Below are 72,089 nucleotides of genomic sequence, written 5' to 3'. Positions count from 1 at the left end.
ACACTTCCCCAAAACAGCAACAAAAAATATACAGATGAAGAAAAATAATCTGTCAAAAGATTATAATACCTGCAGAAGGATTTATATAAAGGAAATATTCCTAGCCTCAAGGACCTGATGGCACAACAATACTTTGACTTGCCTTGTCTGTCAATGCAATAAGAAACATGAATTGAAATAAGTTCTGCAGAACACAAGAGGATTCCATTTTAAACTAGAATTGAAATATTCTTTATTTCATAATCTGCCTGCAAGAAAATCATACATTTTATGTCACAGTCCCATATAAATTATATGCAGAGCTACAGTAAAAACTGGTTATTTTTTTGATTTATTTTTTTACTCTTTGTGGCAATCTCTCCTAGAAGACACCTAGAAGACCAGAAAAATAGTATAAATGCTACCTGTAATACATCCTTGCTGTCTGCAAACATTTTCAGGAGGTACCCTGAGCTCTCAATATCCAAGTGAGCATTTTAAGAACATTGAAAAGAAATCTGAAAAATCTTGTGTGCTAAGCACCAAGAAAACAATTGCAAAACTGATGAACAATAGGCAACTAAACATAGCATACAGGTAAGCAGCAAGTTTCTTAAATTTTCAGGGAACAGCTCCTGTCATCTCTGGGCTCTGGAATCTATCTCTGGCACAGGTGCTTTCCTTCTAGTGAAACAGGAAAAAAGGAGAAAGTGTCATCTACAGAGCAGCTTGCTGTAGTGACATTTTCTGGAGAGGCAAAAGACGGTGAGAAAAATCTGGGGTCAGAGATTTGACACTGGAGTCCTGCACAACAAAATCCATTTGCCACCAGGACCCTAGGACAGAAAAATGGGAGCCCTAGCCTGACAGTTCACACTATGGTGTGCAAAGCTTGCAGATCACAGGATTTCAGCCTGAAACTGAGTTGGTTACTCCTTGTACAGTTTAGACATGTATTGAGTAGCCTGGCTTTTGGCACTTGAAACAATCAAGTTTTAAACACATCTAGGAATACTCTAGCAGACATATGGGTACCAGAGTAACTTTGCTAGTGGAAAGATGTGTTCACAGAAACTTCAGTTAATTTCAGACAAGCTAGCTGGAAGAGGAAGAATTTTGCTCTGTTATTCAGAATGTAAGCCATGAACATGGAAGATATATGCCTGTTTTGTGGAATTGGGTATTGACCCTCAGTTGTATCTCTCAGCTGGGTGGAACTGATGCAGGAAAAATATCACCAGTTCCTTGACCGTCTAACAGAGAGGTCTCGGCTGAGTCACTTTGGATGGCCATGTATTTGTAGACTAACCATAGCAAGAGAATCCAAACTAAAAGAACAGATTCAAATGGCCTTGCTGGATTTTATCCAAAGCTCATCAGAGGTGCAGAGATTATACCATCACTTGAAAAGTAAAATGTGTGATTCTGCTATGTATCTTTGGCTCGCCAAAAAAGAGTACAGACAGATCATCCTATGTAAGTAGTAAAATATTTCTAGCAAGGATGCTGTGAAAAAAAAATTATCCTGATGATGAAAATTAAAGGGATGGAGAACTGGCTGAATGGTAGATGTCAAAGTCTGGTAATCAGTGGCACAGGGAAGAGTTGGAGGCCTGTGACTGTAGGTATCAGTCAAAATCCAGTATTGGGCCCAGTATCAGTCTTCAGTGAAGGGGCAGAGGCCTCCTCAGCAAGTTCCTTGATGACTCCCAGCTGGAAGGAGTGGCCGACAACCAAGTGTTGTGCAGACTTAAGGGGCAACAGGCAGAAACTGATGCACAAGAAATTCCACCTGAATAGGAAAAACTTCTTTACTGCATGGGTGACCACACGCTGGAACAGATTGCCCAGAGTTGTTGTAGAGTCTCCCTTACTGGAGGAAGACTATTTAAAAACTGTCTGGACACAATCTTGTGCCATGTGAACTGGAATGACCCTGTTTGAGCAGGGAGATTGGACCAGATGACCCATAGTGGTCCCTTCCATCCTGAATTTTCATGTGATTCGGTGATCCTGTAATTCTGTGATGATGCTGAGTTTTATATTCACACTTTGCTGGAATTTGTTTTCCTGATTTCTTGCTGCAAGTTTCCCATACCATTTTAGTTTTCTTGTGACTTACAAAAGACAAAACAAAGTTACTCCACACAGCATAGTGGCAGCTATAGCCCAGGTTACTCGGGTTTGTTATGGTGCAGACATTGCCTGGAGGGAGTATTGTTTCCTGATGTAAATTTATTTGTTGTAGTCAACTAAGAAACAAAGTGAGAATTGGATATACAATTGTTGTGCATGGCACCTGACTGTTCTGCCTTAGATTGAGTTGAGAACAGAGTCCTTTCTGCATTTCCATATTTGTGTTACAGAATGGAAATGTGAAGTCTGAAGTATCCTTGAACTTTTTCACTCATGATGTGAAAAATGAAGGAATATGTGCCTTCATATATCTCCTGAAAGAGTCTCAGCTTTTTTAAAACAGTGTTGTATTTACCTCCATGGACAATTAGTGCGAAGCCCTATTTTGTCACAGCTTGTAAAGGCTGTAAAGGCTGATTTTTCTTTAATCATATCTTTGCATTTAACCTCTCATCCCTGTGGTGTTTGAGTCATTGAGATTCACCATGATATGAATTCTTTGCAGAGCTGTTTGCTACCTCTATGGAAGGAGCTACAGTTTGCAGTTTATTTGAACATCTTTGCTCTGCAAAAATGTTTCCCAAATTATCCTCCATAAAACTTTCCTATCTGAATATTACTACACATCTATGCATTTATCCAGGAAAATGAAAATCAGTACATAATCTATACTTAGTTATTTTAAACAAGACATGTAAGACAGAGGGCATTGGTTTTTTGACCAAATAGAAGATTCTGAAATGATTTTTTTTTTTTTTATGAGTTTGGAGTTTGCCTTTTATGTATACTTGTAAATAATGTTCAAATCTAGCTTTTTGAACAAGCATCACATTTTGTCATATTTTTAGTGAGGGAATAGATGGACTATTTTGGTCTGAAAATAACTATAGGTCAGATTATATGATTCAGCAATGTTGATTCAAAAGCAGAAATCAAAAGACCGATTCCTAAGCAGTTACAGTTCCAGTTATTATCTCTAAAAAACACATTAATGTTGGACAGGGGTTTTCCCCCTGAATTTTCCCATGCACTATTTCAAATGGCCTATTATTTTTTTTTTATTTCTTTCAGATAGCCACAGAACAGGAAACATGCACCTCTGGCATCAGTTGAAACATCATATCAGCAGACTTCTGGCACTTCCACAAATTCCCAGTTGAATTGAAACTATTAGCAGCCTTAATTCTGTCAAATTTTATGGGATCAAATAGGAAGGATTTAGTCTTTCCTAAGGCAATTAGTCACAGAGATGGTGGTAATTGTCTTATGTTGTTCTGACCTCTACTGGAGAGAGGACTAAAGGCACATATAATTTAATTTTTTTTTTTTTTTTTTTTGAGGTGAGTGGAATACAAAGAGAAAAAATATTTTTACATCCATGTCAGCTTTAAAACCATTTCCTATTATGCATACAGGTAATACATTAATACTTATCTGATGGCCCACATCATTGTGAATTTAATGGTTAGGTACTCACACGCTTAGATGATCACTTATTAGTAGCTTCTAGTTCAATTTAGAGCAGCTTTACTGTGGAAGTCTCACAAACAGAAAAAAAGTCTAAACTACCTCAAAATGTCCCCATGCATTTCAGGACATTATGTAGCCAGTAAATTTCACAATATAAAATGATAGAAATAAAGAATTGGCTAGGCAAATGACTTTTCTTAAAAATTTACATTCAATTTAAATTCAGCAATTAAAAAAGTGAGGACACCAGCCATTCTGCAGTCACTGAATGTAAATGTTGGATTATGATCTCTTTTATCTCTATTTTTATGTGATAGAATGCATAGGGTAGAAGCTAAACTAAAAGTGGTGTCTATAGTTAGCAAGAAAGAAAGGCAAATAGCAAGATTTCAGGAGAGAGAGAAAGACAAGGAAGAATTGAGGGACAATTTCATCAAGTTCATACTTACACTGATAAGAAAAATGTGCTGTATTTGTCTTTCTTCAGTTAAAACTGGGGAACTACTGAGACAAACTGTTTCCTAGTTCAAACACTCTGGAATATAGAAATACAGAAAGCATTTACCAACCAAATTTATTTGAGGCTAGAGTCACCTTCAAATAAAGAGACAAGGTAAAGGTGGGATTAAAAGAGTAAATGAGTGCCTTTTACAAACATTAGAGTCCTATCATGGATACCATATAATCTTTAAAAGTAAGTACAGCCGGCCTGGATTCACTCAGGTAAAGGCCTAAGAATCATACATACAACTAGTGACAGTCTAGTGGTATTCTGCAAAATTGCATATGGAAAGTATGCAATACTCAAAATATCCTATGAGTACAGGATAATAAGATAAACCCATACTTTAAGTAAGCAAATATAATTTTAACCTCTGACTTGATTAAAAGCAAAAGGAAGAGCACTGGGACTTCTCTCATCTGTACATCAGAATAGGAATTAAATGATGAAACACATGTGTAAAAGAAATCCTGCAGCCAGAAAAAGACTGCCTAGCTGGTCTGCACTTTCAACAGCATTGGTTAGACATAAAAACTCTCCTCCTGCCTCAGCCATGGCATGACCATCCCAGCACAGTGCCTCTAGTGTAATATGCATGCCTAGCACACAGGGATTGCCAGTTTCTCAGAAAGAGAATGGATATATAAATAATGCTTCATGAACTAAGAGGATATGCAAATGTGTTGTGCCTTTCCTGTCACAGATAAGGGGCATAAAGGAGCAGCAGCTGCAGGTGGCAAGCCTCTCAAGCAAGCAGATACAGATCCTGCTTCTGCTGTGTCACATTGGGTCATGGGACACAGCTGGACCAGCTTGCCACCAGGGAAGTGGAACTACAGCCACCACAACAATACTGCCCAGAAAAGGGAAAGTCACTTCCCTCTTCTCATCAGTATCTGTCTGCTCTTCAATGACCCTGCGGCAGCCTTCCATGGAAGTATTACTAAAAGCTTGGTTCATAGGGAATCCAAAGCCAAGGATAGAGGCAGCTCCATCCTGACAATGATAAGTTTGTTGAATGAACATGCAGGAGACAGCTCAGAGACCTAAGTCCTCCTTGATTTGAGGCAATGTTTAGAAGATGAGGGGCCACAGGTTGTTGACCAGGATTCCCTGTGTCTTCAGCATCCTGATGTGGGGGGAATGGTTGGGTAGAGAGGATGATGCCTAAAGATTTTTTGCTTTTTATAAATTTTTTATCTATTTGTATCTTTGTGGATTTTTTTAATATACCTGTGTAGTTTTTAACACTTTCTCGTGCTTTAGAGGTTACCCTTTCTCACACATTTATGTCATGTTCTTGAAATTCTGTTTAGTCTTATTTTCAAGAAAAGAATTTCTAACAAGAACACCCAGTTTTTGCACCAGCATTTAGGAGAAATAACAAAAGATGGCACGAGGAATCCCTTGGAGTCTTTCCAATAGGGCAGGTCCAAGACTGGGTTAGGTTACCAGGACAACCAGTACTCAATGTACCTGCTAAATATGCTAATTAATTAAACTCATTAAAAGTGTGGAAATCCAATAATGTGCATGCGCATACAGCTATGTTTTGTGCACTTGAAAGTTTTCATAAAAGAACTGCTCATTATATTACCACTTTAATATTGTTTGGAAAGTTTTTCTTTTGATTCCAGGCAACATGGAGCTGCCTGGACAATGTGCCTTAGTCACAGGTTTTTCATTGCCTCTGGGAGGCAATACTGAAGCAGAAGAGGAGACCAGATTTGAACACATAGCATGCTTTGGAACTTAGGATATCAGTTGTAGATGATAGATAGATAGATAGATAGATAGATAGATAGATAGATAGATAGATAGATAATGGATTTACTCCTAGTCTTGCTTGGTCATAAAAGCAGTATCATATTATACAGGCACTAAAATTCTCTGAAAGCTGTTATTTATAGTAAATTGTCAGCATGCCCCACAGTATCTCACCTCCAATACATGTTGTGCCACTTTCCTCTGTTTGTGGAAACGACAAAATATACGACTGTGCAGTAAAGTTCATTTGAGGATAGGAAACACCAAGTGCCAAGAAGCTTATTCTGGCAGATAATATTAGAGAGCACAGTTTAAACTGAGAATTCCCATCTGTGTGAAGCACACAAGAGCAGCAGTGGCACAGACAGAACTGTCAGTCTGCTTTTAGGTGGTAGGACTGAGGCCAATACAGACAGTAAGAGACTGCTTGTTAAAAAAAACTAAATAAACACTTCTCTATTTTTAATGTAGTTGCAGCTGGAACACAGCTATTTATGGTCCTTCAACATCATTGTTGTGTGTGGGCATCAGAGATACCGGGAGGTGCCAGAATGTTGGCACTGGCAACCAGAACATGCCTTTAAAATTGTATAAGAGATTTTAGAACCTTTCAGTTCTAGGTATTTACACATTAACCTCTTTAAAAACACAGTTGCATGTCTCAAAACACTGTTAAGGCCACAGAAGGAATGTGTCATAAGATAGACGACCACAGTAGGAACTTGAGACAAAAATTTATGAGAGGAAGGTACTGATTCCAGGCCTGGGGAGGTGAAATCTCATAATATCACATTATGGCTAACATATCTGGACAAAAATTGCTGGTGTGGCAAACTGTGGGAAAGGAAGCAACTGCTTATGCACATACCACACCAAGTTATGACAACAGCATCTGCTACTACCCCACGGATGCTCAAAACACGGAAGGTAGAGGTGAAAAATCCCCAGCAGAACAGTTCTTGGATCCCTGCCACTGAGAAGCCCAGGGTGAAGAAGAACCAGTGGGATGCTGCTGGATCTGTGCATGCTGACTATTCTCAGTTTGATCTCTGTCTTGCTCTCTGCCCATCTCCACCCCCATGACCCCTCTTCTATAAATTTTTGTGCTTCTACCTCACATTTAGAGTTTTAAAAAATCCATATTCTCAGCTTATTCTGTGATTCTGTGATATTTTTATTTCAACATATGGTTTTGTTTGCACTTTAATTCAGGCAGAGGCATCTCTCACTAATCAGATCACAACAACCACCTCACCAAGCTTACCAGCTTTTGGGGAAAATATCTTTAGTGTATTAAACATGGTTCCTTTAAACATGTTAGTGTGGCTTGCAGACTTTCTAAATTTTTTTTTCCAAAATATCTGGCTCTATCTGCAGAGCAGTTCTTAGGTAATTTAATAAAAAAAAGTTTTGAAATATCACATTTTCTTTCATCTGGCAAGAAATTAATCCCATGCTAATTTCAATGAAATATTGCTACATATTTTCACACTGTAAGGATCATATTGTTACTTCAAATAAGTTATGGTTTAGATTGATTTCACCTTTCCAGAGGTTATTCATGTTTTGTTCAAGAACTGGCCTTCATACTTTGACAACTTATGATTCTTATATTTCCTATAATTATTATTACATACCACTTTTTATCTTTCTTCTACTAATTTTTCCAGGTCTTAAAAAATTTTCATTTTTATTTATTTATGTTTAAAAATCCAAGAGTTATTCCCTATCAGTGATGCAACCTAATTGTCTTCTGTTAGCCACTTCTCTCTTTTGGATAGTTCATTGCATGAAAATAGTTTTTAGCTTGTGGATCAGTCACTGTGGATCAGATAACTACATATACCATTTTGTAGTCAGAAAGTTCAATACATTAAAATTATAATTTTGATGGGAAAAATTGGCATTGATTTAAAACTACTGGCTCTAAGAATTATGGAAATTAAATATTTCCAATATAACTGTTATAATATAACTGATGCAATATTTTGAGACAACTAGTTATAACTATTATTGACAGCAAATTACAAAATGGAATTTTTTCTTATCTATTTCCAAGAAAGAGACGAAAAAAATGTTCTGGATCTATTTTTTTTATTAAGTTCTTCACAATGGATTAAGAATGTGAAATATTAAAAGCTCTCCACAACAGTGGAGAGCTGGCAAGGACACAGAAAAAGAAGTCAAATGTTAAGTGATGAACATTATTTTCTGAATATATCGCTAGTTGTGTATGATACTAATGTAGACATATAAGAATGGATCAAAGTGGAAAATCAATCACAGGTATTGGAAATTCTCTTTCCTTTTGCAATTTCCAAACTAAATCACCAATATTTTTGAAAATTTATATACCTGTGATATTAAGAGAGGAGGCTATTATGTTAAAAATGCACAAAACATTTCAACAAAAAGTCAATGACCAAACAAGCTTCAAAGTGTGTAATACTATTCTTCATTATTATTTTACAAACACACCACCAGATGTAATTCAACTTTCTATGACTATGCACTGCAACTGAGATGTTACATCTCAAAATAAACGAAAATATTTTTATGTCATATACTAGCTCCTTTCTTTAAATTTTCATGCTAACTAAGCAGAATAAAATAGACCTTTGAAGTGCAGATCAGTACATTCAGCTGTTCCCCAGACACACAGGGAGATTATATTTATTACTACCTTGAATTATTATTAATGCCAAATAACTTTCAGCTTTTTACACTAATCTAAAACCTTCTAAAAATGTAAGTACAAGAAAATGCTTCACAGAAAATGTTTTCACGCAAATATGATACGGGTAGTGCTTTGCATCCTAACATTAACAACAGTTCCATGTTGTACTGAAATAAGAGCGTCACAAAACAGAGCGATGAAATACCTTTACTTTTAAGTACCAAAGAATAAAAATAAATATCTCATTTTCAATCACATAACAACATCTAGCTTTGCTGTTGTTAATCATATTGGCTATTACATGATCATCTCTACATATACATGTGTTTTATGATAACACATTGATTGTTGAAAATCAGTACAGCATACAGATTTAACAGAAAGATCCCCAGAACAATTTCACCTGGTGGATTCTTTGCTGTCTCTCTCTTCCATTCACAATGTGGAGCAATCACAAGGAATTAAATACTAAAACCACTAACAATGAGAAAGCCTTTAACATCACCAGGAAATTTTCACTCCTGTCAGAACAAGGAATCCTTATTAAGGTCTGTATATGTGATATAAACATTCCTCTACATTTTAGGGAACCAGACTGCATTAAAAGTACTTTACAATTCTAATTTACTCCAACACTTCTTGAAAAACTCTTCAAGCTATAACATATCTTTAAACTCAATTTCTTCACCTGCTCTATAAAAAAATCATCTATTTTTTGAGGAATACCCAGAGTTTTCTTATTATGAAATGCTAACAAACAATGAACTAAAATCTCTGTGTAAATCAATATTTCAGGATAGATCAAGCCCAGATTGTAGGAAAAAATTTGTTGTTAAAAGCATGAAAACATTGCCATACTGGGTCTCATGCTTAGCTTCAGTAAGAAAACTGGCAACCTTTTGTTTCTGGACTAGAGACATATACAGTTTTAAAACAAATCCTCTTAGAAAATTTACCAGTTAATAAACAGTTTGAATTACTGTACTTTATCCATGAGCCTGAAGTTCATAGATGAGAAAGGTGAAACAAGTTACGCTGCACTGATCTGTACTCTCTCTGACTTAAAATATTACTCAGAGCACCCCAGTTACAGATACATCTAGTATCTGCTCATGGAAGCAGTAGAACAGCCAAGTCCAGTATAAAGTGAACTTTCCTTTGCTTAATCCTTCCAAACTCTGGCAATTGATTTAAAGACTGCTTGAGCTGGAAGTTGTATCTGGATCACTGTGGTTTATGGGGATACATAGACTATGCTGGGGGGTTTTGTAAGCCTTTTTTAAATAAGATCCACAATCTAATTAAGTGGAGGTTGTTTTGTGATGTCACAGACTTGTTTTATACTAGGATATGGTTAAGATTTTTTTACTACATAAAATTAATCTCTGTTATACAGAAGGCTCTCAATGGAATTACATTTATTTTTTGGAAGACAGTCAGTTGATTAATTTTGTTGTTATTAAGCTTGTGAGTCTTAAAATATAATTATTAAGACCAGTGTTCTGAAAAAGGAAATAAGATCAGAACAAAAAAAAAAATCAACCTACCTTATTGAATTAGGTTACATCAACTTACCCCTGGGCTTATATCTATCCTGTGTTTTCCACAAGACCTGTCAGGAAAATAACTTGTTCCACCTTGGACTACATAGAGACCAATACAGGTATCCAGTCAAATTCACAGAGAAGATTATGCAGTACATATTCTTATGCAATGTTAAGTGTGACTATACTACTAGGGCATTTAGGAGAAATTAATCAATAATTGTCTTATGTCCATTCCCCAAATATGTTTTCCTGCACGGGAGATACTCCTTTACCACTCTGATTTTTAAAATTTATTTCTAGACTTCAAGAATTTGATAAAACACATAGCTTAAAGTGGTTGTGTAATAGGAGTTACTAGCTGAAAATGGTAGTGTAAATTTTCTTCATAGTTACAGGCAAACCACTGCTTTTATTTTTCCTTTTAAAATCTTTTACAGAGACTTTAGATGGAATCATGCGGATTTCCCTAGTTTTGGTCCTAGTTTCCCCATGTACAATCTAAAATCTTTGGCTAGGCATATTTGAACTCCAGACGACAAGATGTATTCAAGGTTTAACTGATTCTCATAAACTTTATACAAAGCTGTGCTTTCAGTGAAATGTTTTTAGGAAAAGAAAAATATATTAGGGACAAAATTTCAAGCTTTTAATAAAAGTCAGCTGAATACAAATTGTTTTCCACTATTCTAACAAGTATCCCCATAAAAATCTATAATTTTAGCAATTTATTGATACAGACAACATATTTTCACAATGCTTTCAAATGCAAGAAGACACATGCCATGTTTTCTTCTAAAGCTCCTATGCTGCAAAAAACTGCAACTGCACATGGGTTACTTCTATGCACATGAAGATTTACAACAAACAGCAAGGTTCTGTGCTTACAGGAGTGTGTTTGGGTTTAGAACCACGCTTCTATCCCTCAGTGTCTTCTTACATATCCTTAAGGCTCCTTATCTATACATAGGAGGGCCCCTGGGCATTCCTGGCTGCATCCCTGGGAGGCATGGATTTCCAGGTGGATAGCCTGGCACTCCAGGCCTCCTGGGCCCCGGTGGCCTTGTCACAGCTATGGATGGTGGAGGAAGGTTTCCTCCTCGGCTCTGTGGAGGATAGTGGCCATTCAGGACAGGGCCAGGATGTTGGAGTGTCTGAGAGGAGCTGGCTTCTTGTGGCTGGCCTGTCTTCTTTGATCCATTGCCATCCTGTCCTTTCTTGCTATCTGAAATGTGTTTGGAGGAGAGAATTAACAAATGATCATGCCAGTCTGAAGCTCCCTGACAGGGAAATCCAGCAGGCCTGAGGATCCTTGAGTGCAGTAGAAAGTCTGGGCCTCCCCTGCCCAAACCTGAATGGGGCTAATGCACCTTCATGACCTTTGTGCTGTATTTTCCATCCATTTTTTCTGCGAGGCTCCCATGTGGATATGTGGGCAATTTCCCAATATGCACTTAGATATCGTCTATCAATGGTGATGAAGGCAGTAATTACACATGGCTCTTCCTAAAGACAATCATCTCTCACCTGGATTTCCCTCCTAGCTTGAGGCAGTTTAGTGGCTGTAGGGTATGTGTACATGATGAGGGAAAGGAAACAACCAGCAAAATCCCTCAGGACAGGCTGACACTCACCTGCCCCAGCCAGGCTTTCTGGTAAGAGTTCCTTATTGTGTTCTTACTACATCTTCTCCAGGTGAACCTGGCACAGGTGACAAATACTTCCTGTGTTGACAAAATATGCAGAAAGGTAGAAGAAGTAGACTTTGACTGGTGTGTGATAGATAAGAAGGATCTCTGGCACTTAGATGAGGCATTTTTCAGCAGGGCTGTGACCTTCAATTCAATATAGTGCAGCTTTTTACTTTAGTGTTTCTAGGTATGGAATAATGTTGCAATATTTCTTAAACAAGCCAAAGAAAGAACTAGGCTAATACTTGTGATTCAGCATTGTGAAGGTGTTTCAGGAGATTATAGCAGAAGAAGCAGTCCAGCCAGTGAGGAAGTCTAGGATGACACATACATTAATTACTCATCATGAGATATTCAGACCAATTCTTACCATTGTTTGGAGTGGGTTCATCTTGCTTGTCTCCTTTGGGCTTTGCCGGTGGTGGGTCTGTCTCAAATGGATTCTCCTCTTGTTCATTTGATTTTTGTGCCTTTTGCTTATTTCTTCTTTTATTTTCTTCTGCTTGCTAGTGATAAGGAGAGAGATGGCATTTTTCAGTGACCCAAACAGTATTTGTAATATTTAGTAAAATACAAAAAATCAGTAATTCTCTATTCTTACACTTTGTAACTTCTTTTTAAGTTCCAAGTTAGCTTCCTTGTAGGATTTGGATGTTGCGTTGAGATAATAAATGCTCAGGCTAAATTTAAAAAATAATAGTTTCTTGTTAGACAGTGATTGAAATATAAAGACTCAGAACACTCCTATATCAACCATTACCATCATGATAATATAAAGTCTGTATCTTTTTCTCATTTATTGTTCTTAACCAGTACTAATATTTTGAATTATAATGAACAATGTGCTTCCTTACATTATGAAGAAAGTATGGTTATTTCAGGGGTAAAATTAAAGAAATTTTTCTATCCATTAATATTCTACATTCAATCTTATAGTATTTAAGAAATATGCTTCATTCAGTAGTGCTTAACTGTGAAATTACTTCTATAGAATAACTTATAAAAGTTAATTCTCATTACATACCTTTAAAAATTAATAAATCATATTTATGAAAGCTCCTGAACAAATAGAGTAAACAATCTGAAATACAGTCAAGAAAACAACCAAAATAACATTCCTTTTTTTTTTTTCATAGTTATTAGTTCCTTCTTCTACTAAGAAAAACATAATATTTTCATTTTTCAGTATATGGAATTACTATTGTGACAACTTTATGAAATTAGGAGTTTTCACTATCCTGATTTAATAAGAAAATATCTGCTATGAAGTCTTTAGTTGACATAAGCAGTAAAAAATAATCAGCATACGCTGTTTCCTCTGCTTTGCCTGATTTTGTCTTGTATTTCTCCTCTTTCTTTTTTTTCCTTCTGTTTACTTTTAGTGCCCTTACCCTTTATAGCTAAAGTTTAAAATATAATATGGCATTAAGTGAACCTTGGCAAAATTTCATCTCAATATTTCATATTGCTCATATAAAATCCTTTTGTCATTTCTATTGTGTTCTGTAATGTCTACATTTATTTGCACTTCTGCAGTGCAAAGTTAAATTCCAGCATATCTTCATATAGAATTAAATTTTAGTTCAGCAGTATGCTAAATACCCAACAAAGTAACACAATCAAGCAAGGTTAAAATGCCTTGATAAAATAGGACTTAATACAATCTCCAAAAGCAAATATTCCAGGGCCATTTTTCTTTACTAGTTGCTGAGTTTACTCACAAAAACCTCTACTAGCCTTGTTTCACAAAGTCTCCAAAACCCTGTCTCATGCCCCTGTCCCAATAATGTAGAGTACAGCCTTTATCAATTTAAGGCACTGAAGAGCAGATTCACTGAAAGTTACTGAGAATAACTCTGCTCCGTGATGTTCATTTTTCTGTTGAGCTTGCTAAGGATTTATGATGTGCTGTTCTGCATACTGGACAAGATGATCAATGTCATAGCATTACAATTCCCTATGGGCCTTTTGCATTTTAATAGTTTTTTTATCTTTTGTGGCAGGAACAACATTTTTTAAAAGCATAGCTAAACAAAAAAGAAAGCCATTGAATAAAAAAGAGATAGCTACCTTTCTGCAAATGCACATTAAGTATTTTCAAAGAAAAGACTCATTAATTGTTCAAGTCTCTCATCATTGCACAATTAGCACTGCATTTCTTAGATATTCAGGAAGTGGTGATTCAGAGTGAAAGAAACTTATCAGACCTTAGATGCAGCAAGCATTGAGTGAATATTCTGTACGTACACCATCAGCAATATAAAGGGTAGGATAAGTCCAGGGTTAGAGGCATAACCAAATACTTTCCCAAACCAGGAAGGAAAGTCATGCTCCAGAGTTTCTGATATGACTTCAAACATTCTAGTCTTCCCACTATTAAATAGAAAAGTTAACAACATCACATACAAGTATTATGGCAACTATGAATATATAAGCTAATCACACCATAACAGTCCTGGAAAAAGGATAATATATGGTATGTTAATGTTATTTAAAACTTTACACTCTGAAGGGAATATTGTCTAAAGCAGTATTTATGTATTCTAAGGGGGAACCAAGACACCAAAATTCTGGTTGTATGCTAATAAATTTTGCCAGGTTACCACCCAAATTATTCCTCAGTGAATCAGTGTATCAGTTGTGAACTCCATACCATCATACCAACAAACAAAGCATTATTTGTGCTCTATGAAGACATGGGGGAAAAAATTCAAATTCTGTTTTTTATGTTTGACAAGCAAAAGTGGTCTGCCTGCAATTATTTTTTTTCCACCCAATTCTCTTCTCTCTTTGGTGTGTACCAGTGCTGCACAAGTCAGTGACTGTGCTTCAGGATATTTTTGTTGGTTTTGCAGCAATCTTGTTACCTTCATATGTAACTGTTCCAGCTTATTTACAAAGCTATTTTCTCTTTAGATTGTTTTCCTTCTTAAGTGTATCAACAGATGTTCTGAAAATCCCTTTCTGTTTATTTTGCCTTTTCTATGCCTTGGGGCACAGAAGTTTGTCATTTTTAACCTGGACAAGACTGACAAAATGGGTCTCTGTGTATCAATTCTAATTAGTAGTTTTGCTTAGGTGTAGGAATTGTCACCAAATTGCCACATGATTGTCCAGTCATTGAAGTTTCCTGTCACTGCTTTTCAGTCTGGTAAAGAATTTGTTAAAATAGGTCTTTCTCTTAACTCATTCTTAATGTTTACACCCTTTCAATTAATATAAAAATTTTCCAGGTAGAATTCTTCTGTTCTTTCTCTCTATTTGCCTCACCACTCCAGTAGATGAGAAATTCCATCCTCTTCTCTCCTCATGCTCTTCAGCATACATAAAACTTTTTCTGCTGCACTATTGCTAATTTTGTCCTGTCTTCCCTACGCCTGGCAGGTCTGTTAAATTGTGTATGTTGCTTTAATGAATGGACTAAAATTAAAAAAAAAAAAAAAAAAAAAACTAAACCCCAAATGATTCACAAATTTCAAAAAGGATGGGACCCTGAGCTACCAACAGGAAAATATTTTGGTTTTTGAATGTAGAGGCACATTCTACCAGTATTTATTCACTGGCTGTTCAACTGTAGCATTACCTATACTGAGGCTGAAAGATCCTTCATCACTTTCAAGTGCTCCCCATCAAAAGTTACATTGAAGGTTTCACTTTTTGATGAAGAACAACATATCTCTGCACATGACAGAGAAAATATGGCAAGAATTATCCTTCTCGTTTTGAACAGTAATCTCACCATTTAGCTAATACCCCATTCAATGACTGCTGCTACTCAGATCTGACCTCAAATATTTCCCTCAATATGCTTTTTCTAGGACTCAAAAAAATCTTAATTTGTATCACTTGTTTAGTTGTAAATTCTTCTCTAAATTCAAACAATTTTCTGTCATCAGAATTTTTATCATGTGGGTCTCTCTTTCTGGTACCTATGACTATTGCAATGACAATTTCTGTTATTTTGCCTTTCACCAAATTTAATATGGTGAGACTTCTGCTCCTTTATAAGTGCACTGGGGATCACACAGATATCATTTTACAACAGTAATGTATTATTTAAACATTGCAACCAGAATGCCTCTTTTATGGTTCTCCCACTCTTGCTTTGTTAATATTTTGTTCAAAAACAAAGGCTAAAGACTTTCAAAATTTTTAATTTCTTATCTGTTGTTAAGTGATACAACCCATTATAATTGTATCTCATGTTACCTGGCAGGTAAAGACGATTAAAATGTTCCTAGACTTTCCAGGTAATGCGCACAGAAGGATAAAGTGTGTCAAAGTCTAAACTACCTTGAATTCAAGATGTGCTTGCAGGGAAGGCCTAAGTGTTTAGAAAAAGATCCACCACTATGGAGGACTTGAAGACTTCAGAAACAAATTCAGCTTCACAGTGTTTGTACAGACACATGAAATTCTGTGAGCTGGAGGGAGTCAAGGCATTCAAAGACTGATCCACAGTGCATTTATCACACCCTCATGCATTCTGATCTGCCCTTTGTAAAAGGCATACAGACATTTCCTAAAAGTCATCTCTTTCAAACACAACAGGTCACTGCTCTACTCCATAAGAATAATTTTTCTTCAGTGCAGCAGTAATAATTTTTTTCATTGAAATTGACAAAAGGAAAAGTTTTTCTGTTCTACACCTCAGATAAAACTTCCTAAAGAATTAGTCAGCTTTCCAGGATTCCCACTTCAGGAATTATCCACAATAAGAAATACATCACAATTAAACACTCAGTATATCAGATACTAATGCTTATTATAAAGGCACTTTTTCATTACTGCCTCATTCACTGTGATGTGCGGAAACAGTTCATTGCAACAATTGTAAAAGATGGAGGTAAAATGCCAAGAACCTGAAAGGACCACAGTCAAAAGATGGTGGGATGGAAACAATGGTGTACACAGCAGGCAGTGTGGAGAGAAAAAGGATGAAAAGCAGCATGGCCATGTAGAAGTTATTGGATCTGGAAGCCTTGAAGACCCGTTCTTGGGGTACATTGCAGCACATCACTGCCCAGCACTGCAGGTACATCGATGTGTGGAGACGGAACACGTTGATTGCTGGGAGACATGGAGCATAAAAAGATCCCATCCTAGAAGAGAAGGAAATAAATAAAATAACCACTATCTTCTGTCTTTCCAAGTATGCCACAGATTCCCTCTGTCAATGTGTTTTGCACACTGTGCACTCAGAAATTCATATAGCAAACTTTATGGTTTTTTTTTAACAGGTCTTTGTTCTTTTTTTAAAAGGGTTGAATGTGCATGAAGAGAATTATCTGTGTGAACTTTTTGTTTCAAAGTCCTCTTTCTTTGCCAATTAAATGAGGACTTGGTGAAATGTTATTCACTCTTAATTTTTCCAGGTAGCATCTTGCTTGTGTTGTGTCATAAAAGGATAGCCTTTCAAAAAAAAAAAAAACTAGTTATTACCAATTCCTACAGCTAGGTATAAACAAAATAATTTCATTCATAATTTATTATTTTTATTGATAATAAAAACTTTTTTTGGAAGGATATTTTTGCTCGGCATTTATTTTAGCTGCTGTTGCTGGGGAAATTTAGTGCTTTATGCCAACAATCTGTTTATTAACTCTGTTAGATATGGTTTTTTCCTTATTACATATGGTTGCATGGTTATGACACCAAAATATTTGGCACACTTTTATTTTCATCACACCTTGTTTCTTATGTCATGCTGACTGAAGAGCAGCTAAATTAATTTTTCTGGCAAAATTGTACAGAACACAAGAGATTGGGAACCTGCTTCTTCCTTAATCCTTGCCCTTGTGATCAGGTCAAGGTGATCAAGCTAAGCTGCTTTGTCTCCGAGTGCCTCAGACATTCTATTTGGAAACAGGAAATACATTTACATTAGGGCTGGAAAGACCTCCTGACCTACAGAAAAATGACAGGCTTTATTATATTAATATATCCCCTTCCTCTTTTCCTGTATCTTGAATGAAAAGATAAAGGGCTTTACTGAAGGGAAGGCTTTTGCCACACAAAAAGCCTGACCAGCCGAGTCATATTAAATGTATAAAATTAGGCCTCAGCAAGAATCGAGAAGTCAAGTGCTTGCAGAGATGAGTTCCTGGGGAAGACTGAGCGTGTTGCATGAGGACTCTACATGCTGGTGTTCTTTACCAGGCATGTGAAGTCCAAAAATAGAATTAAATATACCTTTCCTACGCTGCATCTAAGAAATAATGCTGAAGCAGTAACATTGTTTTTTAAATATTTTAAATGTCTTAAAGTTTTTTAATTGTTTTTTATATTTATCTGTGCAGTCACATGAATGTGACTGCACAGAGAAATATAAATACATTTGCTTTAAGGCAAAAAGGCCTTTTTGCACAGGAGCATGGGAAAAGAATGGTAAGATTCACTGAAAGGCTAAATTTCAAAGCAAAACACTACAACAAGCAGTCAGTGACCAAAAGCATAAATATAATCTCTGCAGATTTTTACTGGTTGGTCTTATCAATTCAGTGGAAAATCCTGATGTATGTGATGCAATAATTTCAGTCCATAACTAGTTTTGAATTGTTCCAACTGATTGCAGCATATACCAGAGTTTGGTATATATTGCATATACTTCTATCAAATTAAAGAGATGGGACATGATCAGGATTTCAGAAAAATCTTTCACAGATACAGATAAATCCCACCATCCTGCAGATACAACATGCTTTTCTACACCTACCAGATCATGCCTTGGTTAAAGATCAGTCCCAGCACATTTCCACTTATATCAAACTCAGAATATGATGGCTGAAAGAAATGATACAGATGTTTTCATTAGGTTTTCACAAAGGGTTTTTAAATGAGTAGAAGAAAACTCTCACTTTGAGGAGTAGCAGTACACTGGCATCGTGTTACAAGGCCTCTTGTTGCATCTTATGAGGGAATCATGAAATAAATTATGTAACTCAAGGCTACAAGGTAGTCTCTAATATAGTTTGCAACATTTTACTGAAAATCTTTCTGACATTTGTTCAGAGGCAGATGCTAATAGAAAATTAAAAATCATTCTGGATACTGGGTAAATTTTAAAGCAACATTTCAGAAAATTTCCATTGGAGTGTACTTTGGTTGTCAAAATATTTTGTCCTCCAGTACAGCAGCAGCAGTGAAATTTCATGTGATGAATGTGATTTAATTGATTTAACACCCAATGGAACTCTTGCACTATTTTTCCTTTTTTTTTCCTATTCCAGCTATTGTACTTTTAGTTTTCCTTTTAACGCTGATAGAAGTTGCCAATGATTTTCTGTTTTTTAATATGAATATCTTATTTCTAATTAAAGTGTTTGATTCTAATTTTTCCTTTAAGATTCAGAACTTTAAGAACTTCATGGGGTCTCATTATCTTTGCTGAAGAAAGCCCTGTATCATACATTTTTATTTCCAGTGTGGATGCATAAATACCACAAAAATAGTTTAATAGTCTTTTATTTCTGGACTAATAATTTGACCCTTCATTCTGATTTTTCAAATCATTAATTACTTACACTGTATAGGTTAGAATATCAAAAGAAACATGGAGATATTAACAAGATCATACAGAAACAAATAATGTATGACTGCTTTTTCTAACATAGGTGCTAGCACTAATAGATTAAACAATTTGCAATCCAAATTTTAAACAAATACAAATAAGTTCTTCCCACACAACATGAATGTTAATCTCTGGCATTCTTCACCAAAGGACATCTTGATCATCAAAAATATTTTTCTTGTAGTAAAAAGCTAAAAATTAATGGATATATATCCATGGCCACTAACCACAGAGACATAGGTATAGCTACTTCCTAAGGAAGGTTTTCAAATTAGCTATTTCCAGAAATTCAGTGATTTCCAGTTTCAACTTCCACTTCCACCTGTTGTTTCAGGCAGCTTACTGGACCTGGGGGTTACAATGGACCACCCCATTACAGACATTCCTATATACTGCCAAATTAAAATGTCAATTATAAAATGGTTTCAGGATCCCCTACAAGCAGGTATGTTGTTGCCAATTTTTCTGCTCATGCTATATTCAAACTCCTCCATTTGATTTTGATATTGCAATAGTTATTACCTGTTTGACCACAAACTGACTAACAGATAGTCTATCCCCACACTAGTCCTTTTAGAAGGTAAAATATAAAAATAATGCTGAAATTTCATGGGAATCAGCAAGTAAAAATGAGACAGCTACACCAGAAACAAGAGTTTTTTAACAGAAAACATGAAAACTTTCACTTCCTCTGGAAAACTTGGATTTCCCAAGATGTAGTTCTTAGCAATGCAAGAAATTGTTATGTGTATGAAGATAAAATTTTGACAAAAGAAGGTGAAAATTACAGCTATAATGACTGCTTATGCAGAGGTACTCTTGATAGTCTTAAATTGCATAGCCCTTTTCTGTACTTCACAGTAAGTACAAAAGAGGCTTCAGGAGCTTCATAAGCTTTGACAATCATGACTATTACTTAAAATATGAAAAACAGCGTCAGACCCCTGAAAGCATAAGTAGCTGGCAAATTTAACTTGGATCAGGTCAGTGTGAGGCTGCAAGTCTCAACTCCCAAGTGAAGAGTTCTATGCCTGCTTATGTTATGCTTATGTTACTAATTTTACATCAGCTAAACTAACTGTAATGAAATACAGATATATACATATATAGACACATATAAATATATATATGTATGCATGCATACATACACATATACATGCACATATATGTATACTTACATACACACACAAAGACACACACACACACATATTTATATATATTTATATATAAATATATTTATATATATATAAATACTTCTAGAACAGGATCTTTCATGTTGTTCTCCACAAGAACAACGTGCTTGAAGACCCTATCCAATCAATGAGATTATATTCTGTGAAATTTTGAAATAGTAAATGTGGTTAAAATGTGTGTTCTTACAAAGAAAATAAAATTTGTTCTTACAAAATAAAATAAATTAAAGTCCTAAAGTTACCAAAGTCTAAAGAAGAAGAAAGATAATAAGACACAAGCAAAATGCAAGAAAAGCTAACTCCATGTAGCTCAGGGATTTTGAATTTGGTATATCTAACCAAAGGTTAACCCTGTAGCATTGAAAAGAAAATGAACTTTGTTACCAAATTGTGAAGTGATGGATAGCAAAGACATTTGAAATCAGATACTTACAAATCCGTACTCCAAATCCCAGCACCAGCAATAATTGAAAAACCTAACAAAGACGGCTCTCAAAAAATCACCGATTAAAATTGTGATGTATGTTGTCATCATGTCGGAGACTGTCAGGCGCACAAATTCCTGTTAGAGCAATATTCTCTTTTAAGAATACTTTTAAGCAATAAATAGTCACAATAATAATTAAATATCGTACTAGATCTGTAATTATGCTTGTCCTGCTTCAACGTGGACAAAACTCTAGACCTTTCTACATTCACTGATTCTGTAATATGCTAGAACTAGAACTACTGCCCCTCATTTCCTAGAGTTCTTAAACTGCTTTTGACCTCTTTGACTTTGAGAAGATTTAAAAAAAAAAAAGTGAATGGCTTGTTTCTCAAGGAGTTTCAACATCCACTGGATATGGAAAGGAAGGAAGAAAATCCAAATGCAAATGCTCATGCCTCTACTTTTATTTTAGACTTCTTTTGTTTCACTAAAACCTCAGGCCTTACCCCGAGAGCCCAGAAAGCTATTACTCTCCCTTATATGAAATTAAGGGTAAAATTATTTCAGTTATGAGCTTTTGGTGTTCTTAGCTTCTTATTTTCAGCATCAATGAAAAGAGAGGGGTTGATTTTTCCACCTGTATGGTCCCTGCTAGAGTTTTATTCATTCAGGAGGACAGATTGTCAGAGTGATGGAGAAACAGCAAAATTGTTTCAACATTGAATTTGTTGTCATGGACAAATCAACAATAATGAAGTAGGATCAAATAGGGGGAAAGGATATGTTAGAAAATTGTTTGGAAACCACATTTTATACTAGTGGGTCAATAAGAATGAATGTTCAACTGAATCCAATAAAATATTTGAGCAAATTTTCCACCAAACTTTTATTCTCCTTTGGCATTATTTTGCTTGGCTAAAGACAGAGATGCCTTATGAAAAGCATACTCCTGTAAGAGCTGTCTTACATACATGTCCTTTTTGAGCTACTCCTTTATTTTTCCAAAATTAGTAGACAAGCAAGGCAAAGATGGCATCAGGAAGATGAAAACAAATTAAGAGGATAGAGGAGAGAAAAAATAAATACTTTCAATTCTGTCAACTAACAGAAGAAAGAATTTCCTATTCAACAGGATTCAAAGAAAATAAAATAATCTTTGAAAAACTTTTAGTTCAAGAGAAAGTCCCACACCTGCTTCTCCTCACATTGTCTCACTTGTTAGCCACAATAAAGAGGATTTAGATGAAATATCCTGTAAGCGATTGTATGACCTATTTTCAAATCTGAGCTCCAAGCAGCTACATTACCTGTCCTACCATTGTTTCCCAACATGGTCCTCTGGGGACATCAGCAGGATCCACCTGTATTGGAGGAGCAGTTGAATTCTCTGGAATAGTACCATTGTACAGACTGGCTTCCCATATTGTCATGTTATATTTGACTATCTTTTCTTCTTCCAACTAAGTAAAGAAATGAATCAGGGGTTAAAAATCAACATGAGCTTGTTATGAACCCTCAAGCTTGTCTATTCAAAGATACCTATTGCTAGCTTAGGTAAATGTAATTTGCAGAACAGAAATAAAAGAATGCCTTTCACTGATATATCTGTGACTGAGCGGAGTGCCTCAGTGTTGCCTAGCAACCCGTCAAACATAGTGAAAGGAAGAAAATATCTTGCCTTGAGGTTGATTTCATCCATTAGGGCAATAATGAAAGTGTAGAGATTGCCAAGAAAAAGAGCAAAGATTCTTCCCAGCTGCCATCTTAGAGCTATTCGAGGGTGGTAATTTTCCAGAGAACTGATTACATCAAATAAAGTTGGACAGAACATTCCTAAAAGTGACATAACCGTGTTCACCTGAAGATAGGGAAAAAAGTTTACAGTGAAGTTAGAGACAAATTATTCTATTAATTCTGATTTGGGTGAAAAATATATTTCCGTTACTACTTTTTATTTGGTATTAGATTTAATAAAAACCAAAATCCACTCTAAGTATCACAACTTGATGAAATCCATACACAGGCCCAATCTACCTCTTTCCACTAATTTCCCCATTCCATGACACACTAGACAATTTTATCTGGACTGTGTTCTGACAGAACTAGAAACTGCTGATACGGAGAGGGAGATAAAAAATTTACAACATTAAAGAGGGAGAAGGGTAGTCAGAGAGAAAAATATATTTTTCACAAAGTCATCAGCATTCCTTTATCATGCTGTGAACTTCAGGAACACAAGACAAAAAATATATTTACCTGGGATTTCTCCATCACATATAAACTGTGTTCAATTCCTTAATGACTTTAGTGTAATGAAATTTTCTACAAAAGCAGCTTAATACTCTCACGAAGAATGTAAATTTTTAGATCTTGCTTCTTCCTTGCACATAGGAGCTGCACTTTTGTTTACTCAAAATTCTACATTAGGTGTTGGGATTTTTTTCTGATCAAATCCTCAATTCATATATTAATGATGCAAACATAAGAAAATTTGATTTCTAGAATAAGAAAAATGTGGGAATTTCACTCAGAAGCCAAATATATTTATGGAATTAAATATTAATACCCAATCAAAGGTAATGTTTTGTACTCAACAAATATGTTAATTACCTGTCAATAGGAAAAATTTTTAACCAAATAATGTCAGTATTGTTTTACCCACTCTGCTTTAGAGACACACCTGCTCCAAATCTTAGTTCTGTCACCTTAGAAGTATATTTTTATTACAGAAACAAAAGCAAAACTATGAACATAAAGACAAATGTTACCTACTTTCCAGATTAGAGCATAAACTAATATAACAGCCTTTGGTAGCCCAGTTCTTGTTAGTACAAATCTGTTACCACACCTTTAAACTGAGAGAAAGCTGAATTCCTCCAAGCTCTATTGTCTCAGAACTTGTGTTGCCTTAAATCAAAACATTTTGTACACAATTTTTCCTTTCCTATCAAACTAAAATGTGACAACAAGTAACTTAATCCACTCTCAAGAGCCCTATTTCTCTGGATTCCAGAAGTGGATTGATATTTTAATGTCTCTTTCTCAGTCAGCCTTTGGTGTTGAAAATTCTGAATTAATTTTCCTTGTTCTATCATCACCCATCTCATCAGCTTGGTGAGGCTAACACCTTTTTGCCATACTTAAGTCAGGTATGCACTTTACACTCCAGCTCAGAAGATAAATTTGAAATAACAAACTAGTTTTACAACACACACAGTAGCATTTTTGCTAAGAAAGTAAAACCTTCCCAGGTTTTCAAACAGCACTCTGACTTCAGGTGCATATGCACACTGTCGTAGCAAACAAAATCACCCTCTTCACTATACACCTCTATCAGGTAGGGTGCATCTCCTGTTGAGGAAAGGATTAGGCACAGATTAGGCACCAAAAAAATTGCATGGGACACTTGGACAGGGCACGTGGAACTGGAAGGCTTCCATTTCAACCTGTTGCTACACTGCAGAGTTGCATCCATGAGGTCTCAAATAACTTTCTCTGTGCCCACAGATCCATCACTCTGCTTGGGCCAGACACAGGAGAAAAGCAAGAAGAGAGTGGGTTCCTTGAAGAGATCTCATGAATCCACAGAGTGTCTGGAAAACAATCTAAGACCACAGAGGAGGAAATGTGAAGGCCTTAAATGAAAGCTAAATACTGAGGGATATTTGAAAGAGGCAAAGTAGAAATTTGGTGAAGTAGGAAGCAGAGAGACCTACGCAATTCTTATGTTAGACATTTTTCACCCACACAGAGTATTTAAACTACTGGGGGGGGGAAAGGCAACATGCAAAGCAGAGGAACACAATTTCAAACCACATCTATTATAGAAATAGCACGAACTTCATTTCTTTCCCACCACCCGTAGTTCTCCAGACCTTCCAAGGCAAATTGCTGGGATCTTCTGACAACAAAAAAGATGAGGTAGCCACTTCCAGCAAGTGTGCATAGGGCTAAGAAGTTAGCAAGAACCCTTAGGAATCGAGTCAAATGAATATTTTCTTCTTTTCGGCTCTCCTGCTCCTCCACAATTGCTTCCTGCACTTGTTAGAAAGAAAAGAATATTATCAATACTGTAATGGTCAAGGCCCCACATTGCTTCAATTGTTAGAAGTCAGTTAAATAAATTGCAAAGATGCAAATGGACTTCTGGGGTTCATGTTTTGAGATGAATGTATATGCTCTCATAAAATCCTGTTCAGGTCCTGGAAGATTCTAGGGTTTTGACTCCCCAGGGTTTCCTTTGCCCCTGTTGAGTGTGCCCACAATGAGTCTTGTCACACTTGTACTCATGTGTGAAAAAAACCCTAGCATGTTCTTTTAGCTTGCAAGATGGTACAAGGTTAAGTGATACAGCAGAAAAAATGTGTGATTGTATGTCAGAAAAGGAAATGTCATGTTTTTAAAATGTGCATTTGTGAGAAAAGATGAAAATGTTTTACTCTGGAAGTCAGCAACTCAGAAAGAATGCAAAGATAGTTGAGACATGGGAATCCAAAAAAAAAAAAAAAAATTGGACAGTGCAGAGCTTCAGACTACACAAAATGTTTGCCCCACATTTACCCTTGATACTAAATAGTAAATGTTAAGACTCTGAGGCAACTATAACCTCCAGTTTTCACTCTTGCCAGGTGAAAGAGCTTTTGGTCTGGAGTGTCCTCATGAAAAGAAGTTTTGCTACAGCTTCTGACTTGGTTTATAGATCTGTTGCCCCGAGGGGAAGCTGAACAGCATTGTAATAATTGCTTTGCATTGCTCTGCTCCTTTTACAGCATGTGTTTGTCACATAAATGACAAGAGACTGCAACAGCTTTCAAACAAAACTCCCATGACCTCAGCCAAGCCAAGACTTCTCCCTTTCTTTCTGAGGTTCCTTGCTTGTTTGCAGCAATTACAGTAAAGCTTCATGAGTTTCTCAAAATTAAGACATTTTCTCTACAGAGTTGTATTCTTTCCCAAATAGCTTTCAGAATCTGCTCTTAGTTGACAGGCAGGGGAGCTCTTACAGATTCAGTGCTTTCAATCAGTGTTTCTCCCATAATTGCTTTCTTGGAATCTTCTCATGATGACTTACACTTGAGGGCAGCTCTCTGTTATGCCTGCAGCTGAGGAGGTGGGCAGGGTGAAGGTGGCTGTGGCATTACTGTGGACAGGAAAAGTGCAGCTGAGCAGAGCAGCCAGTGCTCACGGTGTCACACTTGTCAGTGTGACTGCGAGACTGGCACCTTCTTCATTGTCTTACAACACTGCGCCTATGTGTTCCCTGCACATTATTACATTGAAAATTAAATCTTCCTTTGCATGCTACACTAGTGTGTCCCAGCCACCTACAGCACAAACATATTCTTTAACATTCAGCATATAGAATATATCCCTCCACTGTTTTCACAGCCCTGCATTTTAAGTCTTGCCCCAGATTCCTTACACTACTACTCTTGAAATCAATATACCCTATATGCTGGAAAGAGACCTAAGAACATTGCCTTGCATATTGGGCTATATTTTATAATTAATTTGAATGTGAGACATTTTGTTACTGAAAAAAAAAGTATAAACTCAAAATTCTGAGGTCAGTTCTTCTGATAAATATCCTAATACAGATTATTCTATTATTTTGTCTTATGATATCTCTTCTCTGTAACAAGAGAAGTTGACAATGTGAGTTTCCCAAAAGGGGAGCGACATTTTAAAAACGAGTTTTTCAGACAAATACCATAGAAACTGGAAGCGGTCAAAGATGATAAAAAAGGAAAATATTATTTTTACAATAGAATCAGTTTTCTAAAACCGGTACTGTCAGCAGAGATGACACAAAAGATGCTAGTGTTATTTCTTTCACAATTAGAAAGAAAAAAAAATCTGATGGCAAGATACAGAGACCCAGAAGTGTGTACAGATGCCAATTTGAGTACATGTTTCTCAGCCTCAGCACACCTTAATCTTGACCTTAATTCCACCTGATTCACACCAGTGTGGAAGTCAAATTGTGTTGCCTCTCCTCAGTAAACTCTGTTTTACCTTAAAGCTTGTTGTAATGGAAGCAAACTTATTATCTGCTGTCTCAGGATTGCCAATCAGGTAGTCCCAGCTTGTGAACATTTTCCAGCTGAAATTAAAACTAGTGTCATCCCCACCACCGTCATCATTTGCATTCTTTGCCATTCTACAGAAAACACAAAGATACAGGAAGACCTTGTTAACACTAGTTCTGCTTTGTGGGCATGACTTTTAAATGGTTCCTAATTTCTAACTTTTTTCCTGAAAAAACTCTACATCATTACTGCTGTCAAGTTATGCTTCACTAAATCTTTATTTCTGAAACAAGTGAACAATATGGAGATTTTCATATTTAGATACTTTTTCATATTTAGATACTTTCATATTTAGATACTTATGGAGATTTACATATTTAGATAATGAGCTCACTGCAAACATTTTGATGAGAAGAATGAATGTATTTCATTAACATCTCAGAGAAACTCTGCTGGATAAGAAGCTTAATAGAAAAACAATATTGAGAACACTTCTTAAATAGAAAGGTGCAGGGCACCCTGAACAGCAATAGACTTTATTAGAGAGTTCACAAATAGAAAAAGAAGAAAAATCAAATAAGCAAAATAACAATAAACAAAATAAATGCATAAATAAAACAAAACATATAACAAATAATATAAGAAATAAAATAAATAATATAAAAATAAATATATAATTATAAATATAAGTATAATTAGAAGTATAAATATAAATATAAAATATAATTAAAATAAGACAAGACAGAAGAAAAAGTGGTTTTAACATATAAAATAGCACTCATACAACTATCTTCCCTGTCATCTCCTATGCATATACAAGAATATTTATTACAGTGTCCAGAAACATCAGATTATTTCTTCAGAGAAATATTTCTTCAGATTAAACTTAATCTTGTCTTCAAAGTTCTCTCTTTTAAAGGGGTTTCATTAGTGTAAAAACCGTGGTATTACTTTGCATACTTTGTCACCTAATTCAAGAAGTCATTAAACACAAGGAAAGAGTGCGCTGATAAGACACAAATAATTTCAGTATAATCAGTATCTCTGGTCAGGAAAAGGTAACACTTATTTTAAATTTCAATAATCCAGCAGAGCTATGTTATTAATATTAATGCATTCTATGTGTCACATTTTTAAAAGTCCAGTAAAATACATGCTCTGAAATCTAGGATTAGAATAGTGAGTAAATACAGAAAACCTTTCTGAGGTGCCAAAAATCAATACCAGGGTTGGTCTTACCCATAAGAGTCAGACATCACAAAAGGTTTTTGTTAAAGTTTGCCCTGCTTCTGATTTATAAACTAAGACATTTCCTTCTCAAGAGTTTCTAATGAAATAATGAACATTGTGATAAGAATATAATTTCTTTGCAATCAAAAATATTTCAGTTTTATGATATAAACTGCAAGAGCTGAAGAGAGGAGCCCTACATCTAAATATTTCCCCTAAATAAAATAACAGTTCTTGTAATCCTCACTATCTCTTTCACATAGACCTTTCTCAGTTCTCAGTCAACAGCAGAAAAATGACAGTGCCTCCTGATACATTGCTCTTAGTTTCTGTGCTCACTGTGCTTATTTTTGGAGAAACAGAAAAGAGGGGAAGACAGTAAGAACTCTCATATGATTACCTAAATATTGGTCATCATTAGTGTCATATGGCTAGATGGAAAGTTGGCATATACAATGTATTTTTTTTTTCTTAAGGATATTCCTTTGTTTTGAGCTACAGGGTTTTCCTGTTATCAGGAATATTTTTTTGTCTGACTGAGAGTCATTGAAATAAAATTGTCTGAGACTAAGACTTTTCTAATCTTGGTAGTTGTTTTATCAAAAATATTTTAAAATCTATTTTTGAACTAAATCAGTTGCTATTTTATTGTACTAGTTTATTTCCTCTCCAAAATTACATATATGTAATGACTGAAGACATTTTTTTTTCTCAAATGATTGTTGCCTTATGCAGGAAGCCATTTTGAAAACAGAACATGAATTAATCTAGTGCTCATGCAAGTGAAAAACACTTCAGAACAAAACAATGGAAATACATAACTGCATTTTACTCTATGTTTAAAAGTGACTTTGAGTCTTGAACTGCAAGCTTCTGATTTTTTTCTCTACGGGTTTTTTATAAAACCACTGCTAGAGGTGTACTATTGTGTTAGGTGGTCATCTTGCTTGAACCAAGGGTTTTAAAGATTATACTAATCAACATTTACTGTGGACTGTGAGCTACATGCAGAATTATTTGCCATAGGCTTCTTCCTTTTGTTCTTCCTTCATAAAGGAGTTTAACACATAAAGTACCACTGAAGGTAGAATTACGGAATTTTTTGGATTTTAGCTGAAAATCTACTGGATGCCAAGTATTATGAAAAGAGGGTCTGGCAGATCTCTTCCTCACTTAACACATTCATTTTTAATTTTGAAGTTCTGGAGAGAAGTGTTTTGTTGTTGCAGTAAAGATTTATTCCCACTTTCACAACACTGTAACAACTGTAACAACTTCTGGTGCAGAAGAACAATAAACAAATACAGGTTGAATAAGTCTTATGTAACTTTGACCTTGAACTTGATCTTGCATTGTCCCATACTTAGAATTAGTGCATTTTTTAAAAAGACAGTCTCCAGTGGAATTATCTGCCTTTTTGAAAGTACTTTTTTCCAGAGCCAAGGAGAACTTACGTTCGAGTGACAATCATAAAGCTATAGCCAATAGACCCAACTCCAACAAGGAAATATGAAAGAGGCATCCTGAACTTGAGCCACCCGATTGTCCTCTGGTTGTTGTAATAACCATAAAAGAGTACAGAATACTGTGCAAAGCCCTGAAAAGTCAGAAAAAAAATTATAAGGTTACTTTCTTAATAATCAGTAAGTGTGTCAATAGCAATATATTAAAACATTCATTTCAATGAATTCAAATTAATTGCAAATATCACTGTAATAAAGCTCACAGGATAGAAAATGTGTACCTTTATTTTAAAAATACATAGAATATTTCATAGCCACTTCAAAATCTTTTAAAACTGGTCATTAACAATCCCTCTATGATTAAGTAAGTCAAAACTTCATCATCACACTTCTTGTAAAGAAAGAAGTACATTGTCTTACAAAACCTGTTTTCCAGGTTACATGCAGATAAAATCCCATATTTTTAACTTAATTTTCACCTTTCTAAAATTCATTTTCTTGAATTTGATATGAAAATCTCATATGCCTTCTTTGTCTAATAACAACTGTCTGCTGTTCATTGGGTGATCATTGAGTATATATGGTAACCAATAGGTAGGGGCATTTTACAGGAGATTATTCAGTGCATAGATATTTTGCACACTTAGACTCGATTCCAAGGCTGTAATAAATGCAGTTCAAATTCACTGTCTTTCTCTGCAATTCAAAGTCTATCTTCTTTTCTAAATGTCTTAATATGAATTACCCTCTCTTTTACTGGTCAGACAGATGATTTTTCTAAATTTCAACAGTACCTTATTAACTGTAAGAAATTGTTGGTGTCTGCAGGGATCAAACAGTTAAATCTGCCTGGTAATTCTCAGGTTAGTGCAAGGACTCATCTCCTAGAAGGCCAAAGCCAGAGCATTTACCAGGACAGCTCAGTGCATGCACAGCAGTAGCAAACCTCCAGCCAGATGCAAGAATTACAAGTGCAATATATAGTATTTCACCGTGTAGTTGGAGGATAAACCATGCATAATTTTGACAGTAATACAATAATACAAAGGGTTGGTGAATTAAAAAACCATTTGCTACCTTTGTGTTTTTCAGTTGCCCACTTTCCTTAAAATTAATAACATCTTTCTCTTGTTTATTTTTTCAAAACATGCACTTGATTTATTGAAGCTTTTACTATATGTGAAATGAGTCACAGGCTTATTTGAAAAACCTAATTCACAATTCCAAGCTGAAAATCAAATATTAATATATGGCACACATAAATATTATTTTAAATATCGTGATCCACATATCTCATTTTTCTTCATCTCTGACTAGATTTGAGATATGTGCTTATGCATGAGGGATAAAAATATGCTCATCTCTAATAAGGCAAGTATTCTAATAGAGCACATTTCTTGCTAAGTAAAGCATCTACACCATTCAAGACACATTCAAATTCAATAGTATTTATATTGCATACTTTTGGTCACCTATACCATCCTATTTTAGCCCAGGTTTCAATACAGCCTAATGAAGCTCTGGAAAGCCTTTTGGGTCCCCAAAATTATTAAAATGCCTTTTTAGTCCCTGTGTTCTGCAAGTCAGGGGTAATTCCTGCACTATCATTCAGTTTGTTGATTCCACAGCACTTCACCATAAGATCAGAAATAACTTCAACTTTGTAGAAGTAAGTGTGCATGGAAGATGTCTTTCACTCCTTTCTGAGCCTAACATATAAGATTACTGATTGAATGTGTTATTGCAATAAGACTTGAGACTAGATCTAATATTTTATGACTGGATTATAATCTGAAAGCTATATGTTCAAATTGAATTCCAAGTACATTATATCAAAATCCAAATGTGCTTCTTTTTGCCATGTCAGTAATGTGAATCAAGCACAAAAGAAAGCAGAATGGGCATGTTGAGCTCATCTTTTCTTGTCTTAGAGAATAGTTAGGTGTTATGATCCATTTATAAAGAGATGTCTCTGCCCAAAATAAGGTGACCATAAGAGACCACACTCTGAATTCAACAGCACAGATTTTACTTAATGGTATGTGTGAGGGGGAGAGAGACACAGAGAGAGAGAGAGGAAGAAATGGGAGTGAGGAGGTGTAAGAGACAGAGAGGGAGAAAGATGGAGAGACAGAGAGGGAGAAAGATGGAGAGACAGAGAGGTTAAGTAGAAAAATAAAGATATAACTATCATGGTGTGGATTCATGAGGTATCCTGTCAGTCCTTTTTCACCCTGGTCTTCTCAGTGGAGGAGTCCCAAGATTTTCTTCTGTGGTATCACCTTTATACAGTCCAAGTTCCAGGTGTCCAAGAGGTTCCTGTGACTTGAGATGGCATGTGGATAAGCACTTGCTTCCTTTCTCACAATTTGCCACAGTGGGAATTTTGTCCAGATGCTAACCAAGCCTTCACCCCTGTTAGACCTGGAATTAACTACTGCAGCATCTGTGCTTATCTCAGCTTCCTTTATGTTGGCTTATTTTATGGGGACAGTGTTTCCTGCTGCATTTTTTAAGTCCTTACATAGGGCTTGGAGTCCTTGGATTTTGCTGGAGTTTTACTTAGGATAAAATATTGATTGGTGATGTGTGATCATTTATTTCTAAAGTACCTGGTACAAGTGTTGCTAGAAGATGAAAGGTAGCATTTCCTGTGCTGTTTAAACAATAATGTCATTGTCTTCAGGCAATATTTGATAATCTGACATGCCTCAAGAAAATTTTTTCCCCCTCAATCTTCCAGGGGATCCATCTCTTTCATTGCCTTATTCTATGTTTATTATATTTGCACTTGTTCCTTTTGTTAACTGCTACATTGTTACTTATTGTACTTCCTTCTTCACACCTGTCTGTTTCTGACAATTATTAAAAACTTTTCTTGTCTTTCCACCATGCCTTCATCCATCTTCTCTGGAACACATTTATTTTACAAGCATTTGTTCTGATCTTCTATATAAAGCTCTTCTAGCCTATTCTCCTGACAAAATCTTCAAGTTGCTGTAATTCCTTTTTTCTCCAATATTTCCCTGATATTTTTATTTCTCATTTTATAATTTCAGTATCATTATCCAAGTTCCCAGCCACATGTTTAGATATATTCTTACTGTCACTCAAATATACAACCTCTAATGCACTAGATGAAGTAACATTTCACGAAGTAGTCATTGCAAAATGTTACATACATATATTTTTAGAAAGATCTTCCAACCCTTTTTTCATCCAAGGAAAATCCATCACTGGCATTGTATGTAATCAAAGGGATAAAATATGTGGAGCTCACTCTTATTTTTAATGTATTTTCTTATCTTTTTTTTCCTAATTCATACTGCATTTTAAAATTCAGAATCTTAATCATATAAAAGCAGAAGACCAAATTCACACTTCAGAAATGGAAACCCAGAAGTCCAGAATGACAAAACAGCTTTGAAATATTACTCCATGTGTCTTTGGATTGCTACATATATTGGGACATGCTTGTGAATATCAAGCTTCATTATGTGTTTTGTCTGAAAGAAACATCTGCACAAAGAGCTTGTGAAAAAATTTTTTCACATTTTATATGAAGTATTTTATTCAGGAGATAATTCACAAGAAATTAATTTTCTTGTGAATTATCTCCTGAAATACTTAATATTAAATAACTGAGCATTAAATAATGAAGTAATTGTGAATAAGTCATGTGGGTATGCAATATTGCAAGATTATGCACTTACACTAAAATCCCAAAGGGTAGCAAAATTCATAGCAGTTGCTTCTTCAGCTCTTGGGACAGTTTTTCTAGGCAAAGAGCCATACGGCTTACCCATCAAAGCCTGAAACCAAAAAATGAGAGTCATTTATATTTTAAAGCAAAAAAGCAGCAAAGAAAATGGACAGTGAATTGTAATTAATTTGAAAGACAGGTTTTATGTTCCTAACTCCCTAATGAGAAAGACCTACTTCTACAATTCCTTTCACTGCTCCTCACATTACTGATTGCAACTGTGCTTAGCATATGCATTCCGGGGTGTGTTCTAAATTTTAAGTTCCATTAGTATCAATGGATTGCTAACTATGCCTCTTACATTCAAAGGCAACACAGAAGTTCAACCATGTTTCTCTAATGAGTGGTGTTTTTCTTAAAAAAAAACAAAAATATTATTTTTTTTCTTGCACTATGGATTTTATTGGGATATTTTAAATGAAAAGTATGGGAAGATGCTAGGGAATCAGTTTTTTGATTCTGACAATTTCCCTCCTGCTGGCAAGATGCTTGTTCAGGCACAGTACATCTCCTCACGGGGTCCTTTCCAGGCTCACCCTGAAAACTATTGGCTTATTCTGTTTTGGCTTCTAAGGAAGATCACAGAATGACAGAATATGCTGAGTTGAAACAGATCCACAAAGATTATCAAGTCCAACTCCTGGCCCTGCAAAAGATCATCTCAAAGAGTCACATCATGTGCCTGAAAGTATTGTCCAAAAACTTATTGAATGCTGTGAGACTTAGAGCCGTGACCATTTCTCTGGGGAGCCTGTTCCAGTGCCCAGCCATCCTCTGGGTCAAGAACCTTTTTCTGATATGTAACCTCAACCTCACCTGACACAACTTCAGGCCATTCCCAAGGACCCTGTCACTGTCACCACAGAGCAGAGATGCTGCCCCTCCTCTTCCCCTCATGAGGAAGTTGTAGACTGTGATGATGTCTCTCCTTAATCTCTTCTTTAGGCTGAGCAGACCAAGTTACCTCAGCTTCTTCTCATACAGCTTCTCCTGGAGGTTCTTCATGATCCTTTGGATACTCTCACAATATCAACAGCCTGATGTCTGTTTTATATTGTGGCATCCAAAACTGCCCCCAGCACCTGAGGTGAGGTTGCCCCAGAGCAGACTGGATCGGGACAATCCCCTCCCTTGCCCAGCAGGTGATGCTGTTTTGACACCCCCCAGGACACACTTGGCCCTCCTGGCTGCCAGGGCACTGCTGGCTATGTCCAGCTTGCCACTGATGAGGACCTCCAGGTTCCTTTCCACGGTGCTGCTTTCCAGCATCTAATTCCCCAGTCTGTCTGTATAACCAGGGTTGCCCTACCCCAGGAGCAGAATCTGGCACTTTCCCCTGTTCAGCTTCATATGGCTAGTGATTTCTCATTCCTCTAATTTGCTGAGATCTCTCTGCAGGACCTTTGAGGGAGTCAACAAGTCCTCTCAGTTTTGTGAAGTTCCTCTCAGTCTGTGAAGTTGCTTAGTATCCCTTCCACTCCTGAGTTAATTTATGGAGATATTGAAGAGCACAGGGCCAAGAACGGAGCCCTGTGGAACCCCACTGGTGACAGATCACCAGTCTGATGTCACCCCATTCACTAGCACCATTTGTGCCAAACCCCTGAGCCAGTCACTCACCCACCCCATGATGTGTTTATCCAGCTGTGTGCTGCACATTTTGTCCAGAAGGATACTGGGAGAGACAATACTGAAAGCTTTTCTGAAGTCCAAAAAGAGTGCATGCACTGACGTCCTTTGATCAACTGGTTGGGTTATTTTGTCATAAAAGGATCAGAGGTTTGAAGAGCAGGACTTTCCTCTTATGAAGCCATGGTGGCAGTGAACAGCCACGTTGCTCTTCAGCTGTTTTTCAATACCTCTCATAAAAAGCTTCCCATTAACTTTACCAGGCACTGAAGCGAGACTGACAGGCCTGTAGTTTCCAGGGTTCTCCTTCTTGCCCTTCTTGAAAATCGGAACACTTATCAGCATCCAGTCAGCTGGGACATCTCCTAACTCCCAAAACCACTCAAAAATCATTGAGAGAAGTTTTTGCAATGACATCAGATCATGAATCCCATCAAACCTTATAGATTTGTACTGATCTAGCTGGAGAGATCATGCTACTGAAATGCTGGGCTAGGAAGTTTTTGGAAATTCCTAGTTCTTTCTAATCTGCTTACTACAAAACAAGAAAGATAAGAATATGGGATATTGAAATCTGGGAGATGGCACAGTAATTTTACTTTCATAAAAGCCCTGCTTTTAGAAGGGCAATATGATGGCTCAAAGAAACCCAGGAACTATTACGTTTCGTAGAAGTAATGTATGTCTGAGTCCAATATCTACTCTAAGTACCACTCTTAACAGAGATATTGCACAGTGCGAAATATGAGAGGTCTCATGACTTAACAACCCTGTTATGCATGTGAGTGTTACATCTGAAAGGATCCTCTGAGCCTCATGAAAATTCATCTTTCCATTGCAATACACATTTAGTCCAAATAGTGGCCCTGGCATTTTCTTAGTCTCAGTTCCTCTACTTTGTTATGCACAGAACCACCAAAAACAAACAAACAAACACACAAACAAACAAATCCACCCCCCCAGACAAGAAAACTCCCACATCTATGTCATTCCAGACTTCAAAAACCATTTCAGAAGACGACCCTAAATATATTTTATATTATCCTGGTCTGTTTAATTCAAGACATCTCTCTGTAGAGACAACTGTCCACAGAGGAAGCTCATTTTTACAGGCTTAGTACAGTCTAATACTTGCAAATGGAGCATAAGGAGACTAAAAACGTGTTTAAAGCTGCAATCCTATGAAATCTCACTGCAAAGACAGAAATCCATATGGCAATCCTCAAAGATAATTTAAGAGATTCCCACCTCAGGCACCATTACAAGACCAAAGGTCAATCCAAAGAGAATCATATTTATTCCATACATCCAACGCAAGAATATGAAATAAGATGCTACTGATGATCCAAAGTGACCTGTGAAAACATGAGATGTGATTAAAAGGCAGATAAGCTGGTCCTTTGAAGTTATTTTATCAAAGGATGCACAAAATTTATTAAAAAGAAGTAAAATCAGGAGAGGCCTTTACACATTTGATTGATTCTAATTTTAATTAATTTAAAATTTTAATTAAGTCTAAATTTAATTTTTTTTCTTTATTACCATAATTCTAATAAATTTTTTGCATATTGCATACTAGTATATCTTGAGCTGGCTGAAAAAACAAGAACAAAAATATGAAAGTATTAGTTAAATAGAGTTTCTAGGGTCATATAAAACCTGTGACGCTTGCTGTTATTAAATAATCTCTAGAAGTATGTTTCAATTTATTTTCTTTTCTATCTGAAGTGGATATTAAGCACTCTTGACATGCTAAATCAGAACCAGCCCAGTTTTAATGGGAAGCAGCACAGAATTAGCCAGCGGGGAAAGTCTTTCCATGATAAAACACTTGTCAGTGCTGGTATAAGAGTGCTGACCAGATTTTTTCACAAGAGATGAAAAACACTATCTGCAAGTGTTTGTACCCTTTCTTTCTCTCACTCTTCTGTCTATGTGCTCCATCTGTAGCCAGGTGTACAGGCAGTCCCATCTCTAGGTGAAGGATTTGACCTCATGCACTTCAGCCCCTGACCCAGACCTGTGCACAGATTAGAGGCTGCAGGGGAAGCACTGAGAACCAAGAGCCTGCTTTGATCCATACTCTGCAAGTCAGGGCAAACAAAAATAAAAGCTCAGATTCAACCCCAGCTTGCTTCAGCACAGTTCTGCTGACTATAGGAGAGCTGTCAGTTATAAAAATACTAGGTTTCAGTTCCATTATAATTCATTTGCAGGGGAAAAAAATGACGTTTCAATAGGTTTTTCATACACAGTCTAGTTTGGCAGCCTGGAGCACAATAATAGCAAATGAAAAGTAAATCTCTCTGTTGAGAGACTTATTTATGTCATTATTTCCAAACTCTTTTGCAGACATGTAGCACATTCTTTCAGTCTGTAATATGAAGTTAATATATCTTGTATTATTTGGGATGCATATATTCATATTTTACTGTAATAGCTCAGTCAGTAGAAAATTTAATACACTTAAATATGTATAATCTAAAATATAAAAAAAAGACCAAGTAAGAGACATTTATCACAGGTGTGTGAAGTGTGGAACAAGCCATTCTGTCAACGATTTCAGCATTTTGAATCTGCTTTATTCATGGTTCAGAATTAAACGAACATTTTGAAATTTTATGTGAAGTGGCCAATCTTAGCAGCAGCCAGCATACTGGGAAGTCTGGGGAGAGGTATAAATCAAGAAACTTTGGTTGTGAGGTGCAGAGCACCCAATTATAACCAAACTACAGGCCTTGGGGGATACTACAAAAATACATAGCAGGAAATTACGAATATTTCTGATTTCAGATTACTTTTGTAGACCTCCTCATGCCCCATTATTTCTTGTGCTCAAAGCCTAATATCCCCATTGTATTGGGAATACCTTTTTTCATGCACTGAGTTATAGTTCTTGTATAAGTTATCCTGATGAAACCTCTCCTATGCATCCATCTGGAACATCTGCAGTGAGGCAATGCATTGGAATTACCTGCATCAGTATAGTTATTGCAAGCCAATGCACAGACCGCTCATGTGCTTTATTCTTTTTCACCAATCAGGCAAGAACAGACCCCTCTGGTAAGTAAAAAGCTTAACTATGTATGAGGACAATTTAGCCATGACTGCCCTCAGCTGCATTTTCAGAGTGGGCAGGTGCAAACAGGGGCCTGCAACAGGGAACACAGAAAATGTCACAAATGGACTGCACTAGCTGTGAACTAAACCAGTCCAAGTTTCACCAGTATTTTGAACCCACTCTGAGGTACAACATGTTCTGGGTATTGATTAAATAGTTCTAAGTAGACTTTAGCCATTGTTTCTGCATCCACAGTCTCACCACACAAGACATTGGCATGAAGATTGGTGTGCATTTTATAAATTTCATCAGTGGCATAGGAGTCACCCTGTCCCAACGCAGGTCTGAGTGATTCCCGTAAAGTCCATTTGCACAGATAATACTGAATATCTGTTCTGTAAACAAAAGAATCATTTGTATTTTCTAAATATAAATACTTCATCTATTAGTCAACTTCTCTTTTAAACATGAAACCCCTGCATCAGATTCACCTATTGTTCACATGAGGGTACAGCACAGTAGAGCTTGATGCTCTTTGTTCTGAAACCAGTTTCCCTGTGCTAGAAGGGACTCACATCTTGAAGAAGAGAGCCTACCTAAAGCCCAGCGCTACAAGCTATCACTTGATCTTTCTAGATAGCTGGAGGACTGGAAGAGTCAGACTCAACTGAGAAAGGCTCTTTATGTTGTAGTGGGAAGCATTTGTTGAAAAGGGAATCTAAGCAGCAGACCTTCATTCGGGTAACCATGCACTTAAGTCAAATCTCCCTCAAATAAAGGGCAGTTTAAGTTTGTCACTGGAACTTCAGCACAAAACTGAATTGTGACAGACCCCTACTCTCAAATGCACCCATAGTACTAACTACACTGCCTCATTTATATATGGGGCATCCAAGACCAATACTGCTCTCTCTGTGTTTTATTATGTGGCTAACAATGAGAGAAAGACAACTTACATGGAGCTCAAGATAATGAAAAAGTGGTTGAAATAATTCAAATAATTGCAGTATAGCCTATATAGTATAATCTGTATAAAATAAATACAGACAAAATAAAGTGAAGGTGAATAAAGTGAATGGCTAAATCCCAATTACACTTTTCTGGGATTAATTTCAACACTGGGTCTTTACTGCTACCTGTATAGTAACAATTTTTATCTGCAAAGTGATACTGTCTGAAGAAAATTTTCAAGTAGTTATATTATCAAGGCCAACAAATATTAATGAAAAAATACTCATTGATTTTAAACTATGCATTGAATACATATGCATATACTAAAAAAATATCATTTGGCAGACATCAGAAATATTATGCTAGATCCTATTCTTACATACTTACTTTCAATCTCCTTAATTTTCATTTCCCAGGGTATGCAGGCTGTCTTAAAATTTTCAAAATCTCTTTGAAATTTCATCCATTTCTGGAAAGAGCCACAGAAAAGAAGGAAAAAAAAAAACCATACCATCATCTCAGTACCCAGATGCTCAGTTCTTCCTTGAGTTAATGTAACCCCTTAATCATCCACAAAATCCATTGGCAGAGTCTACAAAGTAATTGTTTGTGAAGAGCCAACTCCTTTTGTTTATTTTAATATGTCTTCTACTGGATTTGTGTGAAGTTCCTCTTTCTATCACAAGAAGAATTATTAGCTAATCACTTCCTTTCATGCCTTTTTTCTTTTTTTCTCTTTTTCTTTTTCTTTTTCTTTTGCTTTTTCTTTTTCTTTTTTCTCTTTCTCTTTCTCTGTGTTTTACAGAGGGCTGTCTCAAGGGAAAAACTGAACTTTGGATTCAGTCCACACAAATACCCAATCTACACCAAGGCAAATCAACTTTGACAAGATATTGAACTCTTGCAAGGTCCTGTAAAACAGCTGATTTTTGTTTTGATGACAAGTTTCAAAAATCAAACCATAAGTTTTTATTAGAAATATTTTCATGCAAGAGCAGTGAAAATAAAACCTTAAAATCCATAAAAAGACAAGGAACACACTGTGGAAGATGAGTACCCTTGGCAATAATCTCCAGAAGGCTTCCCATTAGCTTTACAGGAAGATAGTGAACCAATCCATTTACCTTGGTCATCATCACTTTGTATGCATAGAATTTTTTTCCTTTTCCTTTTCCAAGAGCACCTTCAAACTTCTCAACAAAAAGTTGTGCTTCCCTGGAAAATGAAGGCAAAAGAGAGATATAGATTGTGCTGTAGTCAATTTTATATTGTCCTTATCATATTAATGTAATTTTTTTACTCCTCATAGAGTTTTCTAAAATCTTATCTTAGTAATGTTTGAAAATAAAAGCTCAGAGTTTTTGCATTTTGTAGAAGACTATATATGTAATGTATATGTAATGTAAAATACAAGCAACTACATTCATCTGATCTAATACAAACATATTTGGAGTGCTCAGATTTGCCTAATCAGTCAAGGTTACTAAATAGGTTTAATCACATTAAGTCAGTAAACTGACTTTTGCAGTTCAGCTACTGCCCATTTATGTGATGCACAGTTATTCTTGTTATTCTGACAGGTATCCCAACAGAAGAAAGACCTTCATGGGACACCCCGGGCTCTTGGTGGTGATCACCTTTCTTGCTTTCTGTAATCCTCTGCTTTTCCTATTCTTCTAATTTCTTTCTTGCTCTCTTCTTTGACACTGAATAAAAGTGAATCATAATTTTAATTATCAACATTTGATCTCTTTTGTGTCATAGTCATGCTCTGGATACCTTTGAACCTCTCCCCTCTGTGTTCTCAACTTAGGATGCATTCCCAGGTTGGGAGAGAGATGTGTACACTAGAGCTTTGGTTCCCTTTGCCCACCCTTCTCAATACTACATTTAATTTAGCCCTTCTGAATTTTTGCATACATCTTCTCTAGCTATACCATTCCCACAGTAATTTCTTTGAAACGCAGCTTCACTGGTCCCCAAAAGGCTAAAATTTTTCCTATAGAGATGTATAAGTTAAATAATATAAAGATGAAAGGAAGAATTTTAAACTATTTTTAAAATGCATAAAGTCAATGGATTAAAACAATAAAGAGATGAGATCATGTGCATTCTAATGTTTCCTCCTTTTAATCCAATTTCCATGTATGACTTTCCACCATGTCTTTCCTGAGAAAATGTTCTCTAAAGGCTAAATGTCCTAAACCACTGGAAAATAGACTAAGAATTCTTAATTCTCAGTGGAAACTGATTTTATACTGTTTTTAAACTGTTGTTATACTATATATCTTCAAAGCACTCTATATTATGTTTATTATTATTATTATATTGTATCGCACAAAGCACCTGGGAGAAGGTAGACTACTGGGAAAATACTAATTGTCATGCATATTGATGTTGATGTACTTTTCTTTTTTTCCAGAACTGTTACAGACAAGTTTACCGAGTGAAATTAATTATTGTGCTTATATTTTTTGCTCATATATTTTATATGGAAGGAAAAATATAGTGCTAAACAGCAAAATCTGGCAGCACTAATGACAGTATAGCAAGGTAGTTGAGATAAAGGAGAATTAAAATTACGTGTGGCCATTAGCCATGATGTAACTTTTCTCATTTAATGGTTAAAAATCTCAACATCTATAAAAGTAACTGTGTATTTTTAGTAACTGCAAATGCTTAGGGTAATCTTCAGTCTGAAGATCTATCAAAGCCTTTCACAGCTTAGACATCCACTGCAACAACTGCTTTAGCTTGCAGTACCAAGGATCCAAATAAGCGCCCATAAGTGCAAAATTGAGTTATTGAATTTAACTTTCAGTCATTCTTTTAATTTTTCAGTCATTTAATTTTCAGCTTTCCTTATCTGAGAGTCCTCTGAGCACTTTCCCCTTCCCTTTGGTGCTTTCACCTGAACCCAGCTGATGAAACATCAGGGCTAATGCAAGTTCACCTGACCTTCTCAGGACTTCTGCATACCTTTTCCTAATATTTGAAATTATGAATGTTAATCTAATGAGTTTTTTTCTCTCTATAGCACAAGTAAAACAAAGATTCAGATTAGAAAAGATAAAAAAAAGCCCACCACTCCCACAGCCACAGAGCCCGCCTATTCATCACATCAAACATGTTTCCTGAGGATCAAGTCAGTGTCCTTTTAAGGGTATAGATCATTTCTTTCCAGTCCTGTGCTTCTAGATCATATTTGTATACTGGCTTTTTAAGTCTGATCTTTCTGTATTTAGCTAGCACTGACACTGATCGGGGATTCTTTATTTTCCAAGCCACTCTGAGTCCTCCAGAGATTTTACAACACACTGCTCACATATCATTTTATCATTTTGATTCTCAGAAAAATCTACAATTAAATTTCATCCCTTCCAAGTAAGTCAAAGAGAACAGATTAGTTCAGCTTCAGGAAACCTGTGTCCAAGGGTCACCTTTAAACCCAAACCTCAGGATCCAAAATCTTACTGCTCTTTCAGCAGGTATAAGGGTATCCTGACAGCAGATGGCAGCTTCCTCCTAAATTCAGCAGAGAGTGCTGGAAGGGTGCCATAAAAGCAGGAAGACTCAATAAACTGCATACCTATCAATCTCCCAGGTTAGCATACTATATTCTACTGTCACTTCTATCACTGGTTAATTCAGGTTTATTAATGAAAATTTTCTGAAATCAAAACATACAGAGTAGAAAACTTGTGTTTTCAGTCACTAATTATGCATGCTACAGAATACGAAATTTTCAAATTTTAAGTTGGGGGTTTTTTTCAGAGTGAAGCAATAAGTTAGACATTTAAGAACATAATGTGAAAACAGTAATAAATACATTTTAAAATCCTTGATAGCATATATGAGTACTTTTTACATCTATAGGTGAAACTCTCAAGCTCTCCACAAACTTGTTCTGATAAAATAAAATTTTGCTGAAACAGGAAGGAAATTTCCACTATCAAATTCCTAAAAAAATCTTTATCTTAAACCCATTTTTTACTTGTTTTAAATTAATTCTCTAAGGTTTTCTACTAAAACTAGTTTTTCTTATCCTCATCTGCCTCCTGGACCCCTATCAAGCAATCTTTCAAGCGTTATCAGTATTTAAGCTTTTTCTCCAGGACAAACCAAAAAATTACTTTTATAAGGTGGTGTTCTGGACCTACAGATCTTATGCTGCCGATGCTCGTGAATGCTTCCCTGGATTCTGCTTTGGCAGTGGCTGAAATTTCCTCTCTCCTTGCACCCCATCATTCCTAAATGTTTTATAACCTAATTTTCACTTATTTTCATTTCTCTGGAAATTTAATTTCATTTCCATTTAATTGGTTTCCCTGAATTGGACTAAGTTCATTATTGCATCAAGAGCAACTATTTCTTACTGAGTGGTTACAAGTGCAGTCACCTGAGTGTCAGTAGAAAGACTGGACCAAAAAAACTGTTGGATCCACATGTGCGCAACATTTATTAAGATATTTTCATGTTTCATCATAGAAGCATGAAGCAACTCCTTTCACTTTTTTAATAGATTGCTTTCAGATACCAACAAGTTTGTTGTATAAATGCTAAGTCCAAATGGTGGACTTGCAGTATCATTTTCATTTGCACCAAATTTTACTCTTGTCTAATAACAACACACTTTAAATTTTTTTTTTCTATTAATAGAATTGCTGGCATTAATGCACTGACCATTAATGCACACTGACCATGACAAGAAGATATTTCAAACATGTATTAAAAATGGTGGCAATAATGTTTCCAATTCTTGTGAAGTAATGGCCAAAATCACCTCATAGTTAGTAAAAGAGTAGCACATGCTATATGGACAAAAGAGTAGTGGTGAATAAATCCATCTGCCATCCAGTTGCAGTGGTGTTCCCCAGGGCTCAGTACTGAGGACAGTCCTGCTCTATTGATGATCTGGAGGAGGGGATCAAGGGCACCCTCTGTCAGTTTATCTCCTCAAAGGAGGTTGCAGTGAAGAGGGAATCAGTCTCTTCTTCCAGGTACAAGCGACAGGACAAGAAACAGTCTCAAATTGTTCCAGGGAAGGTTTAGATTGGATAATACAAAAAATTTTTTCACCAAAAGGTTTTCAAGCATTGGAGCAGGCTGCCCAGGGAAGTGGAGGCTTTGAAAAAATGTGTAAATGTCATGATGAGTCACTTGTACTATGGATGGAATTGACAGTGCTGAGTTAATGGCTGGACTCTATGATCATCGTTTCCAATCTAAATTGTTTTGTATTATTGTTATGTAATTGCAAAATTATTAAAAAAAAAAAAAAAAGAAAAGAAATTACTTTGTGAAAGAATAGTGGAAGTATTCTTTCACTGTTGGAATAAAAGAAATCAAGTTACCTTTGATGTTCCACAGGCATATCTTACATTTTGGTAGTTTTACCAATATCATTCTAAATAACATTTTCATTTTGCTTATGAATACTGGAACCATCAAACAGAATATGCGTTCATTCTCTCCTCAGCTTTTCTTCCCCCACCAGCTCTGCAGCAGATTATTCCACTGACTAATTACTCCACTGAGTACTTACTCCTGACTTCTGTTTGTAAGTTACTTAAACCTCCTGGCCTTAAAAGTTCAGCATCAACTTGGCACCATTCAGTCAGGGACCAGGTTTGCCATGTCCTTTCCATGTCTGTGACACATGCTCTTGTTAAATATAGTTTAACAGATTACTTAATTAAGGTTTCTAGCTTGATGTCTAAACTATCTAAATGAAATACCTCTATTTGTACATCCCTGTGAATTTCTATCAAATTTTGTCCTCTCCTCCTTTTCTTTTGTGCTATAAATAGTGGGAAGAATGGGCAAGTCTTAGAAATACTTTAGAAACCACAACAAAAACTAAAAGTACATATATACATATTCATGCCCACTTGGAAGTATTGCGATTTCACAAACATGAGGATGTGTCAAAAACAACGCAGACCAACAAAACCAAGCTTTGTAATCACTGGTATCCTCTGTTAGAGGTAAATTATCTGTATCACAAGATAGGCCAAAGTGTCCCCCACTAGCTAACTGTGAATTTAAAGAAGCTTTAGAGAAAGCTTATTAATTGAATTACAGATGCAAGAACTAATAAATGATTCAGGGGCCAGGCATTATTGTCCAGAGAAGCCCGAATTAATTATTAATACAAGGTGTGGAGTTACAGCTTCCAGAGTGCTAGGTGTACAGTACCTCAGGTACTTTGGTGCTGCAGAGGGGATGCTTTACAGCTCTTAGAGCTTGTTGCTAATGAATAGGATTTGAGTGGATTGATCACATTTTTCAGTAATAGTTCAGGAAGGTTTCAGACTCTAAGAACTAAAAGCTCAGTAAAAAGAAATGTTGATCATCCAGGGCTTTTGAAAGTCTTAGAAGATTGGTTGAAAACAGACTTCAAAACAAATATTGTCGGGCAGAGCTCACTTGAAAAGCAGTTCAACAATAATAGTGGGCAAATTATATTGTTATTTAATACCCAGTTAGCCTCCAAGACAGCCAGTCTGTCCTCCAGGACTGTCAGTATATCCACAGTAAGAGAGATGAAATACTGATTGATGGGAGTACAAAGAGTGCAACAAAAGATGAGAAATTTCCACCATCTGACATAAGCGCCTTATACATCTTTGGGTTTATATGTTTATAAAATTTCTTATTTCCAATTCAGTTGTCTTGATGGGCAGTCTAAGTCCTGTAATAAAATTAATTATGATAGAAAAATACTAAAAAACTACCATAGTGTATCCTGTCCTTAACATGTGATCTGCTAGGATGGAGTGACCACATCAGTGGAAAAGGGAAGCATATCAACCTGTTGGAGCTAGTACAAAAGAAAGCCACCAAGTTGCTCTTAGAGTAACTTGGTTAGAAGGATGAAGCCAGCCTCCTACAAGGAAAGCCTGAAAGAACTGGGTTTGCATAGCTTGGAAAAGAAAATATTTCAAGGTGACCTAATTACAGCCTCTAGTACCTGAAGGGGACCTGCAAGAAAAGGAGGGACTTCTTATGAGAGGTTGTAGTGACAGACCATGGGGGAAAGTCTTCCAACTGAGAAAGAATAAGTTTGTATTAGATATTAGGAAGAAATTCTTTACTATGAAGGTGGTGAAGTGCTGTCACAGGTTGTCTAGAGAAGTTGTGGATGCCCTGCTCCTAGAAGTGCTTGTGGCCAGGCTGGATGAGGCTCTGAGCAACCTGGTCCAGGGAAAGGTGTCCCTTCCAATGTCAGGTGGGTTGGAATAAATTTAATTTTAAGGCCCCTTCCAACCAAAACTGTTCTATGACTCTAAGTGAAGACCAGATTCTGCACTGTTCTGATTTTTCTATAGGAAAAAAAATAGTTCTCAAGTCATTTTTTATGATGTGTGTTTAATTGGAAGTCCTTCAAATAGCCTAAACTTGATGTTTTACTATCTTTTTTTTTTTTTATACAACTTGCTATTTCACTTGTTTTGATAGTGTACTAACTGTCTTGTGGTGTAACTTTAGAGAACACAGTTGGCACATCTCTGGGTTCTTGAGCTTGGTTCTCTAATTATATGTTACCATAATAAGCATTGCTGTTGGATACAAATTGCTCAGTTACTAACAGAATTTGTGCTTTTATAGCACAGAATTTTGTGTATCTAAAGTGCTATGAGCACTAATAAGTGAGATGAGCATACCAGAGGCAAACACAGTAGTACAGCATTTAAACCCTTCACTTTTCTTAGTATCAGTGCAAAACTCAGGCAGAAAAATGCACAAACAAGAATGCCGTTCTCAAAATCCTCAGGCTTAAACTGTGATAGCTTTCCTTGAAGGTTTTCCAGTTTGCAACAGCTGAACCTCTGGCTCATTCATTGTTGGTTTGGGGGTTTTTTGTACCTTCTTCTAATCCAAAAATCACAGGATCATAGAATGGTCAAGGTTGGGAGAGACCTTTAAGAGACCTTATGTGCAACCATCAACCCAGCACTACCACTGTAACCCCAAAAACACTAAACCACATCACCAAACACCAGATCCAGATGCCTCTTGAACACCAAGGATCATGACTCCACCACCTCCCTGGGCAACCAATTCCAATGCATGACCACCTTAACAGTGACAATTCTTTTCTAGTGACTAATCTGACTCTCCTTGTCCCAGCCTGAGGCCATTCCTCTTGTCCTCTCACTGCAGGCACTGTAGCGGATATGGCCCCGACTCACCTCAGCCTCCTTACAGGGAGCTGCAAAAAGGAATGAAGTGCCCCCTGAGCCTCCTCTTCTTGAGACTAAACAAGCCCAGCTCCCTCAGCTGTCCCTCATGAGAGATGTTCTTCAGTCCTTTCAGGAGCCTCACTGCCCCTCGCTGGACAGGCTCCAGCCCCTCAATGTCCCTTTTAAAGTGAGGGGCCCAGAACTGAGCACGGGCCTGAGGTGAGGCCTCCCCAGTGCCCGGTACAGGGGCACCATCACTGCCCTTGTCCTGCTGGCCATGCTGTTCTAGACACAGGCCAGGATGCCACTGGCCTTCTTGGCCCCCTGGGCAAGAAGGCCAGTGCTGGCTCATGTTCAATCAGCAACACACAAGTTCCTTTCTGAAGAACAGCTCTCGAGCGACCTCACCCCACAGTGGGCTGCTGCAACCCCAGTGCAAGGCACAGCACTTGCCTTGTTGAACCTCCTGTAGTTGTCCTCAGGCCACTGATTGAGCTTGTCCCTCTGCAGAGCCTTCCTGCCCTCAAGCAGACCAACATTCCCACCCAACTCGATATCATCTATCAAATTTAATGAGGGTGCAGTCAATTCCCATGCCCAGATCATCAATAAAAATGTTAGACAATCCTGACCCCAAAACACAGCTGTGGGGAGCACTACTAGTGACTGGCCATCAACTGGATTTAGCTCCACTCACCACCACTCTCGGGACCCAGAAAAACAGCTAGTTTTTACCCTAGTGCTCCCATCCAAGCCAGTTTTTCTGGAAGGATGATTTGGGAGACTCTATCAAATGCTTTATTGAAGTCTAGATAGATGACATCCACAGGCTTCCCTTCATATACTAAGCGGGTCACTTTGCCATAGAAGGTGATCAGTTTGGCCAGCCACAACCTGCATTTCATCAATCCATGTCATCTGGGCTTGATCTCCTGATTGTCCTGGATAAAGGCACTCAGGATAACATTTTCCATAAATTGCCCAGAACTGAGGTTAGGCTGACAGGCCTGTAGCTCCCCAGATCATCCTTCTGATCCTTCTTGCAGACAAGTGTTACATGTGCTAATTTCTAGTCAGCAGAAACTTCTCCAGTTACCCAGGACTGCTGGTAGGTGATTGAATATGTTTTGGTTCTTTCACCAGTTCTCTTATTCCTGTAGGGTGGATCCCACCAGGACACATAGACTTGTGCACGTCTAATTGGCATAGCAGGACATCCCCCCTCCTGGATTGTAGGGGGTCACTCACTTCCCCATCACCAACTTCCTGCTCAAGGAGCTGGCTATCATAAGGAAAACTTACCTTGATATTGATGACTGAGAAAAAGAAGGCTTTAAGTACCTCTGCCTTTCTCTCATTCCCTGTCACTACACTAGCCTTCACATTCAACAAGCAATGGAGACACTCTTTGACCTTCTATTTACTTCAAAAGTATTTAGAGAAAAATTGTATTGTCTTTAAAAGTAGAGGCCAATCATGTTCTAATAAGGCTTTGGATGTTCTAATCTTGTCCCTACATGAACTTGTGACATCCTGGAAGACTTCCCAAATTACATGTCCTCCTTCCAGAAAAAATAGATTCTCTTGCTTTCCTGAGATCAGGCCTAATATTAACCAGGCTGGCCTTTTTCCCTAATGATTTGTCTTCCTGCATATGGGGACAGCCTGTTCCTGAGTATTTAACAATTTACGTTTTAAAGCATATCCATTCTTCCTGGACTCCTTTGCCCCTCAGGACTGACTCCCAATGGTCTCTGTCAATCAGTCAATCATTCAATTTACTCCTCTCTCTAAATTTCAGTCTTGCAAATAATAATTAATGGTCATTTTCACGTGGTGGATCTTCAGGTAACTTTGTGCTGACCTGAGTAGGCAGCGTCAAGAAGAAATGTCACAAGCTCTCATCTCTCACAGAAAAGGCAGAGAAACACTACTCACAAGCCATGTAAACCATTAGAAGGAAAATTACTAGATCAAGAAATCTCTTCTGAAGGAAATATTTGTCTTTGAAATGACAAAAAGTATGAACTCTAGGCACACTCATATACTCAGCAGCACAGACCAGCATGTCTCCAGCCCACAGCCTAACAAATCTATTGCTTAGGGCCTAGGAGAGTGGGGATGCTGTTGTAACATCTTTTCATCCCTCGCCATGTCTTCTTCCTCTCTTTCTTCACATCTCCAGACCTGTGAAGATCTGACCATGATGTCTCAAGGTGAGCTTAGAGTCTGACAGTATCAATACAACTCAACTTCAAGCTGCAGAGGGACACTGTATCAGAGCAGTACCCTCATAAGTCACATTTCTTCAGAGAATAATCATGGGCTGTTTGAAATGCATCCTTTTAGACACAGGGATGTAAATTAGAATATAAAATTACCATTTTACAAAGTAATTACTAGAGTTAAGTGTAAATCATCTTTCCCACCCTATACAGTTTAAGCCATGAAAAAAAAATCCTTTGAAAATGCTTAAAAAATTTTTAATTGTTTAAAATATCTTTAAAATGTCACGTTTCATTGGAAATTAAATCTTTCCTCCAAAAATGTTTGTTTTGACAACACTTCTTTTAAAAAATTATATTTAAAATTAAAAGTCCTAATTGGTATTAATATTCACTGTTCAAAATAATATAAAAAAGTATTTTTTGGTCTTGTTTTGTCATGTATTACTGGATAGCACTTTTTTTCCATTCTTGGAAATAAAGATGCTAATACAGAACAAACATGGAAATGGGAGTTGGCTTATATAATTACATAACATTTATCATAAGGTTGAGAAGAAGCCTCCAATGAAGTATCTCTCAATTGTGAAAGCTGGAAGACAAAGAATAGGGCAATTTGCTCTTCTACCTGAAAGGAGATAGTTTGGTTTTTTCACCATAAATCCCACGATATTCTAAATCCTTCTCAGGGAAAGAAGCAGATGACAGGAGGAAATACATATTACTAACAACGGTTCACCAAGAGTTTCAAAAGCCAGAAATGCTAACACAAGGTTATTTAAAAGCCACATTATTGATTTAAAAGTTTAAGGCACTTACAGCCAGCATGTGTCTATTTTTCTTCCATACAAGAGCAATGCCAGCAATGCCAATCTATTCGACTAATGATTATGTTATAAATGTTAAATTACTTGCTAAAATACAGAACATAGATATCTTAAAATATGCTGATACTATTGTAACTATAATCATAATAGAGTGCCCCTTTATAGGATAAAATTTTTACTTCAAGTAACATAAAAATTCCAAGTCTTGTCTTGCAATTCTGTTGAACTTAGGCTCCAAAGAAACAATTGCAAAAGCAGGGCTCTAGAAAACACACTCTATTACTGTAGTTTGGTACGTATGTCCTGGGATCAGAAAATAATTAAGGTTTAGGATGTAAAGAACATTATAGATCACTTATTTCCAGATCCCCTACCATGAGTAGAGCACATCTTAGTAGGTCAGGTTGAGCAGAGCTCCATCCAACTTATCCTTGGACACTTCCAGAATGGGGCATCCACAGCTTCTCTGGGCAACTTCATCCAGTGTCCCTCTACCGTCACTGTAGAGAATATCTTCCCTATATGTAGTCTAAATCTAAATTCTGTAAGTTTTTATTACCATTTTTCTTTAAGTTTTTATTATTTAGTGTCTAATTACAACATCTTCTTGTAAAAATCTGCTCCCATCTCTCTGAAAAACCCCCTTTAAGCATGGAAAGGCTGTCATAAGGTGTCTCCAGGGCCTTCTCTTCTCCAGGCTGAACAGCCCAACTCATAGCCTATGTCCATAGGAAAGTTGTTCCAGTCTCCTAACCATTTCTGTGGCCCTCTTCTGGACCTGCTCAAGCAGGTCCATGCCTTTCCTTTACTGAGGACCCCACATTCCAGGTGGCATCTCACTAGAGTGGTTTAGAGGAGCAGAATCCCTTTCCTCACCCTACTGGCCATGCTGCTTTGGGTTTGGTTTTCTGGGCTGCAAACCCACATTGTAGGCTTTCCTTTGACTTTCCATCCACCAGCACCCCCAAGTTCTCCAAAGGTCTGTCCAAGCAGACGTTGACCACCAGCTCCCTAGGTGTGACCATTCAGACAATTTCTTAGCAAACTTACAGTCCACCCATTTAATCCATATCTTTCAAATTTGGTAAGAAGAATTTTGTGGGGTACCCTGTCAAAGGCCTTATGGAAGTCCATCTAAATGACATCCACAGCCCTTCCTTTGTCCACTGATGTAGTAACTTCATCACAGAAGGTTTGTTCAGGCAATTCTTTCCCTGGTGAAGAGGTGCTTATTGTCTCAAATCACCTCCCCATATTCCATGAGCCTTAGCAGAGTTTCTAGGAGGATTTTTCTGTGAATTATTGTATTAATAGACTGGGTGCATCTGTTTCCTCCAGTATCAGTGCTCACAACTGGAAGTATAGCAGAAAAAATAACTTCTGCTCCACCTTTCCTCACAGATTTCCCAAGGCCCAGAAGTGTCTCTTGATCATCCTTGAGCTACATGTTGCAGCATCATCACCACCCACATGGAAAAGCAATAATGGAAAATAGTCTAAGGTACATAAATAATGAAGTTTCCTTGGAATTGCTAGGAATTATGGGAGAGAATAATGGTTGTAAAAATAGAAGCTTTCTCCATAGGAAGAATACAAACAAATGTTAAGTTTATGTACATGGGGATCCTTCCACTGTAGACTATCCAAAACCTAATCTGCCCATTTATATTTTGTGAAAGTTCTCTTACCTTCACAATTCTTCTCCTCTGCATCTCCTAGATACTGTTCCCTTTTATGTACTTGAATTCTTTTCACTACCTGGTTGCAAGTTTGTCCTTTCCAAAATTACCTTACCTTCTGAAAGGACAAATCTATAGACTTTCCACACCATATTTCATATCTGTGTTTTCTGTTCATACTAAAAACTCTCTGCAGGACAAGCCATCATTTTCTGCTAGATATGTTTTGTTGCTGTCTTGGTATTGCTGCAGCAAATTAGTTATCTAAAACAGGGGAGCGTGGCAGTTTTGCCAAAAGAATAAAATTCTCTCTATTTACTCAGTTCCTGTGCTTGGTGGAAATTTAAATATAAATAAATACTTAATTTTTTGGCTTCCAAGTAAATATAGTGATAGGAATGTTATATAAAAATACAGTTTTCTATGTGGCATAAATAAAATTGCATGAAAGTACAAGCTGTGCTTCCAAAGAGTTTGCGTTTCTATAAACCATTTTTTCTTTCTTTCTTTAAAGTCAAATTAGACAGAAAAATCCTCTCCTTTCTCTCTAACAATTTTGAGGTAATCCTGCAATTTCATCATTTTTCTGAGGGATATTAATGAGATATTAATCTCACGAATGGGAGAATTCATCAACATCAACCTAACTGAAGAAAAGGAGAAGATTTTGTGCTGGGTTGTAATGGAAATTCTGAGAATGAAAATATATTAGCTTTCCATATTAGCTTTTCCATATTTGATTTCAGCTCCACCGGGACAAGAAAGCAGTGATCTGCAACTCCATTTATCTCCACTTACAGTGAGCATACTCCTAGGGAAGAGAGATTAGAGGTGGTCTGAAGTTAATTTTGTGAGTGTAGAACTAAAGTGGAAATTCAGAAAAACAGTGCAAAGCAGGACCACAGATATTCATTATGGAAATCAAACCATACTTCAGGACAGACAACTTCTTTTTCATCTTCCATGGCTTGTTTCGTAGTGTGGCAATCAATTTCTTTTTTTCTTCTACCTCTTCTTTCAGCTTGGCCAACTCCTCCTCTGTAATTGGCTCCTCCTCAGATTCAGAATCAGAGCTTCAAACAAAAGCAAGAACAAAAAACATCACCAAAAGTCAGATAGGATAGAAGTTTTGACAGAAAAACATAATTTGTGCTAATTTTTGTTAATTTTGAGGCTAGATTAATGCCTTCACACTTTCACAGAAGGGAGGACATACTTCCTTTAGACTTGTTATTAATTTTAGCATGAAAGACAAAGCCCGCACACAAAGTGCAGAGTTGGGGGACAGTGAACAGCACTCTCGGGGTAAAATCTGACAGTCACTTATTTTTTCTGCATCTGTAATTAACCTCCTAAGAGTCCCACCAAACTCATTATGGTCAAGTGAGCATCCTGTAATTGCAGCCATAAAACCAAACTCCTTCACCTCAGTATGTCACAGTAGAGAGACAAATAACAACCCATGCACTTACCAAGGCAATAACATTTCATAACTGGGAAAAAATTCAAAGCCATATTTCAGCAAGCACACTAGGAAAGGAGGTGCAATTGTAATGGCATCTCCAGGTGTGTAGTGTCTGTGATCTGAAATCATTGTCCATATATCAGTTTGATGTCCATACATCTTTCCAAAGACTTGCTGATTAAGATATTCACTTTCCTAAACTCTGCATAGATACCCTTTTCTGTGACTAATCTTGCATCTCGTATAATGGCATGTAGCAGTTCATTAGCAACAAGTGTTTCCTCTTTTTTTGCCAGTGAACAGGAAAATTATAGAAAGGAAATCAATAGACTTCAACTTTCTGGCTTAAAAGGCTGACAGTGGCAGCTACCACTGAGTGATCTCTTGGTGATAGCAGTTTGATGCATTTCTGTATGTTCTTCTTGTGTTTTCTTTAGCTTCTTTTGTTGATTTGCTTGCTTGTTTCTTTGTCTTATGAATCTTTAAAGTGTACTGCAGATTTGTTTGGGGGGTTTTAATTGTTTCTGGCTTGATTGGAGAAAAATTCATTGAGACTTTATCAAGCAAGTAGTTTTCAGACTCTTTTGCTCATACTTCACCTTTCTGATAGTTTGATGTCCAAGATCTGATGTGAGAGCTGAATCATTCATTACCTAACGTATAGATTCTATCTCCTGAATAATTTAAAAAATATAACTTTTCTTCTACCAAAACAGATAACACAGGTCTTTTTAGGATCTAAATGGTATAAATGACACAAGAGTTTACCAGCAAGAATACTTACAGGATTCAAAATAAAGAAAGAAAGTAAAGGCAAAATAAAGGCAAAATCTGAAACACAGAAAAATACAAGTTTCTTGCTGGTCATATGCTTATGGTCTTCACAAATTTTAATTATAGCAAAACATTAGGGGATGAGCTGAAAACTTTCAGACACACAGAAGTTAGCAAAGGGAAGGAGCTTCCATAGCTGTGGGTCACCCTGCTATTAAAGGTTAAAATGCTATCATAGAGCCGTAGAATTGTTTGGGTTGGAAGGAAAAAATCTTCTCTCTCCAACCCTCTCTGCCTTATGCAAGTATGCCATTCACTAGATCAGGTTGCTCAGGACCCCATCCAACCTGGCCTTGAACACTCCCCAGATTTGGGTCATCCACAGCTTCTCTGAGCAACTTGATCCTGTGCTGCACCACACTCTGAGTAAAAATTTCTTCCTAAAGTCTAATATAAATGTGTTCTCTTTCAGTTTAAAACCTTTGCCCCTTGTTCTGTGAGTGTCTGGCCATATTAAAAGTCTTTCTCCCTCTTTTTCATAAGCTGCCCTAAGGCAGATCTTCCCAGATCCTTCTCTTCACTATGCTGAACAATTCCAATTCTCTCAGCCTGTCCTGTAGGAGAGATACTTCAACCCTCTGAGCATCATTGTGGCCCTGAATAGACTGTCACCTTAGAGAGTTGTACCCATCAGTCTTACCATGTTGGGCATTACATGACAAAAAACAGAAAACTTGAAGATACATAAAGAAAAATTGCTACTGAGAACCACATCTATTTATTGTCACACCAGTATTGTGAAGAGCAAGTTGAGAATGGTATGAAAACTGAAGTCAGATGGATAAAGGATAACAGAGTGATTTGTGCATAAAATGTTGAGGGAAAATGCAAAGAGAGTCATGTCTTCGTGAAGAACAGAAGGATTAAAAGTCTGATTTGAGAGAGCTCAGAATCTATTTTTGCAATCAGCTGTTCTCCATTTTACTAAGTGGAGTGATGTGCCTGGCATTAAACGTGTCCTTTAATGGAAGATTGCTGGGTTATGCAAAGTTGGAATTTCCTGGTTTACAATGCTGCAGAGAAAGAGTGGGAAACATGATGGCTTTGTGCTAATGCAGTGACCTAACTGAGAAAAGGAAGCTTAACAGAACACAAGAGGTCAAGCCAGGATAATATAGGCTTTGTGCACTTTGCCAGCTACTGCTTGGCTTGTCTTTACAAACATGTCTCATCTTCCATTCTGCACTTTCCTTTGGAACCAGAAAAATAATAAAAAATCCAAATTTCAGGCTTTCTTTAAGAAAGCAGTATTTTTCTAATGTGTTTACACTATGCAACCAAACCTGGTGGAGTAACAGCAGACTTTTCCTTCAGCTCAAGTGGTGGAACACCATGTTATTCAAGGCAGGAAACCAAAATTCTGTCTTCTGCAACCAAAAGTCTTAGCCTTTCATAAAAGGTTTTTTTCACACATTTGAAGACCAGAAGGGTTCACTGTGACCTGCAGGCTAATGTAAAGCATCAAGTGTCAATAAATATCTCGATGTAAACACCCCATCCTCCTTGGATCCATTTCAATACACATCTAAGTCAGTAGAGGTCTTGAAATCAAGTGCTTCTTCAAGTTGAACACACAATGAATTTCTTCATTCTGTTAACCTCTAGTTTGGTTTTATGACCTTAATATACATCTCTGTTTTGGTTTTAGTTTCATCTCCTCTTTATGGATGTAATCTACTTTTCTCATTATTTCTGTGTATAGCATTAAAAATTAGGATGAAAATATTTTCTTTGAGCTAGGACGTTACACAACAAGACTGGTATGACTTTGAGGGTATAGCATGACAATTTAATAAATATGACTAAATTTGAAATCTTTCTTTCAATTTTTTTTTTTGTGTGTGTAAATTCTATTTACACAGATAATGTCCATAGCATTGCCTCACAGTTAATGCTATTCAGTTACAAAAAAGTAGTGTCTTAATCTTCCATGTACCTCCAAGCTTTCACAGAAGTTTTATACTCTCAAGTGAACTAAATACAAGTCAATTTACTCACAGATAGAGCTAAGCAGTAGGAAGAATATGATCTCTTTCCTATTTTTTTTTCCATGTGACAGCATAGAGTTTCTAAAATCAATCAGACAAAATGAAACAAGGGAGTAAAGAACTAAACCATTTTTTTAACCCATGAACATCTCCACCTTCCACAGTGAGAATAAAGGAGCAATTTATCATTGATATTTTGGGGTTGATGATTATAAACACTATAGCAGGCTGTCTTCATACCCTCAATAACAGGCAACAGTCAGCCTCATCAACAACCATTAACATAAAAGAACAGAAGATTTAAAATGAACAAAGAAACAACTCCTTGAACCATGGCATTACCCTGTGAAACTCATTACCACAAATTAACCAAGGGCAGGGTATTTAAGTTTTGAAAAAACAAAACAACTAAACCAGAAAATCAATGCAGAGTTCTTCTAGGATTCCCTTATGTCCTTTATAGAATAAGTAGCGGATGAAGAGGTTTTCCTGATTTAAATGAAAAGTACAGAGGGGGAAGACGGCAACTGCAGCAGATTCTATTGTCTTGCATTGTGATCTCACCAAAATGGGCCATGTTGCTAGAGTTTAGCAAAAGCCACCATGACAGCGGTAAATACAATATTATTTCTCTGTCAAATAGTTCCACTTTTCTTTTAGGGAAATTTTTCTTGTGTTTTCTTTCTCAACTTCTGATTATGCTCTTTTCCTGCTATTTCATGCTGAAACACCTTGGCAATTAAAAAACTGCATCATCAAGGTCTATGTCTAAACTCTAGAGAGAATTTGTTGTTATAGGTCCTCCTGGACTTCCTAGAGTGGCTATAGTTCTATACCACCAACCTTATTTTCCATTCTGAAGCTTTGCAAACCCTTTATCTTAATCACAGACAAACCGATCACCAGCCTGCTATCCTTCATTCTTTCATTATCCTGTTTTTCCTTTTGAAAATATTTTAAAATATTCTTATGATTCTGCAGTCTTTTCAGAAGCTCCTGTGAGTCTAAAAATATAATACTCTTGAGTAATCTTTGAGAATGTCTTCAGTTTTTCCTCAAATGTTGTTAGTCTTACTACTTTAAGATCAATGTCTTGTTCAGGCAGCAATTTCAAGTTATGTAGTCCAAAATTATGTATTTTAATATCAAGAACTTTGGAAGACAATGAAAAACATTATGCCCTTGTTCAATTTTCTATTTTCAGTGGTCTTTTTTAATTAACACTGGGTAAATGTTTACAGTGAAGACAAAAATAAGCAAAGAACACAGGTTTACACAGTCAGGGCTGTTGCTTTGTGAGTACAGGAAACTGCACACAGGAGTATAATTGCCAGCACAGTGAAAAGCCAGCAGAAAGAAAGATTTTAAGCCTTCTCATTCTCATTGGGAAGGGAAATGAAGTAGAAAGATATAGCAATGGGATCACAGACAAACTAATACAACAGTATATCTTAGTGGGTTTTTTTCTTTCTTTTTAGTCCTTCTGTGCTCTCCAGTGATGCCTCTGGGAACAAAAACAGCTGTAACAAGTACTGAATGAGGAATGGGAGTTTCTCTCCCTCTCCATTGAGACAGCTCCATTTGCTCCCTTGTACACGGCTCCCAGGAGTTGCTTCCTTTCAGAAGTACAAGAAGGGACAAGGAGCAAGAGAATGCTAGGATGGCAGAGAAATAAATGTTTTTCTAAAGGGCTCCCTGTCACTGGAGTCTTATAAAGACCCCAGGTTGTATTAGGTACTTTGGAAAATTGAAAAGTGACATTTCAGAGGAAGTGAGTGGGAGACAGATTGGAAAATGCCATTCTAGTTTTTGGTTCCAGGTTCTTGAAATTTAAAGAGCGGGCTCAAAACTGGCAGGGAAACAAGAATGTGATCTTCTGAGAAGCATCAAGATTTTAGTTCTTTACTGGAAATAAAACTTGGCTTTCTTGGAAAGTAATCAGCTTGGAGTTCGGGGCATTTTAGTTTTGCGGAAAGAAAAGAGCAGGGCAGATCTCACATGTTATAACTTCCCTCTACCACTTTCTCTTCTCCTCTGTCATTTTCATTCCCTTTCTCTAGAAAACAGGTCATATACTTGGAATATAACTAGATATTACTTTCTGGAAAGTTTCCATTTCACTCAGCTATCTTTTCTTCATTGCAGGACAAAGAATATCTGTACAGCTCCAATGTGACTGTCACAAGTAAGGTAGTCATATTGACTCTTGGTATTTCACAGCTACAAGTGAAAACAAGTTTTATGTAAGATAACTATGGTTTTATTATAAGGAAAAAAAAAAACTTAATTACCCTGATCCTGATTTCTTTTTGTCTTTTCTCTTCTTGTTGGCCTTCTCTTTTTTCCCTTTTTTATCAGACTTTTTGCCCCCTTTCTTCTCATTTTTACCTTTCCCACTTTTACCCTCTTTCTCATCTTCATCTTCTTCGTCATCTTCCTTGGATTTCTGATTTGCTTGATTCTTCCTGACTTTTGCAGGTTCCATATCAGAATCACCGGTCTCATTTCCAGCTGCTCGTCCTCGTCTACGGCTTCTGTGCCTGCGATGCCCAGCTCTCCTCATCCCATCTTCATCATCCTCATCTTCCTCATCACCATGCCTGTCTCTCCCTCTGGCATGTTCTCTTCTGGTTCTTGGTGTTGCTCTCTTCCTCCCTTTATCTGTGATTGATTAAAAAACATACAAACACATTAGAGGAGAGTATATGTTAGAAGGAGACCTTTCCTCCTCCTTCTTTCTTACTAATAATCAGAAAGCATCTGTGTCTGCCCTCAAAGTAATCCATGTTACTGACCTGTTCCTTTGGCATTTTCTTCATTCTCAATTGCACTGCCTTCTTCATTGTCATCACTGCCACCTGTCAAATGAAAAAAAAGAAGGCCAGTGGATGTGAAGGATAGATCAATCATTAGGAATTCAGGGGTTTCAAGAAATTATTGGTAAAGAGGTTCTGTTTTGTAGCTCCTTATAATATTTTACGAACCCAGCCTTTTGGAACATGGCAAACAGTTTTCAAGAGGTAAGATGAAGACAGAAAAAACAGTCACACTTTCCTTCAGCACTCAAATAAATATGCCTCAAAGGGACACTGGGAAGAACTCTTACCTATGGAAGCAATATATAGGAAAGAAGGATGCTAAAATTTGGAGAACAAGGATGGAAATACTTCTTATATAATTCTCTGAGATTTTCATAAACATGAGAGATAAATAACTTGCTGAAATTAAAAAAATACTAAAAGAGTCATTTTCTGATTTGACTGGAGGGCATGAAGCTCCAGACCTGCAGCACACCTGAAGAGTGCAAATCCCTGAGAAAGAGCAGACCTACTCTCAGTTCCAGCAGCCAAATCTCTAAACACAGGGACAAAACTTGTTCCAGCTCACTTGTATGCTCTACCCCATAAAAGTTCTATTCAACCACTCTACCACATGAGATGTTTTTAACATTAAAGGCTTTAGAGGGATAGTCTATTTTAAGAAGATTGTAGTGTTTATCTTTAGAAACATCTTGCTTAATTTTTCGTTCTCAAACATTCTCGATAAGCTCAATTAGAGACAATGTCTGTGCTACTATTAATAAGCAGAAAATTATCCACTTAATTTGCCTGGTGCACTTTGAAACTGTGATCATGGGTTTATGGAAAATAAACTAAATAATAAAAATACTCTCATATGTATTATATTCATCATGATATCTAATTAATGTGTTCTTTGAATACATTGGTGTGAACACATAATTTGTAAGTAATGTGAAACTGCTTCTGAAACTGCTACTGATATTCCGTAGGGAAGATTCTTCAGAAGCAATATCTGAGAAGCCAAGTTCTAATGGGCCTTTTTCAGGTATTTTTGAGCTTCTGTGAGTGGCTAAACCCTTTAGACACTTTGGTGGTATTTTTAGAAATAGGTGGTAATAGGAAATTAATGACAAGACTGATAGAGATTACCATGAAATAGTAAAAGTAGCTAGTAGTTGTTCCACTCCCGTATAATCTGTATGTTCCTTGTTGTCCAGTTTCCCCTTTGGACAGGTGATAGGTGCTGATCCTTACAGTTGCATTTTTTTTTAGGTAACAAACTGCAGGTATCTTCCATTTTTAATCATCTGTAACATTTCTGATTTTTTCTTTATATTCTTTCTTCACATTGCCTTGTTGCCCAGTTTCTTTTATAAATTTTACTAAGCCACTACCAATTCATCGCAAATTTATACACAAATTGATTTATTTAGGGACTGCTGTGGCTAACTTCTTGACTTTGCCTAGTATCAAAGAAAAGGAGTAAAATGAAGGGAATGTCAGGCTGCAAACAACAAGGAATCCAGGGTCTTCTTTCACTATGTGTAGTAACAGGCAAAGTGTTATTAGCCAGAATTTAACTGGCATATCAAAACTGAGTCTAACTTCCCTACACAAAGCTATCTAATTGTAATTAACACTTTCTATACTTCTACAGTGTCTGCACCACAATTTTTAAGATTATGAAAAAATATTGTCATTTGATATTATCATTGGAATGTGAAAATAAGTGCCCCTTTGTTCTGCCTGGACACATGCCTTCTGCTGCTGACAGTAACAGGATCTCCTTTGATAAAGACCATTGTGCTGCTACTGAAAGCTTGTGAAGATGAAAACAAACACCTCTAAAGAGATACTTCACATGCAACAGTAAGGCACTGTCTCTTATCAAAACAAATGTTGTGGCTGATCCCTTCTGGCCAAACAGAAATTCCAAGGAAAGCACTTTACTTGTTAGAGATTTGCCTCAGAGCAGTCTGATGGGGCCATAAAACTCATATAGACTGAAACATGCATCAGCAGTGAAGTCTACCAAGCTTGAGTTGACGACATATAGACATAGCAATGACAGTGACAAGGGATTGTGAGACACAGAGACTTAAACAAGGTGGAAGATAGCTGCTGGAATCTGTTTAATTAAAATTAAGGATAGAAAATTCTCTACACTGAAAGTTTGAGATAAAAATCTAATTTACAGATTTCAGACTCCCTGGAAAAAGCACTGAAAACACTGAGTGTATCTGAATATTAAGTTCTGTGTGTTCAGAAATTCATGGGTTTTTCTTCATCTGAATTATCAGGAGCATGAGCGATAAAGAACAATTTTTGAAAAATAAGGAAAAAGCCTGAAATCAAACAGAAATAGATATTGCCATAAAACAAAACCTAGAAAGCATGACCAGTGATTACATGGGACTGTCATCTAGAAATGGGTATTAAAGACATGCCCAGCAAGAACTAGTGCACCTTCAAAATCTATGTCTGCAAAGATCTAAAATTGTATCTCCAATCTGAACCTCAAATGTAGACAAAGTGTGTTAATATGAAGATTGTTAGAGGTGTGCCCTTCTCATTCTGGTACATCTACAAAAAAAGAGACCTCTTTCTCATCACAGGTGCATGCAGAGAACATTTTGCTGAAGCTCGAGGTAGAATTAAAAGTTATCGATGGTCACAGCAGTGATAGCAGTTGGTGCAGTTTAGAAGAGAAAAAAACCCCTGAGGAGAGGGAATGGAAGAGCTTTGTCACCCCTGAGAAATGTGCTGAACCACATATATGTATGGGCTCATGTAAGCTACATAGCCACTCCACACCGCACCCACATGTCAGCTACCCCTGGCAATTTGCATTTCAGACAAGCTGCATTAATAACTTTTGTGTCTGATTGTTTTGTACTTACTATTGAAAGACCTGTGTTGATAGTTGCCTGGGCATTTAAGTAATAGGAGGAAAATAAACATTAATGTTGTTATTATTATTATTATTCTCACTATATGAGAAAAATCCTCACTATATGAGAAATTTGTAAATTAATACTAGGAATTTTAAACAGATCATATGGTCCCACTTATCAAAAGTTCAATGAATCCTCCTGTAAAAACAACTAAGTGTCACAAAAGCACTGTCTAGAATAACCAATTTTTCCAGTAAAGGCATGATAGAACCTCTTATCTTCACAGTGTTAATATTCATAGGGCTAATAGCAGCCTTTGACTCAGCTAATTTGAGTTAGTCTGACCCAGAGCAAAAGCTCAACTGCTACACCTTCCAGGATACATCATCTTGTCCTAATAACTATATATTTGCATATGTATCATTAAATATATTTGAAGATATAGTCCATAACTCCTTTTAGTCTAGGAAATCCAATAGTTTAAGTTTTCCAAGTAGTTTAAGAGAAACTTTCTCATCTTTCTAGATTAAGGGCAGTGATAATGTAATCTAAGTAAGCTATCGTTTTACCCGAAGTCTTATTTAGACTATAGCCATAAATAAGACTATAAGACTTAGAGAAGGTGTCCTGAATATGGGCTTAGACCAACCTGCAAGTCACAGACACAAGGCAGAATATCAGACAGCTCAGGGAGAGGGCTCCAAACACTGACATGTTGGCTGCTTAGGAAACTAAGGGCAGAAAAAAAATGCTTAACATTGTAGCATTTGTTCTATCAGGTGTCTATTTAGCAGATCATAAGAATAGTTTTACCCTTACCTTGATTTCCCGAGTTGGTTTTACATCTTCTCTCAGAAGCTATTACCCAGATTCCATGCTTTGGATTTTTTTTACCTTATTCTATACTGTCATAGTTTCATGGGTCTTTCACTGTGAGAGGAATAATAATTCTTGAAAGTAACTCATAGAATATGGCCCACTCTTGCAATATCTGTGCTCCCACTACTACTGTGTAAAGCTGACTGCTGCTAAGCAATTCTGCATTTTGTTACTACAAAAAAATTCAGTGGAATGCAAAGTAACCTGTATATAAAAAATTATGTCTGACTTTTTGTATATGATATAAAAATAAATTTCTACTTAATTAACTGTCAAGCCAATGAAATGGATCATCTGCCAACAGAGCCTTTTAAGGAACTACTGTATTTTCCTCTGAACTGGACCATGTACTTTAAGTGCTGGAAAGGCATCAACTTAGAGATAATAAACTAAGCCTTCAACAGGAGGAAATGTCAGAAATGAAAAATTGTATTAGACAATAAATGCCTGGCAATTACTAGTCAAAAAGGGTACTGTTATGTAACACTCAGTTCCATATATTTATATACATTTCCATATTATTCTTTCTAATCTAGGATATACGAGATTATCTCACAACAGTCCTTTAACAATAAATATCACTGGAAGTAACGCCTGTGAAATACACCAGAAATAATACATCAAGATATCACAGAAAAGTGATATTGGAAAAGTGAATTAGTGAAGGCTTCAACATGTAAGATTTTTGACCTTAGCACAAGAGACCCTATCCTCTTAGTGTCTTTCCAGACCTTGGTTTGCCTTGCACATAAAATAAGAGAGCTTGAAACATAGAAACCTCAAATAAAAATTATATTTATAGAGCAACCATAACACTCAGTATTTCAGACCATGCTTTATTTTTCCTCTGTTTTTCCCAGTGAGGGTCACAAATTCTACTTCCAATGAACAAACATAAAAATCACACAACTCAAAAAAATGTATCCTGACCAGCAATAGCTATAAATTTATAAAGTAAAATAATAATTATTATTCAGTTGCACACAAACTGGTTAATATATTGTTTGTTTTTTTCCATCTAAATTGGCATATCATAAATACCAAAGTAGATAGAATTTTATGCTTCAATGGCATAAGGACACCAAGGTCTTGGAGACTTACTGGTCTTAATGTACAATGCTCTGCCCTACAGGACTATACGCCTGAATCATTTCCAGAAATTGTGTCTGGGGCAATGGGTTTTCCCTCTCTGCAGTAAAGAAAATCTGCCCACCTAATATTTTAAATGTTTGAAATCAATATTTGAAAAATACAGCTGAAGATCACAGAGAACAAATTAAATCCATTTAATTCACATCCGTAAAGAACTCATATCTTCTCCATTGGTAAGAAAAAATTACTGGTTTCTTACTGAAAGGTCAGAGACTGAGCTTGCATAGGTCATGTTGACACTGTAGCTAGCAGAGCATACATCATCTGATTGCACTCTCCTCTTTCTTCCCAGCTTCATTCTGGGCTGTACTTACACATGGCAAGGTTTGGTAGCTGTCTCTCAGTTTGAGGGTCAGGACTTCTTCTAGGCTAATCCTCCCCTCAGGGATAAACAAGTTGTTTATTGCATGATTTCAGTGCAAGGATTCTAAAATCTGATATTACTGTTATAAATCCTACAAAATGTAGAGGGGGAAAACCATTCAGTGAGAAGTCCCTCACTATTTCACTCCCTCCAGGAAAATGTGTAAAAGTTTCCAGGCCTCTGTACCTTACATCATCCCTGTGGATATAGCTGTGTTTTCCTACCTAGCCCTCAAAGGTCTAACGTTGAGGTGCTTCTCCTCATCCAAGGCTAGAGAGCTGAGCAGCTTGCAGGGCACCGTGGTCACTGCAGTGAAACAACAAGACACAGCACTTGCACTTGGTCTTCATCACACAATGGGGCAGTGGTTGGCAATTTCCCATTTTTGTTGCAAGCTTTACTGCAAGAATTAGGATCAGACTTTTGTGTTCAGTGCACCTTGAGAAGACTAAGACTGCACTAAACCATACCAATCTGGCCTTTTCCATTTCTGAAATGGGATGTGTTTAGCTCATTGTCATTCACTTATAATGCTGTTAAAATGGGAAGAACACTTACATATATGGAGAAAAGAGTTTATATTCAAGTTAAAAGTGAAGGGTTCTTAGTGGATAGGAAGTCAATTATATTTTTAACTATATCAAGAGAAGAAAGGTCTTTTAAGGCTGATAACTAGACCTGGCCACATATCCTTTTTCCTGTATTTAGAGGGTAATAGGCACTTTCCAACTGCTCCTTTTTGAAAACTCACTCTGAAGATTTTTGACCTAGGTTGTCCTTTCCTGTATGAGATGCCAGGAACAGTGAATTCACATTCATGAACTCGTCATAATAAACCATACATCTCCTACTATCTTAGACTTTGCAGCAGACATGCTGTGAAACAAGAAGAATCACCAATCCAAAAAGGGTTTCACTAGAGACAAAGATACCAAGAAGCAAAAATGCGTTATTTGAAACTGTTGCAAGAATATTCCTCAGGACTGTCAGCAGTGATGATACAAAATCTCCTGTAAAGAAACTGCAAGTAGATTGTCTTCTGAACTCTGTGCTATATAGCTCCAGCCCTTGGACTTTTTAAGTTAGAAGTGGACGGAGAACTACATTCTGGAAGTGTCTCACAGTACTTGTAATGGAGGTTCAGCTTTTCAAATGTTCTGAAATCATAATGCAGTCCTAAGCTTACTCGCATGATCTCATCTCCAAATACACACATAACTGTCATTGTTAGGTTTTACTGTAAATTATATATACAAGATAAATTTTCATGGGAGAAAAAAGAAGTGTCAAAGAGTGCTCATGATTCAGCAACCAAAATCTTTACCTTCTCCAGATAAAAAGTGTGCAGTATTGGCTTGCCATGGGAATAATATCCTCTATAATTCAAATTAATAATAAAATCACCAAATCACAATACAAGTCAATGCAATCAGGTATTTTCAAGCAAAATGCAGATATTAATGACAAATTTAGAACCTTGTTAGTCTTAGAATTTGTTCATTATAAATGGTTATAAAAATGTGCATGTTCTATGGTCATGCCTATAAGGTTTCTTATGGAGATAAAAATTCTTTTGTAGCCATTAAGTATTTTGCTTATGTTACACTAAATTCTGTGATTCTCTTGTGTTAAAATTAGTTCCATTAACATATACTGCTTGAAAATTAAACTGGTCAGTAAAGGGTGTTGTAGAAAAAAAAAAAATGAGGCAGAGAAAAAGGATCTCAGACAATAAATGGAAATCAAATAAGATGGACTTTTAAAATTAACTGCTTGTTATATTCTGTCAAAATTCTCAGCAGTCCCTTCTGGTGTTTTCTATTGAAGTATAGCATATTTTATTAATATTGAGCGTTACAGTTATAGATTAAATATCTAGGAAGCCTTGTCTAGTAGTAGCAGCCCTGGTACTTAGCAAGACCTAAAGAATAAGGTCCCTGGCAATTTTCTCCCATGCTGAAGACAAGAAACACCGTGCTTGTTGCATACAATAGAGATCTTTGCTTTAGAAAGAGTAGCTCTGCTCATGAGAACTGAAAATTCTTCCCATATTAGACTTGAGTTGCACATCCCCAGAATAAGCCACTAGGCATTATTATCCTACAAAAAACATTTCTTAGATCCAGAACAGTGTAGTATTAATATAGAAATACTGTTAATCTTACTATGAAAAATGTTTGACATTTCATAATAAATATGGAAAGCAGTAAGAAAAAGAGGCATTTTTTTATCCACCTTACAGAAGCCACAAAGTAACACTGTTTTCTTAGTATTTCCTGCAAACTACATGTAAGTGTAAGACAAGTAACACAACTGCAGTCACAATCTTTTGATTTACTAATCAATGGAAAGCCACACTACTATACTACAACTAATCAACTTCCAAATAAAACACATTTCTGAACAAAAGATAATGAAGTGTGACCAACAAGATTTTATATTAAAAAGAAGTAAAAGAAAACAGAATTTTCACATTGTTGAGCTACATGCAGAAAATGGATATGTGCTAAAGTTGCATAATTATTTTTGCAATTACCATTTCCTTCTGTCGACTTGTCCTGTTTAGTCATTGTGGTGTTTCACAGGGCTGCTGCAGGTGCTGGATATACAGGAGAGCGTCTGAAGGCTGGGTGGTTCAAGATGAAGCATACCACAATATCATCCTGCCTGTCATTTAGCGGGTGGCGCTGGTGAAGTTTCACTCACTGAAATATAAGAAGATACTAATTTCGTAAGTCATAAATCTTTCATGAATGTTTCGTTTACTATTTAGGTTTGGCACGCTAGAATTAAAAGAATCAAAGAAGTTATTCACCTTCTTTATTCTTATTGCTGAAAAAGCTCTTCTGCAATGTACTTACCTATGACAAACACTAATGTTTAAGTGCTTAAGTGCCTTACTGAGGAAGGAAGTTGCACAATGCCCACATGAGTATGCTGTCATGCTGTATTCAGATCTACAGTTCTGCACGTGGAGAAAATTACATAGATTATTCTTCTGTCACTAAAGTCATATTTTACCAAAGACAAGCTTAAATTGCATGGCTTTAATAGAACAGCCTGATACTGATTTTAAAAATCTTAATTTTTAAGATTAAGATTAATTTTAATTTTTAAAATCTTAATTTAAAATGAGATAGATTCTGATTTATCTGCTGGTTTGCATTTGCACCTCCTTGCAGTTCTGGTAGAATTCTTGCTTCTGCCTTTATATCCAGATATTATAGCCTGAGTTTACCAGTTTTATGCGGATTGGCCTTTGATCTAAATTAACAGTGGAAGAAAGCCAAAATGTAGTTTACAATACAAGTCAGGTTTGGAAGTAAAAATCTGAAAGAATATGTTGCAAATAAAACAACATTAAGTACTTGCACTAAATATTTGTATTTAACCAGATAATTCCATCACAATTCTTTATCTGAAATTCTTCCAGCATTACCCAGCTGAAAAAGAGTGTAAGCATCTGCAGAACAGCCTACCTTCCCAGATGCTCCTGAGTGTCTGGATGCTCTTACACACAGGACTGTGAAAGCCTTTTTTTTTTTCTTTGGAACTGTCATTTAGGTGTCTGAAGGAAGTTTATCTGGAAATTAATTCAGTGAGGCTGACTACCTTACTTTTCATTTTCCTTGAGCATGGAGCTGCATGGGTTTTTGTTTTGTTTTGAAACATATTGCTATTTCTCTTGGAGTATTAATACCATATGTTTGAAATATTTCCCAAAAGATTAAGCCTGCCTTTACAATTTTTTCTGAACCAGTATTTTTCCCTTTTGCTGCATTCTCATATTATCATTTCATAATATCCTAGATCTTGTGTTTTGTATACTTGGGAAAGACTTCTAATCCCTAAAAAGAATTCAAATCATGTCTGAATATCCCTAGTTAGACTATGTTTCAAGTATTCAGAAAGTAATAGTCATGTTCTAAAAATTCTGTTGGTAGACTCCTGTACTTTTTTAATAACAGAAAGAAGAATATCTCGGGAAGAATGATAAGCATGGATCTGCAAGTACTTGCAAAAAGAAGCAGTCAAAAAATTATAACAAAGTATTTTGTAGGTGCAGTGAAAATGGGACTGGTCCTATAAGTCTTCCTCAAAATTTAAAGTTAATAATACATCACTTACATCTATTAGCCACATTGGAAAATATTTTACTGGATACATGAAAAGGAAAGGGAAAAATATTGATTGCTGACTTATCACTCTTACCCAAAAAAACTACAAAACACAAAAATCAGAGATGCAAAGGCAATATTTGAAAATATACATAAATAAAAGAGTTAAACTTGCAGTCTGATGTTGTCTGTGGGTTAATATTTGCTATAATGCACGTGAATTGTGAACATTTCATTTTGTTTCTTAAGGTCTGACTCAGTCAACAACTAGATTTCATTAAGTACTTTTATCACAGTACAGCCTGCTAGTGTTTCTAGTCTGCTTTGTGGTTTATATTTGTATCTGCACAGTTGAATGTTTCTTTAAGCTCCTCTACTGGCTGTACTCATCAGTATGTGACTGTGAGGCTGCGGGGCAGACTGGATCACTAATCAAAGCACATAATCAATTTCTTAAGTCAGCTTAGTGCAGTGATCCCATCCGCAGCACAGTCCACAAACAATTGTATTAGCACAAGAAGATGTAGTCAAATTTTGACATGATGTGGGAAAGGGCAACCAGGGTCAGGAGACAGGAGACAGGAAGAGGCTGCAAACCTTTGAAGAGAGACTTGTCACTGGAGCTAACACAGCAAGGAGATACGTGCTAGATTTCCCTTTACCCTGGGAGTTCAAATACTAATCAGAGACTGAGAACAGTTTTCATTTACACAAGGTTCTTTTTACAGCATACAAAACTTGAAAGATAAAAAACACAAACCCCCCCCCCCAAAAAAAAAACAAACCAAACCAAATAAATAAGCTAAAACCCAAACAAACAGAAAAAGTCCAAACCACTTTAATTTAGCTCTATACAATAGCAATGAAATCAGAAGATAGAGAATGCTATTAATACATAAAAATATATGAAAATAATCTCAGTGCAGACAGGTTTAGAGAACTGGCCTTAGTCCTGATGAATTTGTTGAACACTGTGAAAGTTTCCATTGTTGGCAAACATGTCACATTTTATTCCCTTTGTTCAAATCTCCATCACTTTGTCAGAAACACTTACTATATATTTCAAGAGCTGAAGTGTGCATAGTAGGCAAAATCTGAGGACGGCAATACACAATTATTTCTACCTCAGATGAAAACCCATAATGAAGAAGAAGTGGAAAGTACAGGTCTGCATACCCTTTTGCACACTGCTGAAGTGATAGCCGTCTGCAAAACAGATAAATCCAGCTAGGGAAAAAAGCAATGACAACAAAGAATCATGACTTCATGTTTTGTATAAACATTAATGCCTCAGGAAATCTGCAAGTGTCAATTTTGCTTGTAAACAGCTTTTAAGTTACAGTGCCACAGCCTATGCACAAAGAACCACTGTAATTTCCTTCTTCACACTTCTACACAGCAGCTGAAACCATTTCTACAACCATGAAATACACTGAATGTTCATTGTTACATATTTCAAGGTGAATTTTTCCTCTGTTTCTAAACTTAATGCATGACCTAGGGCAATATATTTTTTTTTTCTGACAGATTTTGCTAAAGGTTACTCTTTTCAGGATGGGATTTTAAAATGCCATTTTGTCTAGAGGCATGCAAAATGTATATTCTGCCTGTCAAAGAACATGATAAAATTAGGGAGTTTTGGAAGTAGATACAAAAACAGTCCGAAGGCATGGCACTGTTGTTGTGCTGGCAGAGACACCTTTTTCATCCTAATGTACTACTTAATTTCCTTAACTCTGCATTCAAATTTCTCAGCTGAATCTGAACAGCATTAACTGGTAACTCTATGCCTACTACCCTCATTATCCCACATCTTTTCACAGCTGAGTGGATGATTTTGCCAATCAGTCTGGGAGCAGCAGGAGACTGCAGCAGGAAGCGACTGAAGTGGGATGGGGGTCAAAACTTCCCCTAGGGGCACCAGCCTGCAGCAGTGCTAGCAGGGCAGGAAGGTGACACTGGCACTGGGGGGGACCCTGGTAAGGGTGAAAGGCACCGTCAGATGACAAATCAGATTGATTAATTTCATGCCAGAAACTTTCAAAAGCTGACTTGCATTCTTTTCAAATATTAATTCCCAAGTCAAAGAGTTCAGCTGCTGAGCATTGATTAGGGAATGCCATAAACAGAAACACAAGTAACATTGCTCTGATGCCTCTCTAGTATTGGCTGAGAAAAGAGTTGCAACTTAAATCTACTTGTAGAAGGATCTTCATTTGTGTAGAGATCTCTGAGCCCCTTGTGGAAAGGAAATTTAACAACTAAGCCAGAAAAACTACAGAGAATGCCAACACACTTTTACAATTACAGTTTCTAAAGCCACTTGCAATTTCTCTGACATTTATGAAATTCTGTACTTCAAGTTTTTCTAAAAAACTGAAATTTAAACCAAAAGTACAGCAGGATGTAATCTTCATTAGATTTTCATGGTAGACAAAAGAGCTGGGTTGAAAGGAAAAATATCAAAAGCCTCACAAAGTCATTTTAAAAAATTCTAATCAATTTATGTGAATAAATGTATTTGGGTGGTACTATTTAGAGGAATTTATCCAAATTGGTCTTGGTCAATGAATTTATCCTGCTCTATCAGCAACTGGAATGTCTTATTATAGCCTCAAAACCCACTTTAAAATCTTTAAAATCCACTTTAAAATCCTAAATACTCACTAAAACTCTCTATTTTTTATTTTTAATTAGAAAAGGAGATATTTAGAAGATTTTGTACAGATCCATATGTTCTGTTCTTTGCACCACTTGTAAAATATTTAGCTGGAAATGTTCAGGAATTTCATGTGAAGATATGCATATATATATTTCCTCTAATGATAATACCACTTGAATTAAATCATTCTACTTAGAATCATATTCTTATCTTTTTTCTAGCCAAAATTAATGGCTGAATGAATAGTCATTAATTTATGCTTGATTTATTAATATCCAGCAGCACACAATGGCAGCAGAGACAGCCTGTGTGACTGCTTGTAGCACCTGCTGTGCTGACAAATGGGCACACTGCTCAAATAATTGCATTTATGGCTTAGTTGTGGCTGCAACTGGTGGAGGAACTCCAGATTTATTTCCATGACTGGAAAAATACTGCCATGCTCAAACCCTGGATACATAGACTGAGGCTTGAAATACATGCTTAAAACCATAAAATCACATTCTCCTAAAAATCAAAGCTATAAAGTACTCTTGAAAGAATTACTTGTAACGTAAAAGATCCTTTGAGGAAAAAAAAAAAAACAAACAAACAAAAAAAAAAAAAACCAAAAAAACAAAACAAAAACAAAAACCACCATTAAATGTAATAGACACTAAAACCTGTCTTAAAGTTACTATGATTTGGACAAAATTCAGATCATCAGCTAATATTCTACAAAACTTACAGAAAACTACACCATTGTGACATGCTGGTGAGTCTTATTCACTTGAGCTTTGGAATTTGCTGGAACACAAGGGCAACTTTGCAAGACTTTTTTCAGAATACACTTGTGTACTAACAAAACAGCATTCCGTCATCATTTAGCAACACAAGATCCTGAGGAAAAACACTATATTCCTGAGCACAAAGATCTCCATCACTATAGTG

At 36.5% G+C, this 72,089-nt stretch overlaps 1 protein-coding gene across 1 annotated transcript; it reads right to left on the bottom strand.

Moving 5' to 3' along the window:
* Positions 1–12,243: 12,243 nt before the first annotated feature.
* On the bottom strand, positions 12,244–67,039 carry TMC1 (transmembrane channel like 1). Its single transcript, XM_041422241.1, is given in 19 exon segments — positions 12,244–12,272; positions 12,370–12,446; positions 14,014–14,139; positions 16,629–16,868; positions 18,482–18,549; positions 20,963–21,091; positions 22,267–22,419; positions 22,638–22,817; positions 24,800–24,994; positions 26,975–27,119; positions 29,673–29,815; positions 33,395–33,493; positions 36,322–36,428; positions 39,473–39,554; positions 40,210–40,300; positions 52,935–53,075; positions 58,581–58,950; positions 59,085–59,147; positions 66,916–67,039. Coding segments are annotated over 19 exon segments (2,472 nt in total). The 5' UTR covers positions 66,950–67,039.
* Positions 67,040–72,089: the final 5,050 nt, after the last annotated feature.

Source organism: Onychostruthus taczanowskii, unplaced genomic scaffold (genome assembly GCF_017590055.1).
Source record: "Onychostruthus taczanowskii isolate IOZ18803 unplaced genomic scaffold, ASM1759005v1 scaffold72, whole genome shotgun sequence".
Lineage (NCBI taxonomy): Eukaryota > Metazoa > Chordata > Aves > Passeriformes > Passeridae > Onychostruthus > Onychostruthus taczanowskii.
This window is presented reverse-complemented; position numbering and strand designations above follow the sequence as displayed.